This window comes from Ambystoma mexicanum, chromosome 6q (assembly GCF_040938575.1).
Source record: "Ambystoma mexicanum isolate Mex_15411 chromosome 6q, UKY_AmexF1_1, whole genome shotgun sequence".
NCBI lineage: Eukaryota > Metazoa > Chordata > Amphibia > Caudata > Ambystomatidae > Ambystoma > Ambystoma mexicanum.
Window position 1 is genome coordinate 1,155,648,160 of NC_090937.1, and position 72,089 is coordinate 1,155,720,248.

The following is a 72,089-nucleotide window of genomic DNA, read 5'->3' on the forward strand; positions in this document are numbered from 1 at the left end:
GTACACAGTTTGTACCACTGAAATCACTATTTTGAAAACCACACAACCAAGGTTATTCACATTTAATTTCATAAGCCAACATGCACGCATTTTCAAATAGAGCACAGCTTTATTTTATTCTTGAAAAAAATAATTACCTTCATCAGAATCCTAATACTCTTGCTAGAAAGATAAATAAATGTTTGAGAATTGACATTTGTAACGTGTATCTTTTTCAGAGCATGTGAAATAATGTTGAATCTAAAACGTTTTTCTCTTCCTAACAGCAGTACATTTTCCCATTGCAGAGCCATCTTCTGTATAGAAGGTGTAATAGGGAGAGAAATTATGGGAGATAAATCATTGTGATGTAATTATAAAGGAAGGCCAACATGTTTTGGCTGCATCAGATATAGGATGGGTGTATTTAACATAATAGGATTTAAGCATATTGAAGAATTGGATGGCAATTAGATGCTGACACTTGTTCTTATCTGTTCCTCAGTGAATCTAATACAAAGTAACTTCACTTCTACTTATATTGGAAAAATAAGAAATGGAGAGGTTTAGGGCCCCACGGGATAAGCTCAGCCATCAGGAAAGCCTGATCTCCTTATCCGTTCATCAAAGGGTCACATGAAGTCTAGCACATCAAAAGGATCATGTGCTCAAGGCTTGGAAAAATACCTTATATTTATATACATCTTTGTATTACAAAAAGTGCAAAATTCAGTTTCGTTGTCTTGCTTATGACTGGGGTGTTCACGTGAGTTGGAGGTCTGGTTTTCATAATCACAGCATCAAAACCAATTATTACACTTACACTTCAACTGTGACATTAGCTTGGTTATATGTTTACAGCTGTTGTGCTAATGGAAGGCTTCACAAAGGAGCCATGTCAGCTATTCATATTAAGTATTTACAATAAAGGTAGCCTTAAATGTAGAGTCAACAGAAATGAAGTGGACCATTTTGAATGACATTATTTGGTCCTTAAAAACAATGTTGGCTATAATTTCCCAATGCTTGGATTTAGAACGAAAAGGACAAATGTTCAAAACCAGTGAAAGCGTGCCCTAAAATAAAATGCTAAACATGATATATTAATACTTATTAATATTTAATACCTCATGTAAATATCAATGTTTCAGTCAATATTCATCTCACAAGGTTATGTCATTTATGCCTGAATTAAATTGGAAAAGTTATCTCTTACAAATCAAAAGCGCCTGAGAACAGAAAGAATTTGAAAGACATAATGAGTAGGCAAAAAGAAAAAAAATGTTTTGTTTTTATTCACACAAATGAAATTAACCACAGGAAGGTTTCAAATCTGTTGAGCCTTTTGTCCTTAGTCTTGTCCTCTTTATATCCTCTTCTTAGTATTTCCTCTTTGTGTCCTATATCCACCTTTATCCTTATTTCTTGGTCCTTTTTTATATCCTCATATATCCTCATTTGTCCTTTTTTTCCTGGTCCTCTTTTATATCCTCTCTTTTATATCCTCTACACGTGTTTCACCACCTCTATGGCTCTTCAGGAGCAAAATTACAATATTGTGATTGACAGCTATATATGTGTCCAAGTGTAAAGTCCAATCTAAAAGGTAAATAGAAACAACAATGTTTTGGTGATGGTGGTCATGCTATAGCTAGTCTCATTGGGTTTGAGTTAGGTGAAAAAGAAAAAAGAAAGACATTTCCCCATGAGTGTAGGTTATATTATATTATCTTAGCTAATAGTGTGTAAAGGATTTACCCATGCCTCATTGTTTCATAGGTCGGTTGGATGGGTAGCCTTGTTTCTCAAACATATACTGCACTCATAGGTTGTTGGTGCTCCATGTGAAAACTAGAAAAATAAAAATAGAAACCAAAAGGTATCTAAGTATGGTGATCAATCTGTTTCAGGAGAAATGCAGAGGTAAGAATTGTGGCATGACAACAGAAAAATAAATGGGCTCTATGGGTAAAGGCCCAACAAGAAAAGATTACCATTATAACTATTTTCTATTGCTTACCTTTGAAGGCACAAATTGCGATTTCTCTCAATGAAGACAGATATGTTGGTCCCTGCCTTTTTGGCTGTGAGCGGGCAAATGCTTACAAAGAGGCCGCTTATATCACGGGAATATGTGACGTCATTGTGTTGCGTATGCAACCCGATGATGTCATTGTGTACGCGTACACATATCAATTTGTTTAATGCAGAATAACATGTACCGCTGATTAGAAAGGTGATGTCTTTTCATCATCATCATGCAATTATCTTGAACATTTTGTGAAATCCACACATTTGTGCATAAGATTGTTGTTGAAGAGGAAACAAGTTTTTTTTATGAAAAAGCATGGTAATGAGAAAGATATAATCTCCCAAAATATACAGTGAAACAGTATTTGAATATTTTGTTAGTGTTTGTGCTCAGAGGCAAAAATCTTCCTAATCAGAGGCTAGAGTAGCCTTTTTTTACAGGCATGGCCAATACTCATGCTCTTGGTTAAGACCACTGTAGCAACTGTCCATTAAGGTTATCCACTTTGATTACATCTGTCTCCGATTTTGGATCTTATTTCCTCCTCATAAGGTATCTTTAGTTGTTGAACGACCTAAGAATTTAAGGTACTCAATTTTCTGATCCTCATGTTCTTGGTTATGGTGGAGAGCTAATGGATATCTTGTATCCTTGTTTTCTATAGCTCTTTGATGTTCCATGATTTGTAGTTTAAGTTTTCTGATTGTACATCCAATGTATCATTTTCCACAATGGCAAAGGATTCCGTATATTACAAATTTTGTGTTGCAGTTGAAGTCATGAATCATCTGTGTAAAGCAGTTTGGTAATTGGATTAATTTCATATTGTCCAATATTTGTGGACATACTTTGCAACTGCCAAATGTTTGGTTCCCAGAGATATCTGGAAGTTTCTATAAAGATTGGATTGTTACTGATGGTTTGGACTTGAATGGTTGCATGTAGCTTGGGCTGATAAGTGTTTTGATGGTTGCCACTTTACAAAATGTTATTTCTCTTTCGGGTAGGATCTAGTAGAAGAACTTTTCTGTTTGTTGAGTATCTTTCTGATTTTAAAATGATCAGAACTGTATGTCGCCACCAGTCTGATATTTCTTTCTTTCAAATTCTTCTTCAAGGTGGTTTCTTTATCCACTAGCAATTCTGCTCTGTCTTTGTGTAAAGCCCTGGATTTCACTGCTTTTAATATCTATGCTTTGTACCCTCTTTCTTTAAATTTGCATTCACTGTTTTCTAAGTGTTTCTGAATTGAGTGCAATTGTGCAATCATGAAAATCCATATTTAATTAATGGGAAAAATGTCTACCTAAGGTTAGGCCAGAGAATGAGTCTTTGAGTGTACTTTTATAGCACTGCCACTGTCATATGTCCAAAAATATTTTCAACCTATGAAATTAAGGGGTGTATTCTCTTGGAGTGTCTACCTGTTAAGCAAGCCAATGGGAAGATTTTACCAATCCGAAATTGTGATGTAATATAATATAGTGGGGGAAATGAGAACCTATATAAGAAGGGAACCACGGGCATTGAATGAGAGCTCTGGGATACTAAAATTCTGCATAAAGGGGAACCTCTGTCCTACTGGATGAGCCCTCCAGTGGGATGACATCTTGAGGGATGGGAGAGACCATTGGCCTTGTACAAGAGGAAGCCTGAATCAGGTTTTACCGGAGGCAAAGAAAGCAGATAGCAGGTTGGCGTATCCAACTGGGGAGATTATCTAGAAGCTGTGATTGCCCATGCTGGCTCTGTGCCTTAAAAGAATAACCCAAAGTGAATATAAAAATCCCCAATGTAATTTGACAAATGTGCTCTAGAACCATTTGTCTGCTAAGTCCACCCAAATAAGGGAACGAGGAGGGAAACTACTAGGAGGGAATGATTCCAAATAGAATGCTGTAGCATTTTAGTGGGCAACACATTGCCTTCTCGCTATATTCAAAGCCCAGCAAGATTTAATTTAAATGAGAACAAATAGCATTTTTGTCTGTGCAGAGTATGCAGTGAAGAACAAAATGTGTTCTTCTTTGCTGAGTGCGCTGTGTAGAACAGATAGCATTTTTCTGCGCAGCACACAGTATTTTGCAAAAATGTGCTAAGTAAATTCAATCCAATGTTTTCACATTTAACATCAACAAATGTATGAACTAAGGCGTATGCTTCATAGCTTGACAAATAATTTATAAACCAAGATCTGTAAAGGTCTAGTCATTTAAAAGAAACATATTGGGATGAAAGGGAGCTTAGCTGAGCCACATAAATACTATATAAAACAATGACATTTTAAATGAAGAGTCAAATCTCACTATTGACAATGAGCAGAAGTGGGAGGATCCCAACTTAGATACAACCAAATCATCCAAGGGGTTTCGAGGGATCGTTTTTGATCTTTGAGAAAATTTTACATTTGCATTGATGCATAATGTAAATGAAACAAAATGCTCTGTGTTCTGAATTGATAGTACAGCTTCCCTAAACTTAAGCCTGTAGATTTTGATGCAACCTACTATAGCTTGTATTTCAATTACATACATACGCTAGAAACCAAGCACACCACATTGCTCCTAAGAACATATTACTAATTGAAAATACATAACAAATTTAAAAAATGTGAAAAATATTTTTCTGTGTAACATTTCAATGATAGTGATACTTGTTGTTGATATTGGAGAGAATAAAGCTCTGTCAAGAATTGTCATTTAATCAAAGCAAAGTCACTTATGCTGCACATGAGTAGTGAAATTGTAACCTATATTAGCCGGAAAGCAGCATGTAAAGATTGAACTGCATTGTGCTGCTTAGAAATAGAGGCCTAGATATATATACATATTTCATTTTGGATGATTGTGCATTTTATAAAATTAGTCCAAATTTTACATGAAGGTGGATTTTTCTTTTGAGGATAGGCTGCCTATGTTTGTAAGTTATTGGGGTAACTTCCCCAGCATAAAGTTTAAGCACAATCTTTGGTTGAAACTCTTCATTCCAATAGATAGAGTTTAAATTCCTAATAAAGGCTGTTTTATATCCCAGAATTGTGGGGTGGGACTGTGTAATTAGTGGTGTTAAATCAGAGAGTGCACCTTAGTGGAATTAATAATTGTATTCACAATAGATCAGACACCCTGTATCTTAAATGAATCCGTAGCTTTGTAATTCTTCTGAAAAATTTGAAGTATATGCTATGACATTTATTCAACATCTTTGTTTCACTCTGTCCCACCTAAGGTCTCCGTGGGAGCCCCTCATGAGAGGGCCATCTCTTTAAAATGACAGCATTGCACTCATTGGTAAATTTAACCTACTGCATGACTTCTTGAAAGTAGCCAACTCTCAGTGTCTCTCTGTAATTATCGCCCACACACATTTAAACAATGCATAGTACTTTCTGTACCCTCAGTATAATGTCTAACTAGACTTTCTACTGACACCTTCCTTTGGGAGAAGACACAGATTTGATTCAATACTTGGTAGAGGAACTGCACTCATCCCATTGAACTGTTATTGGAAGGCTTTCCTGTAGAATTTGGTAAGGAAACTGTCTTGGCATCCTTTTAGATGGATTGCTCATAATGACAGTGAGCGATTGTGTCTTTGCTTGGATTGTTTTAGAAATACTAAGTACACCTATAAAAGGCTACCTTTGAAGGCCATGAAGAAGTTTGGCAGAAATCATTTTTGCTAGACAATATTGTTTTTCCCTCACATTCCATGTTCCCTGTCATATTTCTCCTGTTGGGTACCATACGACTAATTCTTTCTGCAGAGACTCTTGAATCTCTGCACCTTTCCTCTGGCCGCACTGACTGGGAATTTTGGATTATGTTTTATGATACAACAATGATACACATATCCTGTCATGTCTGGGCTGTGAATTTAGGCCTTCTTCATCAGAATTTAGGGATTCATTTATGGCAGTTAGCATACATGTGAAAACAAACTTTCTCAAGAATAACAAAACAGAGGTCCTTCTCTTTGAAAATCAGTTTGAGCTATGAAGGAATGACTTCTTGTCTGCCATTGTTGTACTTTATCCCATAATATTTAAGGTTGTAAAGAACTTTGGTTTATCTCTAAGAAATTACCAGATTTCTCTGTGGGTTTTCTGAGCAACCACCAGATTTCTCTGTTCCAGCAAGTGTAAGCTCTGTTGTCAGGCAGTAGTTTATTCAACCTCAAATCCTTGGCTCCCCAATCTCCTTTCTGTCACTGCTGACATTCCGAAAGAATGTCATAAGTGATGGCTTGAGCTGTTTGAGCTAGCACTGTGGGGTGAAAATACAGCCCCAGAGTGACAGAGATTGAGAGGCCATGCAAGGCCCTATTATAATGAGGAAGCTGGGTGATGTTTATACCTATTGGAATATGCAGACCAGTCCAAAATACTTATTTTCCAACATGAGGTCTAGTGAGGGAACACAAATGGGCCTCCCTCAACGTTGTCAAAATGGAAAGGCACTCATCTGAAGGAGAGTGATATGATATGATAAGTCATTTATAACGCGCCTGTGCACAAGTGTTTCTAGGTGCGACAAGACAAAGGAGGGAAAACATAGGGAGGATAAGACAAATGATCTTACTAGGCCTTGCTCTGAGTAAGTGCAACCATGCCCGCGCGGTTCAAGGTAGTGCAAGGAGAACAAGGGACCGTAGTGTTACCGATACAGCCCCTAAGTGTGTGGTAGGCCTGGGTGCAGTGCAAGGGTGACTGATCAAGAAAGAGCCTGGTACCCAGTTAGACTCTGACGGTAGCCAAGCAACCAGTCAGTACAGCAGACAGGTAGGTCAGCATATGAAGGAGAGAGAGAAAGCAAAGGAGACGATGAAAGTTTGGAGCTGCTTCCGGAACTTCAGGTGGTCGGATCATGTTTTAGAGGGACAGGCAGGCCATTCCAGAGGGAGGCACCTGCAGAGGAGAGAGATATTCCCAACACTCTCTGCGTCTAACCCTTAGAGAGTTGGAGGTAGCTGAGCGAAGGGCTTGAGAAGGAAGCTATTTTGGAAGAGAACATTGGATGTAGTGTGGACCCTGGCCCCAGAAAGCCTTGTGAACAATGCAATGGGTCTTGAACCATGCAGCCCTGGGAGCCAGTGGAGAGATTTCAGGGCTGGAGAGATACGGGCCCTGAGCTTGAAGCCAAGGATAAGTCTTGCAGTCCTGTTCTGGATTAGTTGTAGGGGCCTTGAGTGTGCCTCAGAACTGTAATATTGTTAATGTTATACAATTAATTCTAAAAAGACATGTGGTGCTGCAGATGCTGACTTTGTGTAAACTGGGAAAAGGCACATTTTGACAGACTCAAAACTGCAACAGAACACATGGGAAATGATACATTGAAATGCCGTGCATTTGAAAAATACAAAGGAGGAATTGTGCCTCACATTTAAAAAGTGAAGCCAAGTGACAAATTTCGGAGAAAGACACTTTTCGCAAATAAACTGACATTTAAATGGAAAGGCCTACTTTTTTGTCAAAGTGAACAATAGTTTCCTATGCTAACTGTGGCCTGTGGTGAAAAATACCAAAAGTGTACTTAATATTGTAAATATTGTATTGTAGTTATAAACAGCAGGACTAGATGTGATACAAAATGTCATGTTGAACACATCTTTTCAATAAAAAATGCTATTTTGTTAGAATTATGGATTTAGCGTGTTTTCACTACTGAACTGAAAGGTCTGCACTCTGAAACTTTGACCTCAAGACCTTCGAATGGGACCAGAAGGAAGAGCAGGTCTGGCTTTTAGCTTAAAATACAAAGAAATATAAAGAGTAGATCAGAATTGTGTAGGGTATAGATAAGATGGGCAGGAGAAACTATCATTAAGGTCAGGCTTCCTCATTAACTATGAATTAGCTTCAAACAGAGGCCTTTGAAGACACATAATGGCAGGGTGGAGTAACATGAGCCAAGCAGATGTTCAGGTCACATGTTTCTGAGGAAAACAGGATGGTGTGGATTTGTTGGGAATATGAAGCTACGACCTTCCACATGCATATATTGCTATTGATTAACATTGGACTCCTTTTTCCTTAACAACAGGAGAACCGTGCATTGCAGTGAGCTCACCCAGGACTCAAATTAAAGATAATAGAATGTCCATCAGTTCTATGTATCTCTTAAACTTCTGTGATATATTGAATTTGAGTTAGGAAGAAAACCATGATCCTGACCTTCTTCTAATTCAGAGGAATGTGAACTTTTTTTCACTATTTCGGCTCAGGAGTATGTCATGATAAACCATAGCTCCTCCCAGAAAGGGTATGCCGACATGAAATAATCTCGATTTGCCATAAAATGTAGAATTTTAAAATATATTTGTTTATGTAGTTATCTGAAAAGAGAACGTAGTTGCTATGTTGTGAGATTTTTAGGAAAAAAACTGAATGTAAAACTTATTTTGAAGTAATGCATCTTCCTCCTACCCCATTAGCCATAATACAGACCTCTAAACACCTGTTCCTTTCGCCTGCAAGTAGGCAGATTTGTGGGAGGTGGAGAAAGAGAGATGTCCAATCCATAGCATGGGAATATTCATAATATGTAAGTGTCATCAGCGCAATTTAATATCAGTTTTCAAAGTAAAAGGGAAAGAGACAGAAAGCAAAAAAAGGGAGGAGAGCAGACTGACAACAACAGAGAGGAGAGAGAAGGAAGGCTGGCACCGAGGAGTCCCTGGGACACTTGCTGGGGACTTTTGCCTGGAAGCTGGGAGCCCTATCTGAGAGGGAGCCTAAACTCTGGCTGGAGGGACATTGCTGTGAATAGAGACCATAGGTGTGAGCTGCATACCGATTCCTGAAAGAGGATCTGAAATCTGGCTGGCCTCTTGTGCTAAGGTACAGAGATCTCCCATGTAAGTAGATATATCCCAAAGCTATCTATTGTGTGGGGATCTACCTCCCTTAATCCTTTTCCATTAGTGGGTGGGGTGCGCAACACTGGGTAGACCCTGACCATATTTGACAAAAAAGATAACTCATTTAATTCCTTATAGAAAACCCCCCTATCCATTTAAATGTAATTGTGTTGGGAACTACCTGCCTTAATCCTATCCATTAATTGTGGGTGAGGGGCATGGGGGGGGGGCAAAACCATGTAGACCCTTAGCACAATTAATTAAAGTTAATTCAATTAATTGCCATATATAAAAGATCACAGGATGAGTTTTGTAAGAATTCGAAACTAACAAATGTCATACCAAGTGTGTTATAGCCATCAGTCAAATAAAGTACTTGGGTGACTCTACCTGTCTTAAACCCCTGACTACCTTACAGAAAGGAAGTGTCCATAATCCCAAAATAAGTAACCCTAAACCTCTGCCATACAAGTGAATGTAGAGTATGCAAAAGGAATGTTTCCATTTATTTACTTGCATCCCAAATCAGAATCAAAATCCTTGCCTTTCTAATAAAAAGCCAAAACGATTTTCGAACTGTATTCCCGCTCCCTGTATCTTGCCTTCCAACTGAAGGGGTCATATCTAATTGATGCCTGGAGGGTGGAGGATGCTGGGAGAAAAGGGCATCCTATGTGAGTTTTGATTTCAAATATTCAAATTCAACCTGTGTTTGTTGTGGTAACTGAAAGTCTATTAAAAAAAATACATGTCAGTCAATTGATGCCAGTAATTTGCATTTGTGATTATTGTGTTGTGCCAAGGAGTTAGTGGCTGCTGTTCTGGTGCTTTGTTTCTGATTCATTGTAGACATTTAAATAAATATACACTGTTATTTCCATTCACTGTTCAGGGTTTTAACTTATTGGTGATACAGAGGATATCTGCTGAATGGTATTATACAGGTTGGAGACCTAACCAAATTTCAACCCACTAAGCGTTATGTTGTGTGACACTTTGAACGGGGGAAAGGAACTCCTGGGGTTGAGAGTGACCGTCCAGTAAACCGTGAAGCACCACTCCTAATCACTGGCCATTCCACTGGTTAACATTCAATTTCATCACTGTTTAATTAATCTCTGGCATTAAAGTTGGGAATCAACAATATGGAAATCAGTCTTGCCCATACTCCCCCTCACCAACCCTGAGTGAGCAAGCCAGGCTGGACAGCTAATGCACTTTCCATATGCGCGTGGACATGTGTTGGCTTTGTTAGTATTCTTTGGTGGTTGTACACTGAGTCCCTAAGCACAGCAAGAAAGAGGTCAATTTATATGCATAACCCCACTCCCATTTCAGCAGCACTGGGAAAACCAAAAAGTGATAAATGAAAGTGTTTGAGCCAATGGGCATCATTGCACCTTCATAACTACTGTGAACTCTCCCACCAGAGAATGTCTGCGTTCGCACCCATTATTTAATGGCAGATGGACTCCAATAAATGGCTGTAACTGGATATGCCAGCACATTTCACTCCCAAGTGTCTGAGAGTCCAGTGTGTCACAACCGAACGACTTATCTGCGCAAGAAAATGAAAACATATGCCTCCTTCTCTGTCTGCCCTGCACTGGCTCCCAGTGGCCAAACAAACGCCGTTATAGTCTCTGTGCATTACACATCATACCCATTCAGACATCCACTGAAAATCCTGATTCGTCCGGTTACTGAAGGGTGATGTCTGATAATAGCGATATTCTGGGTGGGATGGACGGAAAGCAGGGCTTTCTTAGTCCTCGTAACTTCGCTATGGAGCTACTTGCTGGTTGCAATTTTAACTTCCATTATTCATGTTTTGTTTCTCAGGCAAGCGAATGGCAGCGCTTAGCGCAGAAGCCAGCTCTGGACAAGTAGAATCCCTCAACGTGGCCAAGACGGGACAGATTCCCCGACACTAGCGTCATGGCAATCCCTTTAGATGCTTTATTTACACATGGGCAAAATTGCCCCGATTCACAAAAAGGAACATAAGCGCAAATTACTCACATTTCCCCGAACCTTGTACGACTCCCCCTATGTAGGGTAGGGGTAACCACCACCACCCCGGTGTATTTGACCAACAATAGGCCATATTGATGTTATATGTGCACTGCAAAAATGCTCATAAAATAAAAACATGCATATGAAACACGATCATATGTATTTATATTAATTGCATATGCAGTACCTAAAGCACCAAAGAGTGACATTATATCTACCCCAATATATTCACGTGATGCTCACTCTGTGGGTTAGGTCAGGATGTGGTTTAAAAACACAGCACAAGGAGACTTAAGTACACTTCCACTTAATCCCTTCTGCAGATTCGGGGACCACCTAACAAGACTGACATGCACCCATGCTATTAACCTTCTTCCCCTGCTGCATCCTTGGTGTGTAGCATTTACTTCCCCTTGGCTCATTTTCTCTCCTCTGGGCCGCAGGATTAGTTCCAGGGTCTCCCTGGTAGGGGCACAGTACGAGTTTTGGCTCTCTGGAACTACATTTCCCAGGATTCAACCACCGCACCGAGCTCCCTTATTGCACAAGAGGAACTGCGGGAGATAGAATTTGCGCAATTTGTAGCCTAACATGTGGTCAGCCAAGTGTCAATATTGAAACCCATGACTTCCTGCCCTCGAGGCTCAGTGAATGTAGAGTATTATTGCTCGCGCCTTTCTTTGCGTTTCTCTCTGTGTGGGCACAGCCAAAGCGCATCTGCAGCAGGTGTGGTTCCATACCCGCACACTCAGACATCTGCAGGCGGAACGCGACAAACATACACAACCGGGCCGGGAGCAGAACGGGCTCCGGTTGTGACTTGGCAGACAGGGAACGAGGCAGAGGAAACGCCAGCCAAACCGTGTTCCCGAGCTCTTCCCGCAACCCTGGCCGGGAGGCCTGCATCGCCTCTCCGCCACTACCTGCTCCCTATAAACAAACACCCGCCTACCCAGAAAATAATTGCGGCTAATTCAATGTTCAGATTCGATAATGGATGCTCAAATAAATATGAGAATTCCAAGCAAATTTGTGCAAATGAAAAAAGATTTCCTCTGACATAATGGCATGGTGCAAGGCTGTCTGTAATGAGCTGTAATTTGTCTGGGAGAGCCTTTTAAAGGGGCTGAGCCATCCACTGCAGGCCCGGTGACTGCGCGCAGACTGGCAGCGGCGAGCCAGCCTGCCTCATCTCGGAGGAAATTACACCGCAAGCAGGCCAAATTTCTGACAACTTCCATAAATTATTTCGGATTTTCATATTTCAAATTTCATCTGCATTCATCATGTGAGCTTGACGCGTGGGGTGGGGGGGCAGAGGGGGGGGGGTTGGGAGGAGAAGCGTCTAGGGCGAGCTCTGGCAGCGTTCAGAGCAGCAGTCCCAGGAGCCTGCCCTGCGAAGGGATAATTGAATTTGGGTTTTGATTCGATTATGCTTGCTGCAGTCTTCTGCCAATCTGAAGTATTGTGCCTTCCCGTCTACTTAACCTCCCTGCCCCGTGCCTGCTCCAGCTTGCATGCAGCTCTCCGGCTCGCAGAATATATTTCAACAATCAAAGTTGCGAGTTATTATTTTGCTTTCCATTGTCCGTCCTTATAAAAGCTCGCATTTTTCACTGGGCTCCCTCTGCCCAGAAATCAGATTATGTCGTTTCTAGTCGTTTTTTCGTTTCTTTTAGACCCCTCCCCCTTCCATCTACGGTTTGCAACATTGTTTACGGTTTTCGGTCCAAACTGCCCTGCGATTAAAGGGTGCCATCTAAAAACATTAGTGTGGCCCCCAGAGGAGGCAATGGGGCGCAGATGCGGACGGCCCTTCAGAGGAAGAATCGTCGCCATGGGCGGCGCACGAGCAGATAGGCACGGTAGGAAAATGGCCAACTCGGCTGAAGACGTTCATTGACACGTTATCTTATTATCAATAACTAAAAAAGCAAAACTAAGGAATGCAGCAAAACCGCATAACTGAGTCGAACTGAACAAGTTCTGTGTCAAAAAGCAATACATGTGTCTGTCTGTCTGTCTGTCTTTTCATCTATGTTACATCTATTTTAGAATGTGTGTGTGTGTGAGAGAGAGAGAGAGAGAGAGAAAGAAGAGAAAGGGAGGGAGCGAGCGAGAATGTGATGGCCCAGAGAAACAGCAAGAGGGAGAGATTGATAGGAGCCTCAGTTCACTGGAATGACGTCATATCCATCAACTTGCTTCAATTTTTGACAGGAATGACATTGGATTTTCATCCATTGTGAAGCCTGAAAAATGGGTCTATTTAATTTTACAAACCACCCATCAACCATAACATGTGTAGTGTTTCATGGTCCAATAATGACATTTTGGTGACATGTAAAAACCACTCAGCCTTGGGCCTCGTGCTTCGTCATTGAGCCACCATAACCCCTTCATTGGCACTATAGGACCATAATATACCAGTTGCCCATTGTGTACCTTCTCGATAACTCTCTATCCTTCCAAATTCAAAGGTGTCATGAGGAATGTGTGCAGAGCATTGTTCTAGCCTGGAAATCAGGGCCACCTGGCAATCAGGATCCCTTCTAATGCAAGGTTTCCTTTTGAGTAAAGGTGGACATGACATATGAAGATCCCAACCGCATGAATTGTGGACGGTCCTCACTCATTTCATTGGCTCTCAGCGCACAGAATCTTGGCGGCACGCCCTCGTTTAGTCGTGATGATCAGAATCGCAGAGAGGCAGGCGCGGCTAATGTTCTTTAAGTTATATCTATCCCTTCCCTTCAATTGAGTTATTTCTTTTAACAATCTATCTTTTAGCGAGACTCTCTGTCTCAACTCAACCCTTTAGATTCTTTATTGTTCTCCATTTTGATAAGAAAAACACAATTGAGTCAGCGGCGGCTTTATTGAATTGTTCTCCGTAAATATACTGAAATCATATTTTTGTTAGAAACTATCAATAAATCCAGTATTAGGAAAGTAATAAGATACAAATCCGAGCAGGCCCTTTTGCAAAGAAAACATTACGTAGCATGCGCTTCGATAAAATATATTAGGGGAGTGCGGTGACTCCCCTGTGGTAGAGAAATGAAATGAAATTGTGTTATTGTAATGCACAAACGCTGCTTGAAATCAGAAGGAAGTCTGTGGCTGAGCTCCGCACATCAAAGCGATGGCATGTATTGGTCAGATTTTTTCGCCATTGCGAAATTTCTGGCGCTGTGGCCGGCTCTACATATTCTGTGCGCAGAACAGTTGATGCATTTGCGCAAAATAGGAATTGGAAATGTAACACGTCAACGTCAAGAGGTGTTTTTCTAAAGCATGGCAGATTGCAAATCATGCCAAAACAGGGGTGCAGTGCAGTAACATGGAATTGCTGTTTGTTTAAAGCTGCAGCACAGTCCAGAATACATTCCTAAACTATGGCAGTTTATAACAAATAAAATAATTGAGACAATCCCAGAAAACAGCAGATAAAACAGAACAGAGACAGCAATAATTGGTGAGAGGAATCAGAAAAAGAAGAAATCTGCAGGGAAATCATACACTAAAAAACGTACTCCTTATTAATACCATACAGAACCTAGTTCCTCCATTTTTTGGTGAAGCAAATATTAAGTAATATCTCACATATGTTGTTAAAGAATCAGCAGAGGGTTGACAAGACACAATACGATATCGAAGGTGAACATTTGGTAGAACGTGGGTAGAACATGGGAAAAAGGCATGAGCAAGTGTTCTGATGGCCTAGATATCCCAGAAGGCCAGAAAGGGCTAAAATCCAGAAATGTATAGAAAACCAGTAGCATAAGCGACTGGAAGATATGATGGCAGGATGGGCAGGGAGTGAACAAAAAGTGTGGACGAGCAAGAGACAATTGAAAGCGAAGGTGTATATTGAGGCGAAATAGTGGGGCAAATTCTCATAATTTAGCCAGAACTGCCGTTTAAGGCCTCCTTATGGAACAAGTGGTACTACACCAATGGAAGAGGCCAGGACCCCGTACTCCTAATGCTGAAGTGGTGGAGCAGCGGTTCCCGTCACTTTCATCCCACCCAGGTTGTGCCTGGTAATATCGTAAATAAACATAACTCCAAATTCTAAAACTAAAGAAACAGAAAAGGTTTTCTTCCCAATCAGATTGAGCTAATATTTATATATTTACTATATTTGCCAGTTGTATATTTCTACAGCTGGAGACATATGCAGTTTGTCCAGTTACTATTAGAACATGAGAAAACATAATACGCAAGAGGCAGGCCAGTGTGGGGTGATTATTCATTTGACTAAAGCGTGCTGGTTATTTTAAGGAGTTATGTGTAGCAGGGAAGGATCACTATTTTAGGATGTGTTTGGAGTAAATCTAAAGGTTATTTTTGGTTAACTCTACATTTAGACCCTTAAAGAATAGAAAAGTCTAATGCCCTCCCTATATATTTCGTCTTCATCATCATAAAACACAGTGATTGGGTCCCAAGATACTTTTCTGTGGTCGCACATTAATGATCGCTTCAAAACTATTTGAATTTGGCATCTTCTTCGAATTATTTTAACTTTGTACTACGTGTCCCAAATTAATGTATTGGCTGTATTGTGCACCTAAAAGGCTGCCGCCAAATAAAGGTTTAAGGAAGAATTATTTTTCATTAATTCAAGACATTACTTTGACCAGGGGTGTAGCCAGGGCTTTCTGCCAGCGAGTGCCTGCACTTTACATATGTGGGCCTAGAACAGGGGGTGGAAACACTGCAGGCTATTTTATATTTTAAACTAGTTAAAATACATGCATAAACTAAATGTCAATTTCCATTTTAGTAGAAATAAAGTGATGTAATCCCAACACAAATCTTTTCAGCTATACCTCTGTACTTTCAAGATAAAGAGCAAAAGAAAATGGGTGACACAGGCACCTGATTGTAGCAATTATTTTACAACAACATGCACCTTGTTCTTTGCGTGGCAAAATGTCTTATGAGCTAAACAATACAAACCATGTTGTGTTCATAAAAAGTAGACATTATGGAAGCAAACTAAGCTGTTTAAAACGAAAAGGGCTTTTACTTTGTGATTCACTTTTTTCTCTTGGATGATTAGATGTATAACCTGGCTGTTTGTTGGGCTTTGAGAGCAGATCTACCCATTGCACTGTATATTACGCAAACATTCACACCTACCAGGAAGAAGTGTCACAGTGAATGGAGTGATTTCAGTACATAACACCGAGTAATAGTAGCTCCATAACATTTAAGTTTAACAGAGCACTCCATCTGGGACCCCCGGTGTGTTTACCACTAAGAGGCCATTTTGATGGCATTTGGGTACTGCAGAAATGCTCCAACTATAAAAAAAAAAAAAACAGAGCACTAACAGAGTTTTAACAGAGCACTCCAGCTGGGACATCATGACACAGTGGTGGGCCTTAATCTCTCCACGAATTTCATTCTGTGACTTGTAGTCTTGATTCGCTTCATTTAATAAGAATAGACTTAAGTCAAAATAAAAAGCAAATCCCAGGACTATAGTATGGTACACCCGTCAACATGGACTCATCTGGTAACCTCATACAAGTTTAAATATTACAGATTAATATTATCAAACTAAATGGTATGCATTTTATCAAGTGCCTAAAGATCAAAGTCAGCCCTGCCAGAATTCGAGCATTGGTATCTTTCCTCTTCTGTGGCAGAACAGTAAAATGCATGCAAAGTAACTGCTGAATATGGATGTTCTAAAGCCTGCTAAAGGCAGCAATGCAGAAATCAATATTCACTTTTCTCACCTCCTAACATCACTTCTTCATGCTTAGTTAGCTTTTTTAAAAGTATGCTGCAGAGTTCTCATATCATGTTCTATAGTCATGGTGTGTGTATTGCATGCTTTGTTGCACTTGTGTACATATTATCAGCGCAGGCCAATGAGCACCAGAATGTAGTATGTATGACATGCACCTGGAAGTCAGGATTGGTATATCATATCACACCTTACATGACACAATGTGAGAGCTCTGCAAACAACCATATATATGGCTGTACTGCATACATGCTTATGCACAAACCGACAGAGCCTGTGATATATCCACATACGTGTAGTATTTCTTTGACACATGCACGTATTTTGGTACTATGCATGACGTGAATAATATTTGTAAAGCAACAAATAAAGGTGAACCCACGAAGGGCCTTTTGAATCAGTAACACGTCATACAAGGATGGGGAAGTAGAATAACTCTTGCACCAAATAATACGACTGACTCAGGAAGTTGGCAAAATGTCTCACAGTAATTTTGCATCAAAAACATTTATATACTAAAAATTAATAATTCGTGACATCATTCTACGTGGCAAACTAAGAAAACGTACGGGAAGTTGTGGTTGGTTTAAGGGGAACATCTAAGTATACTTTCTATATAGGGACGGGTTGTGTTTGGGTCCATACAGTCAGGTGGACAACTTATGCCCACCCCTAGTTCAAGTCATCTTCAGAAGTTATTAAGTGCATATAATTCGCTCTCAAACTGTAGGACCCTTCGTTATGTGGCCTTCTACAATTGGTTGGCACACTCGCACCCTTCTGAAAAATTTCATTCACTAGCAGCACGTAAGCTAGTAACCCAGGTGTCAGTGGCCAGACTTGACCGTGTCTCCCCACCCAATTAGCCCAACATCTCTCATCGCTCCTGATATCTGCCATTCAGATTGTCTTTGAACCTGGCCTTGCAAAGAATAAAAGAGAGCATAGGCATATGCTTATCGCAGTCCAGGTCTGTACGCCAAACTCCTATTTTCATCCTTAACTCACGTGACAGGAGACCATATATCGGCCTGTTTTGCAGCATTTAATTGTCTTGAATTAATAAACTTGACACCCATTGTGTTCTTTCATGCACCTTAACAAGGGCTGATTCAGCTTCCCATGTTCACTGTTCTTCAAGGATAGATAACCGTTTCTTAGCCGCTCCATCCTTTGACACCAGGCCATATATTCCAGGCCTTTCCTCAATCTTCAGCTGTTTCCTTTGCTGCGACACAGCCGTCTGATCCTTCCTTCTTCTCGGGTCTGAACTTACTAAATGTCAGACACTGATGTCCAGATTCTATACAATGGCGGTTCCGCTTGCAGTATATTCACTATGTATAGCCAGTCTTTACGATTACTTAGTCTACCTGCGTTGCTGCATCTGTACAGTTATCTCTTCACACATGTAATCTTCATTCTGCATATGAAAGTTCACTCTATTCTTTACTTCGTCATTAGATTCTATAAAGTCTATACATCTTCGTCAACCATTCTTCTCAGTGTGCCACGCTTGCTTCTTGTGATGTTACCAACCTCTCTTTCTCTCATCTTTATATTCCTTTGGGGATCTCATCTCTACGAGGGTACATCATATAGGCTCTTCTCAATGGATACTTTTTCTCTGTGGAATGGGCACCATCACTGGCATTGTGCATTTCTCAATTTCCGGCTTCCAACATATAGGCAAAATGGGGGCGGGACTTCCTGCAGAGGCATTCAGCTGCTCCTCTACAAAGGTGTTAAAAGCCCTTTGAACAAATGCTTAGACAAAACCTCATGATTGGGTCTGAGTTGGGAATACTCAGTTATTCATGGACTTTATTGTGTTAGTTGTAGCAGCAGAGGAACCCACTGCTTTCCTGTATAGTGCTGGGTTCTAAGTAGGAAAGACCTGTCATATGAGCGTGCAGCTTGTATGCAAACATTGCAGAAGTAACATCCATTATCAGGCAGTTACAAAATAGAAATACTACTCTATAAGATGTGCATTTCATCACATATTTAAGAATGATTTCCATTTATGGAATGCAAAGAAATAGGTGAAATCATTGCATTTTATTGAATTAACGTACCCAGGCTGAATGGGGCTGTGGTGGATTTATTTCTGTCCTGTTCTCTGCCACATTGTGTCTGCCCCTTTTAAATGTTGCCCTTGGGGTTAGAATTGTAGCCATCAAGGGGAGCAGCTTCCCACTCAATGCTCATCTCCTGCCCTGGATGTAATCTGACAGGTTGGGCCTCGGGAAAAGAGGGCAGGGTCTGTTTATGGCTCTTACTACGACAGACCTGCTTTTATAAAAACTCATGGACCGTAATAATATGCTACATGAAAAGAGTTTTCATCCCCAAGTCCATAATTAACTCACCTCCATTCAATCAATTGTATTGTGTAAAATACACATTATCCAGAATCTCCTCCACGCCAAAACAAAGAGGACCCAATGGGAGATCTGCTCAGATACAGGCATACCATACATGGACCAATCACGGACCACGGTGGTCCCAGGCATTCACAACACTGCAGACTCTCTGGCACCCACAATGTATATTGGAACCAGATGTTCCAGCCCACATCCTGGAGGCACACACACAAGGCATGCAGAAGCTTGGCGTTTCGCGGGTGAATGCATGCCCAAATAAGGACTGACCCGGGTTGGCTCGACCTGGGGAAGGTGGAGGGGCAAGATGGCCAAAGGACAGGACAAAGAACCCCGTGGCATGGCCCTTCTAAAGCCAAGCCACCTATTTGTGCCAAACGCGGTAATCACAGTTTACCTGGCAAGAAAGGGTTACAAAATACGAAAATATAAACTGCCACCATCCCTGTCCAAGGCACATCTGCACTTCTCCTAAATAAATCCTTCAAGAGTATCTAGGGCCTTTGGAAATGACTAAAAGACCCAAGTGTACTGTACTGGAAGGACTAAGGCAAACAAAGTCTCCCAGTACTGAGTGTCTTAAGGGCATGTCAGTTTCCCCATAAGAAGTGAGCGAAAAGCCCAGAGGAGTGCAGCAGAAGTCTGGGCTCCTCTGGTAAAGTCTGACTATGGTGTTAAACATCAGCAAAAAGTTGGGGGGTTCACAACTGGAGGGAAAATTACACATAAATGGGAATCTTTCCTAACACCTGCCCCTCCCAGACCAAGGACAGGGGGAATTAATCCACTCCTGGATGAGTCTCATGTTCAGGTCAGTTAAACATTCTGGACCACCCATCAGCATTGTTACTTTGGACACCTGGCCTATGCTCAATAGTGAAGTCAAAGCCTTGCAGACTTAATGACCACCTGAGCAACTTTGGATTCTATCCCTTCATGTTCATTAGACACTTTAAGGGCTTATGGTAAGTTTGCACAGTGAAGTGGGTCCCATAGAGGTAGGGCATCAGCTTCCTTAGGGCCCACACAACAGAGAACATTAGTTCGCTACTGTGGACCATCTGAGCTCTCTGTCCTTACGCTGGCAACTAATGAAGCCAATAGGGGTTTCCTTACCCTTCTCATCTACTTGTGATAGTACAGCTCCTATCCCAGTGTCAGAGGCATCTTTCTGCACAATAAAAGGTCATTGGTAATCAGAGGCCCTGAGAACAGGGGCCTGGTACAAGGAATCTTTTAAGCCATTGAAGGCCTTCCCACACTCTTCAGACCAAGTTACCTTCTTGGGTTTTTTAGGAGTGGTGAGAGCAGTCACAGGGGCAGCTATGGTGCCATAGTCTGCCATGAATTTCCTGTAATCCCCAGTGAGTCCTAAAAAGGTTCTCATGTGGGTCTGAGTAGTGGGGGTAGGCAAGTCTTGTACTGCTTGTACTTTACTGGGTAGAGGCTGTATCCTCCCTCAAAATACTTCATGTCCAAGGTAGAACACTGATCCTTGTCCAATGTGGCACTTAATGGCCTTTATGGTCAAGTGGGCCTTCTGAAGAGCCTGCAGCATAATCCTAAGGTGTTTCACATGGTTTTCCCATGTGGTGCTGAAAAAGATTGCTATATCACCCAGATATGCAAGACAGAATTCATCCAACCCATTCAGCATATGATTCACAAGCCTCTGGAAAGTGGCAGGGGCATTCTTCAATCCAACAGGCATTACCCTGAACTGGTAAAGCACCTCTGGTGTTGAGAAAGCTCTCTTCCCCTTGGCATGTTCTGCAAGAGCTATTTGTCAATAGCCTGCAGTGAGGTCAAATGGTCTGGTGTATTTTGAGGCACCCAAAGTATCCACCAGCTCATCTGTTCGAGGCAAGGGGAGTCCACCTCTGTTGGTGACAGCAGTCAGAGCCCTCCAATCCACACAGAACCTCAACTCAGAGGTACCTGCCTTTGGAACCAAAACCACAGGGCTGGACCAAGGACTACGAGAGGGTTCAATCACCCCAAGATCCAACATTCTGTTGACCTCTGTCAATGTAAGACCTCACTAGGTCTGACATCCTGTATCTCCTACCTTTGGTTGGTACACTGTCTCCTGTGTCATTGTCATGTTTGCACCAAGGTGTCAAACCAGGAGACTATGAGAACAAGGGGGAAAATTACCTCAGCAAACCTTTCACCTCTGCTTGTTGATCAGCAGTCAGGTAAGGGGCCACTTGGACACCCTCAATGGAGCTGTCTGAAGGACTGCCCTGGAACAGGTGAGGGAGAGGTTCTGACTCCTCTTTCTCAACATCTGAAGCCAGCAGCAGTGCAGCGATTTCAACTCTTGGGATGAAAGCCTTCAGTCTATTTACACGGAACACTTTTGGAGCCTGTCCAGCCCTTCCAAGGTCCACTAAATAGTTGACCTCACCCAGTGACTTCACCACTGTGTAAGGGCCTGACATCTTGTCCTGTAAAGTTCTAGGCCTTATAGGATTCATTATAGGATTCATGATCAGAAAATTGATGAGGGAAGCCTTCTGGTCATACCAATGCTTGCCCTGCCTTCAATTTCTCACTAGCCAGACACATCAGGAGTACCATCCTTTTTCGGAGCCCTAGCACACAGTTTACTATGTAGGTGGGAGTGGGAATTTCCCATCCCTCCTTGACTTTGTCCAAGTGTCCCCTCACAGGGTGACCAAACAGAAGCTCGAAGGGGCTGAAGCCAACACCCTTCTGTGGTACCTCTCTGTAGGCAAACAGTAAGCATGGTAACAAAAGATCCCATTTTCTTCTTTGGGGATCTTCCAGAGCCCCAATCATGCTTTTTAAGGTTCTGTTAAACCTTTCAACTAGACCATTGGTTTGTGGGTGATATGCAGATGAACACATATATGTGACACCACATTCCTTCCACATGGCCTGCATATACATTGAAATAAAGTTGCTGCCCCTATCAGACACAACTTCTTTAGGGAAGCCAACCCTAGTAAATATGCTAAGTAATGCTTTTGCAACTGACTTGGCAGTCACATTCTTCAATGGGATGGCCTCAGGATATCTGGTAGCATGGTCGACCCGTACCAGGTTAAACCTATTGCCTGAGGATGTTTGGGATCAAGGGGACCAACAATGTCGATCTCTACCCTCTCAAATGGTAACCCCACAACTGGGAGTGGTATCAGTGGAGCTTGTCTCGTTGTGCCACTCTTACCAGATAACTGGCAGGTGGCACAGCTCCTGCAGTGACTTTCTACTTGCACTCCCATCTTGGGCCAGTAGAAATGCATGGATAACCTTTGCTTGGTTCTCTTGATACCAAGGTGACCAGCAAGGGGCACTTCATGCGCCAGCTACAGGTGGAAGGATCTTACAGCAAGAGGAACCACCTACCTCCTATGGTTTCCTTCTGTAGACGCTGTAGGCACATTGTAGAGGAGCCCACATTCCCAATAAATCCTATGCTTCCCAGGAGGTTCACTCTCAAGCTGGGAGCAGGCCTGTCTCCTTAGACTTTTCAGAGATGGGCACTCACGTTGGCCCTTACTGAATTCATCCCTGTCAGGACCACCTTCTACTAACACGTCTTTTAGTTCAGGATGGTCATTTGGATCAAATACTTCAGGTAACACCTCTACCTCATCATGTCCAGGTGTTTGACCAACTACCTCCACCTCAGTGTTAGGGTAGTTAGGGGAAATGTTTTCTTTCCCTCTTTTGTCTTTTTTGACCCCTTTAGCCTTGGGGTTCCCCTTTGGCTTGGGCATGGCAGTGGTCTTGGCCAGGGCTGCCCTTGTTTGAGACTTTGTGCAGGGTCTTTCTGCTGTATCTTCCACAAGCCCTAAGGCTCTGAAATAATTTCCCAGCAAGACCTTTCTTAGGACATCTCTCTGAATGCTCACTGGGATTCTGACTACTGTACCATTTAAAGTAAGGCTTACAGGTGTAACTGGGAACTGGAGAGGTGGGCCATGAGCCAACTTAGTGGGCATCAGAGGAGCTCTGGCAACTTTCTCTGGGTCTGCCAAGGTAGAATCCACCACAGTTCAACTGCACCCCCTATCCCTAAGAGCAGAAGTATCTTCTCCAGTAATCAGCACACTGCCCTTAAAGTAGTGCTTGCTATTATCAGGAATCCTAGCATACGCCTCAGAGTCTTTAGTTACCCAGGAACCCAGGGAAACTAAAACTACCTCAGAATCTATCCCACTGGGGAAGGAATCTGAGGAGAAGGATGCCCCTGTAATCTCTTCTTCCTCATAGGAGGAGAAGGCCAGATTAGCAGAGTGGACCCCCAAGGTCTTGACCTTACATCTGGGGTCTCCCTTCACATTGTCACTTGCTCCACAAGCCACTCAAGATCCATTGGGCTGTGGAGATAGGGAGGCTTACTGTAACCAGAGTTCTGTTTTGGAGGACAACCTCCACTATCCTGTGTGTTCTCTTGTGACTTACTCTTATTTTTGTTTTTGTGGCTCTTCTGGGAGGAAGTTTTATCAGATTCCCCATCCTTCTTATTTTTGGACATTTTCCCCTCCTCCTGCTGACCAGGATGAGTCTTGTCCTTATGGGACTGTAGAGGAGGTCCCAAATAAAACCTGCACTCCAGTTGCCCGTTTTGAAGTACCAGGAACGTTCATACCAAAATATGTGATGTATGATGAGAAGATAAATCAGCAGAGAGCCGCAGTCGGGCTCTGCCCAGTACCTACCAGAAGAGCAACACCTATTGAAGTACCGATACCAAGAAACCCATGGACAGTGAGGTATCCAGTAAGGAAACCATACCAGCAAATAGACGAAATGAAGATTGCCTAAGTACAGTCCCGGAAGAAACCAAAAAGGTCTTAATGGAAGACGAATGGTGACGTCATGAGGACCCAAACTGACGTACAAGTAAAAGAAATGACAACCCGAGAATGACACCCAGAGATGAAACGCCATGAATAAGGATGTTGTGAACCTAAAAGGGGAGAGCGATGTTGAAATACAAAGGAGCTTAAGCTGTAAACAGGATGAAGATATTCAACTAGCTAACACTTGTACATATGCTTGGAACTGCAAGAAAGCTAAGAAAACGATGTGGCTTGCAATGCTAAGTAGAAGCACGGTGCAGCAAGCGCCATTAAGCATAATCTACCTCAAAACGAAGCACAGCATTATAAGTGTAATTCCACTTTGCAACGAAGCAGAAGCAACCCAGGTTACTAAAGGCCGAATGAGAATGGGACTGTTTAAGCCACGCGAAAGTGCTGACAAGCGTTATATAAGAGGAAAGGGAACAGATTTGAGCATGGAGGATATAACTCCAATGACACACTTGTGCAAACAGTTGCTGAAACACGCACCCAAACTGAAAAAATATAGTACAGAGTGGGTTAAAGGAACCACCCACAAGATATTTATGCCATGGCCACAGGGTGGGTCCTTATCTAAAGCTCTTACAACACATGATGACATATTTGCATGCCACATATACGGGCAAAAAGTTAGACAAACGCCTAGCTGTTCTAGAACTTTGGAAAATGTCTGAACAGGGAAAGGAAGAGGAGTCGCTAATAGATTGGATACTTAATGTATGCACAGAAGGGGTGAGACGCTTACCGCGCCACCTGCCCCATCCGAAACAAAGGGTGAAGAAAGTAAGGATGAGGGATTATACCCGCTTAGAGAGCTCAAAGCAGCCATGGGGTATAGCAACCCCGCATATGAGTCACTTACGCAAAGTAGTGAAGAAAATCAAGGGAAAGATAAGGATAAGGATATTACCTCCATGTCCCATGGGACAAGGGGAGACATGATGACGAAAGAAGGGATCAGGCACAGACAAATGCATCTCTCGACAAAGAGAGAGAAGGAAAGAGATGGAAGGGAAACAAAGGCAGAACTGATGAGATAGCATTCGCAAAAAACGAATGGATGGGAGGACACATTTTATCAAAACTTGATGGCAAAGGCATTGATGACGCGAAACAAAAAGAGAGGTTAGATGAGTTACAGAGAAAAAGGGAAAGAGAAGGAGTTAAGAGACAAAAAAATAAGAAAGAAAGACAGACAAAGGCGAGAACAGGTATATCGCGAAGAGCACGAAAGACAGCTCAATTGCAACCCAAGAGCAGCCAATGATCAAGACAGACAGAAGCAGCAGAGCATATAGGAAGACCAAAGGATATGTGAGAAAAGAATAAAGACACAAAGAGATGAGGAAATATAAAGGGCAGATGAACTAAGAAATTAAAAGAAAAAGGAAGAAGATAGGGTCAGAGAAGAGGGGAGGAAATGCAAAGAATTTGATGACAATGTAGGACGTAAGCGAAGACAGAGAGCACGCGATTTTGAATATCTGGGAAGAGAGGTTAAAAAACCAGATCCAGTAGTAGATTGGGAAGACATCGAAGAATTATTTCCTGCATAAGATTCAGTAGCATGTCCAGGGAAAATATGGAAGATGACTTAGACACCAGAAGCATCGGAGAAATGATCGATAGAATATATGATGAAATGGGTTTAGTACAAACACCCCAAGGGGAGGGGGAAGACGAGCGCCTGGAGAGCACTCAGCTTAACGACAGGGAGGATGTCACCCGAAGTAGTGGAATAGGGAACTATCCCTGGATAGATTAGAAATAAGTAGGAACCAAGAAGATACAAGAAGTTGCACGAATTGGGGACAGACAATGTCTGACTCAGAAAAAGAGCAGCGCGAGGAAAATGAGGAAGAGAGATGGAGCGAAAGATGACTCCCAAGGGAGAAAGGAATAAGATGGTCAGACACTAGTGAGTCTGCAACAAGAGCATCAGAATCAGCCACACAGTCTGACCGACATGAAGAAGTATCTCACGGTCAGAGGGGGGTGTCGTCACCGCCCTATGTGGACAGACTTAGGTCCCTACCAGGCAGACGGCGATGCAGGAATATTACCCCGGCAATAGACAGGAGAACAATGAGAGAAGAGAGAGAGGGCTATGCATCCCAATTTCCGTTAATCGAGAAAGGGGGAGTAACACCACAATATATTCCATGGCCACACATGGACCGAGAACATTTGAAAAACAAGCTTCCAATGCTGACATTGGGAGCCGGAAAGTGGATACATGAATTAAGAAAAATGAATGGAGGGAACACATTAGCTATATGGGGATATCAAGGGTCTCCTAATCGCCATACTTGGTGAGAGAGCAGACAATGTGTGGGCACGAGCAGGCTACCCTGGTGTAACCACAATTAATACCGCGCATGAAGGAGCTCCATTTCACAATTGTAGAGACGCAGTATGGAAAGCACTACGAGTGCTATACCCAGATACTTCCGATATGGGAGCTATAATGACACAGAAAATGAAGGAATCTGAGAATCCGTTAATTTATATACAGAATTTTTAAGACACATGGATACTCGAGACACATGAATCCTGCACAAAATCTATACCTGTGTTCTACCATATATTGTGCCAAGGGCTGCCAGAGCCGGTACAGAAACAGTTTAAGAAGTTGGTGGGAATTGAGGGCAAGCCTTGGACTGAAATACAGCTTACCATCGCACACTATTGCAGATTGCTGCAAGAAAAGAATTGCAAAAAGGAAGCTGCACGTAAGGGTGAGGAAGCAAAATTAGTGCAGAAGAAATTGTAAAAATATGCTCTTGAGGGAGCCATGATAACTAGCACAGATGAATCCAGCATGCAGCAGGTGACTAATCCACAGCAGAATAATCAGGGCAATACAGAGTTTTACCCCAGAGGAAGAGGATTTAGGGCAAGAGGGTGGCAAAGTAATCAGGGAGGTTTCCAAAATAATCAAGGAGGTTTTCAAAATATGCAAAATGCTAATCAAGATATGTCAAATGGGCAAATGATCAGACCACCGCCAGTATGTTGGTTGTGTGGAATGACAGGGCACTTAGCCCACACATGCATAAACCAAGGCATGATGCAGAACGGCCAAGGAACAGGAGCAGGCATGGTGAATCCACCTGCAGTTTTACAGCAGGGTGGTGCACAGAATCACACGGTGCAACAACGAGCGCCAGGAGCGCAACAAGGGGTGCAACCACAAAGCATGGGGAATTTTCCACAAGGACAATCCCAGCAGGCACTGTTGCAACTATCGCAGAAGATGAGCACAGGGCAGACCATGATCCCTGGAATGGGAAGTAACAATGGGAATGGGGGAAATCCACCAGCACACAGTGGGCCAAATTTGTATATGGACTAAGACAGTTCACTGGGAACCCGACCCTCACAGGGAACCTAGGGTGGATGTTTTTATAGGAGATAAAGAATATTCCTTCTTAGTTTACACGGGTGCAACACAAGCTTGTGCATACGTGAAGGCAAGTTTTCCTTGTCCGGCGAAGCCATAAATACTCAGAGTTTTACAGGAGCGACAAGTCGTGTTCCCTTCACAAATGCACTTCCAGCCTCCATAGGAGAATGTGAGATGAATGTACCTTTACTATATTCAAGTCAGACCCCAGTGAACATTTTGGGTATAGATTTAATGACAAAGTTAAACATGACAATCTCGTTTACGGAGGAGGGCATAATATGTTCAATTCCAGAAATGCACTATTCAAATGTATGCGAAATGATCAGAGCGTACGCAGGACACACAGCCATGAAGGCTATACCATTAGAACCAGAAATATTCGCATATGGTATGCGTGTACTTATGGCAGGATTGCCAGGCCTTGCAGACAGAATCATGAGAACCCCTGAAGAATACCGATGCACGAGGAAAAGAGACAAGTATTTCCCTTGATGATACACGCAGCTGCAGTACGAGGGATGGTGGCCTTGATTGACAGTTATGATGACGAGGGCCGACAATGGTGTGCAGTAATCGCCATCGAAGAAGGATATCGATTGACTGACATCACTGATGACGATCTGTTTGAAGAGCAAGCAGATATAGGAGAGACAATGGTAGAAGTGAGTCTCACCTTTTCGGTAAAAATGATCCAAAGAGAAGTACCTCAGAGAATGATGTTGGCACAAAACTGTCCTGAATACTTTGATGACGACATGGCCCAAGTGCCTGTCTCAGTGTGGACCACAGGCCCCTATGACAGAGCCTTTGAAGGGGGTTGGATGAGTGAAGATTAAATTGAAACCAGGAGCAATTCTCCCAAGAGCACAACAATATCCCATGTCCAGAGAGGCAGATGAAGGGATTTTTAAGACAATTTTGGCCATGTTAGAGCAAGGCATCTTAGTGACGTCAGAGTCATCATGCAATACGTCAGTTTACCCTGTCAAAAAAAGTAAAGGGGGGTCTTGGAGGGTAATCCAGGATTTATGCCAAATAAATGATATTGTTGAGGCCGAGTTCCCTTTAGTCCCTAACCCGGCTACAATTCTATATAACCGTTGAGGCAAAATATTTCACGGTGATTGACTTAGAAAATGCATTTTTCTCAATCCTGTTGCACTGCGATTCACAAGATCTGACGTCATTTACATTCAGACAGATTTGTCTGAAAAGCACAAGGCTGCCCCAGGGGTATTGTGAGTCTCCATCTATTTTTAACAGAGTCCTGCAGATGGGCTTGAGCAATATTGCACTAAAAAATGTCGTCCTGCAATACGTGGATGACATCTTAATGTGCAGCACTACAGAAGAGCAATGCAGGCACGATTCTGTTCAGCTATTGACTATACCGGCTGAGAAAGGTTATAGTTGACAAGGAAAAGTTACAATATTGTCAACAAGAAGTGCTGCACATAGTCCAGCTGATCTCACATGAGGGAAAGAGAGTGACCCCAGAAAGGGCTGAAGCCATACTGAACACGGCTAAACCACACACGATAAAACAGATGCAGAGCTTTCTAGGCCTATGCAACTGCGTTAGGGCATGGGTCTTCGACTATAGCTCTTGCACTAAGCCTTTACTTCAGGCCCTAAAGAAGGCCCAAGTGACGAAAGAAAAGATTGAATGTTCTGAGACCATGGAAAAGGGTTTGCTGAACTCAAAAAAGCTATTTTCACAGCACCAGTTCTAGGGATCCCCAATTATGCAGAGGAATTTTACCTGTTCTCACACACGAATGGCAGTATTATGACGGCAGTACTCACACAGAGAACCATGTTTGTTAGGGTACAAGCCCCTGGCATACTACAGTGGGAATTTGGACCCAGTAATGAGAGGTCATTTTCCTTGCGAACAAAGTTTAGCTGCTGCAGCATTCACCATAGAGATGGCTACAACAAATGTGATGAGATGCTCCATGACGTTGTACGTCGAGCACTCACTATTTGCCATTCTAGAGAAACCAAAAGGCACATTGACATCTCAGAGAGCTTCGGCTTGTGAAGTGATCATATCAAATCCATCGATTAAGATAGTCCAATGCAAGATAGTGAACCCAGCTATGTTCATAGCCGAGCCAGTCACTGAAGGAGAGCCAATGCATGACTGTGCAAACTATGAAGAATTCCATGATGAAATCCCCAGGGTGAAAGAAAATGCCTTGGCAGATGGAGAGATTGTCTTCATTGACGGGAATCGATCAAAATGACAGGCAAAGATATACTGGTGTTGCTGTGATGAAGCACACATCAAATGGAGAATTTCGAGTACTTATTAGTGCACGAATACCATCTCAATATTCAGCACAGGCTGCAGAATTATTGGCATTGATACTCGCCATTGAGAATCACGCAGACCAGGAAGTAATGGTGTACAGTGACTCTGCCTATGTGACGTCAACAGTGTGCGCAGGCTTAGCACGCTGGAAAAGGAGGGGCTTCTTCCGAGCAGATGGCACGCCAGTGCAGCACGTAGCCTTATTGGACAGGCTGATCAAGGAACTACAACACCCACTGGGCCTAGCGGTCGTGAAATGCGTCGCCCGCACGAAGGGGACACATTTTATCTCATGCGGAAATCAAGCAGCAGACACGGAAGCCAAGCGTATGGCATCCAAAAGTGAAACGATCATGGAAGTGGAAGTTATCCATGGCAAAGAGCAAATGATGGTTACACGAACTGCACCTGTAGGTTACAGTAATTTGGGGCAAACACAGCTAATGGAACTCCAAGGGGAGGCACCGCCGGAAGAAAAGAACCTTTGGAAACATTGAGGGTGTTCTTTAAACCCCTCTGAAAGCTTGTGGTGACAAGACAGCACTGGTAAACCAGTAATGCCTGTAGCCCAGGGGTGCATAACTGATTTTGACAGAGGGCCGAAAGTACCTTACATTATGGCTATAGTGGGCTGAAAAGTAAATGTGGGTGGGGCGTTAGGCGGGGGGTGGCAGGAGGCTTTTTCAACCCCCAATTTGTATTAAACACATGGAAAAAGAATATGTTTTTGAGGGGTAACGATTTTTATTTGTATTTCTAACTTACATTTTGTACTACACATTTTCCATTGTTATAATTTATTTCTATTTAGTTGTATATCGTCTGTTTAATTAAATTATATATATTTTATTAACCCTTGATTGTACATTCCGTTATTTTGGAATGCTATAGTTTGCTGTTTGGGTTGCCCAAGAGGAGTATGGCCTTTGTTGAGTCAGGTTTCCTCAAAAAGCAGAGGATGTACATCTCCTAACTGTCCCTGTTTTAGCTTTATTATTGGGTTCACTCTTGGAGTGCAACACTATGCCCCATGGCCCTTCACCCCCAACCAAACACTATACCCCATGGCCCCACACCCCCAACCAAACACTATGCCCCATGGCCCCCTCACCCCCAACCAAACACTATGCCCCATGTCCCCCTCACCTCCAACCAAACAATATGCCCCATGTCCCCCTCACCCCCAACCAAACACTATGCCCCATGGCCCCTACTCCCAACCAAACACTATGCCCCATGGCCCTCTCACCCCCAACCAAACACTATGTCACATGGCTCCCACCCCCAACCAAACACTATGCCCCATGCACCCATCACCCCCAACCACACACTATGCCCCATGGCTCCCACCCCCAACCAAACACTATGCCCCATGTCCCTCACCCCCAACCAAACACCATACCCCATGGCCCCACACCCCCAACCAAACACTATGCCCCATGGCCCCCTCACCCCCAACCAAACACTATGCCCCATGTCCCCCTCACCTCCAACCAAACAATATTCCCCATGTCCCCCTCACCCCCAACCAAACACTATTCCCCATGGCCCCTATCCCCAACCAAACACTATGCCCCATGGCCCTCTCACCCCCAACCAAACACTATGTGACATGGCTCCCACCCCCAACCAAACACTATGCCCCATGGCCCGCTCACCCCCAACCAAACACTATGCCCCATGGCCCCCTCACCCCAACCAAACATATGCCCCATGTCCCACACACTCTCAAGAATGCACCCATACAGACCCGAACTCCCCACCACCCAAATCAGCACACATTCTCAAACATGCACCCATACAGACCCAACCCCCCATCCCCCCAACTCAGCACACAAACTCTCAAACATGCAACCATACAGACCTGCACCCCCCACCCCTCCAACTCAGCACACAAACTCTCAAACATGCACCCCTAGAGACCCAAACCCCCACCCCCAACTCAGCACACACACTTTCAAACATGCACCCATACAGACCCAAACCCCCACCCCCCCAACTCAGCACACAAACTCTCAAACATGCACCCAAACAGACCCGAACCCCCCAACCCCCAAATCAGCACACTCTCAAACATGCAACCATACAGACCCAAACCACTCAACCCCCAACTCAGCACACCAACTCTCAAACATGCACCCATACAGACCTAAACTCCCACCCCCAAAGCAGCACACAAACTCTCAAACATGCACCCATACAGACCCAAACCCCCCACCCCCCAACTCAGCATACAAACTAGCAAGCATGCACCCCTACAGCCCCTGCATTTCAACATACACCGCACTTACACTCCAAAACAAACATTCATCATTCATTCACCACCCCTGCATGTCAAACACAGCACAAACATACACAACACAAACATACAGAAACAAAAATTCATGTACACCCGACACCCCCAACCCCCGCATCGCAACAAACACAACACAAACATACAAAAACAAATATTCATGCACACCCGCCACCCCCACCCCCGCATCTCAACATACACAACACAAACATACAGAAACAAACATTCATGTACACCCGACAACCCCCCACCCCTGCATCGCAACAAACACAACACAAACATACAAAAACAAACATTCATGCACACCTGACACCCCCACCCCCGATCTCAACATACACAACACAAACATACAAAAACAAACATTCATGTACAGCGGACACCCCCCGCATTACAACACAACACAAACATACAAAAACAAACATTCATGCACACCCGACACTCCCCCTCCCCCGCATCTCAACATACACAACACAAACATATAAAAACAAACATTCATGTACACCCGACACCCCGGACTGAGCAAGTTGCATTCTTTATAGTGAACTGTATAATCTGCCAGCAATTCATGGCTGGGAACACATTAAAAGTAATGAGAAGAGTCATCCCAAGGTCAAATGGGCCTTTTCAACACTTGCATGTCGATTACGTTGACATGATTCAAGTATGTAATGGGTACATATACTTAGTTGTTGTGGCATAGCCACTTAATTGTTGTGGTGTGTCCATTCTCTAGATGGATAGAGGCAGGTCCCTGTACACACCCAGACTCTACCTTTGCGGCCAGATTTTTAGTGATAGAGGTATTCCCCCAGTGGGGGGTATGCGAGGTCATGAGATCAGATAATGGCCCTCACTTTGTTAATGCAACATACGAACAGATTAGCTTGCTGCTTGGTATAAAGCACAAGTTCTCATCGACGTATCATCCGCAAGGTAATGGAGACTGTGAGAAGCTCAATGGCTAGTTAAAGGAAAGGATAGCCAAGTTGAAGCTGACACTAAGAAAGGGATGGTTGCACTGCCTTCCTTTGGCACTGTATGCACTTCGGAACCATCCCGGTTCTGGCCATCATCTTACGCCACATGAGATAGCCACAGGAAGAAGAATGAGAACTCCCTTGAGCCCCCGAGATAGAGCGAAGAGTGATGCCCAGTCAACAGGAGAAATTTTAGGGTCTGAAATGCAAAACTATCTGAACTGCATGACATCTTGCCTTACTGTAATTTCAGACCAGCTGCAGTGATGACGAAAAGGGTGCAGGGCAGCACGGAACACAGAAGGAGATACTACTACAGACACAGCTCAAGGACTGTGTGTTCCATCCGTCTTCCCTGGAGATACCGTCATTGTGAGGAATCATACGAGGAAAAAGTGGGATGAGCAAAGGTTTAACGGTCCCTTCACGGTGGACTGCAATCCATCCGCAGTAAAACTACAAGGCAGGAGAGCTTGGATTTTTCTCGGTGATATAAAACCCTACGTCGGAGAAGGCCCCCTGCCTGCACCCCAACGAGAGGAATTGAGAGGAATTGACGTGCAACGGGGAAGAACCACTGCACGTGCAGACGAGATCCATGACGAGGAAGTAGGATGTATGACCAGCCAAACAAAAACAAAGAACATTTTGCAAATTGTGGCTTAAATTTGACCCTTCCTCTAAGCGAAAAAAAAGGGTATACGGACATAAAAAAACAGACACGCTGTGCATCCTAGTTGCAGGGTGAAGAAGAAAATTACACGCATAAGCCACAACACAGTCTGATGACTTTGAACTTTGAACTGAGGCATACTTAAGCCTTGATGAGAAAAGAATATGCCACATTTTGACCCAGGACACTTACATTGGAAGCAACTACAGTATCCCAACACATTCTACACTGAGACCCTATCTGGAATCACTTACAGTGTCCCGCAGTAGCGACATCACCAAGGATGTGGTCACCTATTTTGATCTAGTGCTGAGATCGTACCCTTCATTGGTGGGGAGGCTCACCAATATCACTGACTTTCTTCAAGATCCTGAAAACTAAAAGATAGTAAGAAGACTACTTACTGTCATTGCCGAACAATTTCTCTTACTTCCTGAGTACAGTGAGAAAGAACCAAATGTCTCAAACACAGATGGAAATAAACGAGCTTATCAAACATTGTTCTTTCGTATAATCGAAGATTGTCCAACTCTTGTTGGGAGAATAACAGACACACTCACATTTCTTCGAGATCCAGCAAATACAGAGCACCTAAGCCATCTCCTAAATAACATAGTGATCCTAGTCGCACTCGATGCGACCGGACAGTGCAGACATTGTTTACATTAAAGAGAAGGCATACCATCCTAAAAACTCAGCAAGACAGGACGGATGTCCCTGTCACTAGAAGACAGCAAGCTAGCTCACAATGTCCTTTTTCACCTAGTCACTGACTTTCCATAGCTAGTGGGGAGACCGATCGATGTTAACGTCCTCACATTCATCAGTGATCCAACTAATGTTGTACAGATGGGAATGCTCTTGCATGGAATTGTGTTACAGATAGAGCTCTTGAACCATCAACAGAACTATCTGAGGAGATTCTAAAAGCCTTCCGCCGAGGGACAGATCAAGGAAGCAGTATAAAGAACTTCACTGATTGCATTTTTTTGTTATTTTGTCCCTATTTCTTACACTGACCAGCTTACAATATGACCTCAGGACTGAAGCAAATCCGCGGAGTGGATTGGGAACTTATTTACTTTGAACACGCACATTAAAATACTTACCGAGTTGTTCGTTGATTTGATTTTTCCCATAGTCTAGCAAAGGAACTGTATCCTGAGGTAAGAGAAAACTCAGCATTCACAAGAGGGGGGACACTTGTGGAACACCTAACACTCTTAAACACAGAACTTGAAAGACGGAATTGGTTAAGGGAATACAATTAAATTGACATTTGGTGTATGATTGAGATGGGGGTCCAGAGCAGCAATCTGGGCTTACCACAGGAGGAGAGACAACCACGCTTCTCTGGAAGTAAATGCTGCTGCCTGACTCAAAGGGGCATAATGTATTTGTGTAACATATTCATCATTGTTTTACTGTCATTAACAATCAGAACTGCATTTTTTATTGGTGCGCAAAGCATTCCAATTCCAGTGCACCCACCTAATGATGCACGCATGAAACCCACAAAAACACCCAGACCTTACATAGTCATTCCAGTCCCTAGATCATCTGATGGTGGATGAATGAACTTTAAATGGATGTGATTAGCAATGATACACAAACACTTGTGGTAACAAACAAACAGAAAAGCCAGAGATGGGGTCAGCAAGGAATGAATGAGGAAAGGTTACTGACAACCACACACATGCAAACACTGAATGCACATAAAACAGGCCTAGTGTCAATGACTGCAAAACCACAAGCCGAAACAGTAGAAAATAAGAGATTGCTTGCCACAAGAAACTCCATGACAGTCATTGTGAAAAGGACAAGAGGAATCGGAAAAGAAACCAACAGAAATGATAATGATAAACACTCCTGAGACAACACTGAGGAAGACAAAGACAAACTCAAAGAAGATCTCACAAGCACAACTAATAGTAGACGCAGTATGGCTGTCATTAGCCAGAGAAAGGAAAAAACTAGAGGAATTGAAGAATAAAACCCCGGAGACAGTAGTAACAAACATAAATGTTCCAACACAAGGGACAATTACATGTTCTACAACTCAACCATACACCGGACCAGCGTCAGGATGGATGGAATAGGCATTTGTAACCAGCAGGAGATGGGTGCATGAAGAGAGGGAAAGAGCTGCCAGACGTTTGTCCACTCAAATGGCGCAGATGAGGAAGCCTGCACCATGGATCAGGATACCTGAGAATCCTCCAGCAAGAAAGAGCCATACAGATGCATTTAGGGATGTAGTTATAGCAAACTAGAGACGAACACTAAGCATCAAGAGGAGCATACATGGAGATGACAATGAACTAAACGATTACCTGGACAGCACAGCACATCTGGGAAACAACATTTGGTACCAGCATATGAAAGAAGTTGGAAGACGAAATTCAGAAGGGGAATGCTTTGTTTGTGCACTCCTACCATAAAGCATGGGGAAATCCAAGATTTTTGTAGCTGTAGAAATCGTTGTCGAGACAGCACACTGTCTGTCACACGTAGGCCAGTTCATGGGTAGTGATGCCTCATTAATATGGGCAACTGAAACAGCCTATCCTGACGAAGATGATTATGTTGAAGACATTAAGACCAGAAACAGAGCTCATACTAGGAACCATGTGATCAGGTACGAGAAGCCTGGAGTTAAAGGAGCAGGAAAAGGATGGGAAGTAAACCAGAGACTAAATGTCCAAGGAAAAACTCCAGAGGAAGCTCGCAAGTGGAAGAACAGAGCCCAAATGCAGATCTGGGGAACAGTGCTTTCCAGGGACATCTTAAGCACTTTTGCGGCCCTGGGCACAGACATCTTTAGGACCCCCTCCACCAAACCAAAGGAGTTAAGGGATCAAGAATACTGGTAGCGCCTTCAACCCCCACCCGTCGCACTTACAACCTAAAGGTCGATATGCTGTCTCATAGCATAATAAGCATGTTTACTCCCTTCAAGTCCCATTAGCTTCTTCATTCTTGCTCTAATCAGAATGATAACTAAGTAGCATTTGAAGCCCAACATTAGCAGTCTACGAAGAGGTTACTGTTGTAGTGCATACAGGATACATTTTTATCAATAACACCCAGGAAGGTATGCAGCCTGTAGTATTAATGCAGGACTGTATGTAAAAGGTACATGGAACCCATAATAGACAGAGAACTCACATTAGCTGCCTCAGAGAATGCAAAAGTGCTCATGCATGGATAGAGGAGACTAATTGAAAGAAAGAAGAAAGCTACACATACGGTAGCATGGGTAGTGGATGCAGATTAGAAGCTACCAGGAAGGTGTCTCTATCCAGACAGACTGAAATTAGAAGTGGGATATGGTTTTCAAATAGTGTTGCCATTAGATATCAAAAGGAACACATGCTTGTGGTGTGCAGTATAAATATGCTCACGATTAAAATGGAAGCAACCCTATAGCCAGTGAAACCATGAATAAGTATTTTATGACGATCATACCATGAGAAAGGATTAGGGACTGCCAATGTAAGATTAAATAAGATGTCCAGGATCACACATCGGTTAAGGGCTGAAGGGGTGAAGCTGGGATGTGTGCCAACTCTGCAATTTCTGCATTTGAACACTTTCTTTTCCAGTTCTTACCATGAACTAAAACAATCTCCTTTTATAAAAACAGACTTGGAAAGTACACAAATCACATTTCCAAACATGACAATTATTTAACAAAATATTATAGAAGGGTGTTATGCTAAATAGGAATTGTTCTAGCTTCGTTCTCTCCATCATCAAGGGAAGTAAATGCGTACCAGCATACCAATCGTTGTGATTTACCAAATGTAATCTGGGTTTGTCTTTTGCATTTTAAAGCTTAAAATACTTCCAAAACAATGACTTGTGACATTTTCATTTATAAAACGTGCATAAAAACCTTTGACTTTTACCAAAAAGCTAACCATTTTATGTGTCAAACAAGCAGACCTTGAAATACCTTGAAATATGCTTGCCTAAGGCGTGCAACACCTGGTCCGCTCTCTTCTGTCTACGACCCCTTCCACTCAAATGGCCTACACAAGAAGAAAGATGAAGTAATTGGCTAAACGATGCCAGATGCATGCAAGAAGGCAAACCTCACATAAGACAGCAAAGTAATGTAAGATATTAGATGATTTGACCAGGATCACTGTATCGTCTGCTGATCAAAGCCAGGATAAAAGCATGAACGCTTTCGTTCCATAGTCTTGAATTTGGATACTCATTGACCTCTTGGACTAACAGTTTATGCCATCGTTGGAGGCGATTGCCTAGGTTTTACAAGACCCCATCTGAACAAACCAATTTCTAGACCTTCACCATTCGGATGATATGTTAGTTTTTATAGCATTCCCTATCTGGTGCATGTATATTGCTGATACCAACAGATGTTGATCTGCAAACCAAAGTACATATGCAGGCAGTTTCATAAACTTCAGACATACAAAAGGCTCAGCCAGCCTTGCTGGAATGTGATATTCTAATTTTGCATATGAACACATATCCCTGCAATGGGTGCTTCACACACTGAGCTAATTTCTGAAACATTGTGGCACTCAATTTATCAATATACATTTCACTGTTGCCTATTGCACAAGATCAACATAATTCCCATGGGAAGGAAAGAATGCTAGAGTTGTGCCGTAAGGAACACACACACTATGTATACCACAGTGAACACAGAAAGCAATACATGATGAATTGATCAAGGCAGAATGTACTTATCAAAATAGAAAGGCAATGGGGTTAGAGCCTCAGCAGCACCCCATAAAATATCCTGACGTGTGCTATGTAAGACTGCTGAACAATGGAATCATACTTCTTCAATCAAGCAGCCTTGTGGGGCCCCCCTCCAAGGTGGGGGATTATTATTGAGCATGCGGATCCAAGGCATACATTAGACTGCCAAGAGACTGGGGAGGTATATGCACAATAGTTAATGTCCACGCTCCACCACTGGTGATCCTGAAAAGTGAACTGAATATTGACAGTTTCCCAAAAGCAGATGCTCACCTGAGGAAGAAGAGATCTGTGTAACTGATAACTCGGATAAAGAGAGAGAATTACTTCCCTGCTAAATCAGAAGAAGTCTTTCATGCAATCCCATATGAACACAGGCTGTTCAGCCTCACCCCATCAGTGTTAACAATGATTTTTATGCCAAGAATCCACGTTGGAGTAAATACTAAATGGTTGCAGATAACCAGATGGGAGTACTGCAGACTCTTCAGAACAAATATGTCCTTGACATGATCACAGCCATGGCTGGAGGAGTGCAAAAATCATAGAATCGGGTTGCACATTTATACCATCTCACAATGAGGAGAATGGAACCTTAACAGAGGCCATAGGTATGCTGACAAACCTGTAGGACCAGATGATCTATGAAACTGATGACGTTGATGACAGCTTGTTTGGATCACTGTTTTCATGGGTTCCACAATGGATGTCAGATGCATTCAAGTTCCTGGGAGCCCTGCTAGTGATGATATTGCTAGGATTGTGTGTTATCAAGATAATAATCTATCAATGCCAGAAGATTCCAAAAATAGGCTATAGGGATGAAGATCATGATTGATGTCAAGCCAGGATGGAAGCCCAAGGACCTGACTGATGAAGAAATAAGAGACGTTGTGAAGACCAACAGTCACCCACCAGAAGGAACAAAGTTTCTCTATCCCAGAAAGCACAGAAATTATGTGGGAAGATGGGTTTATTGCAGCCCAAACGGAAAATGTCAATTGATGACTTCGAATAAAGACTAACATATAAGAACAGCAGGAAGTTTGAAAGGAGTAATAAAAATATGGACTCCAAAGAGACACTTCTTGAAACCATCATGTATAGACCCCGAAGATGAAGAAGGAATGAACTCAGGCGATGGAGTAAAGATAAATACAGAAGAATCTAATAAGTTGAATCCAAAGACGAAGGTGAAAGTGCCCAGTACCTATCAGAAGAGCAATACCTACTGGAGTACCGATACCAAGAAAACCATGAACAGTGAGGTATCCATTAAGGAAACCTTACCAGCAAATGAGACGAAATGAAGATTGCCTAAGTAAAGTCCCGGAAGAAACCAAAGAGGTCTTAATGAAAGACGAATGGTGATGTCATGAGGACCCGTACAAGTAGAAGAAATGACAACCCGAGAATGACACCCAGAGACAAAACGCCATGAATAAGGATGTTGTGAAGCTAAAAGGGGAGAGCGATGTTGAAGTACAAAGGAGCTTAAGCTGTAAACTGGATGAACATATTTAACCAGCTAACACTTGTGCATATGCATGGAACCTCAAGAAAGCTAAGAAAACGATGCGGCTTGCAATGCTAAGTAAAAGAATAGTGCAGCAAGCACCATTATGCATAATCTACCTCAAAACGAAGCACTAAATTATAAGTGTAATTCCACTTTGCAACAAAGCAGAATCAACCCAGGGTTACTAAAGGCCGAATGAGCAGGGATTCATATTCTAACAAAACGAGAAGAGACGGCTGAATTTAAACTCGGCAGATGCAACTCGTGCCAGGAGAGCCAAGGTCATACCAATAGAAGGAACAAACAGTAGCTACATATAATTGAAACTTAAGAACAGAATATCCTGTCTCTGAGAAGTCAAGATAAGGAGGCGTAGGCAGGTGGCAAGCCAAATAAGAATTAAATGCACAAATTGAGAGAAACTAGGCAAATTCACGTTGTCTGTATCACGTGACCATCCGAGCGAGGAGAAGCACAAGTTCACACCTAAGCTTGGCAGCCACCCAGGAAGAGATATCGGAACTTTCCCAGACCGAAGATGCAGTTTCAAGGCCAACCACAGTAACACAATTGACACATAGTTGTTGAAGTGATGATTGATTGTAACCTTAATTGGAGAAAGGCCGGGTAATGGAGGGGCACCCTGCACCTGGCTGACCATTCTGTGTGCTGCTAAGCAAAGTGGAAATGTATGCATGGAGTTGGTGCCAACCTAATCACAATGGACCAAATAATCTAGGGTCCTATAGTTAGTAGAACCAATGGGACGTCGTACTTTTAGTGATGTCTACAGTAGTCATCTTTGAAGGAAGGGCTTAGACGCCCACCTGATAGTGTTTACCCAATCCCCTCACTACATTACCATATACAGATATAGTACCTATTTTAAAGTTGCCTTTTCCTAACCAATAGAATTGCATGTTAACTTTTGAGTGTTACACGTCAATTATGATGAGTTTTCAGTATAAATTCTATGATTTTTATGAAGTTCATAGGAGTTGAAGCGAGAAGGACAATCGCATCACTGCTGATTTCCATGACTCCCCGTTTTTTGTACTTGTCATTAAATGGACTCCCTTTGCCAAACCATTGAGTTGTCCTTATTGATTGGTGTTGGAGTAATAAATCTGCACCCCCATCCATTTCAAGGGTGCAGCTATCTCATCTTAAAGTACTTTTGGAGCAAACTTCGGCTCTATGGGCCGGCCAGGGGTCTCCAGAGTACAGGACATTCTATGTGACACCCACAAATCTTCTGCAATGGACAGCTTCCTAGAATATAACTCCTTTGAATCTGCCAAATGCTGCTTAAGCTCCGGGGAACAAGATGCAAAAATATGTTCAAGCATGACAAGACATATCATACCCTCAAAGGTGGAGACCTTATAGCCTTCAACCCAGCCAGTCATGTTTTTTAAAGAATCAGTTACATATGACACCCAAGTACTTCCTTCTTTCTTTCTGCACGCTCTAAATGTTACGCTCACCTGATACCCCCCGGGGCGTCTGGAAGGCTCTGAGATCTGGAACCCTGGATGCATAGTTGCCCAGTGCTGAATAATGAATCTGCAATTACAGAAGGGTGGATTTGTGATAACTGTCTCTAATGGGTGAATCTTGCACCTCCCTCTGACCGATTCCCTTCCCACTGGGTTCTTTTCTCACCTTAGTTATTTGTAGGGTGAGGTATCCGTCCTGCGTTTCTTGTGCAGGGGCGCTTGATGCTTGTTGGCAAGCTGCCCGAGTTGCTTCACTGGTGCAGTACGCCTTCCTTGGGCCCAGGCCTGCTGTGACCCCAAATCTGCTGGTAGGCAGGTAGGTTTGTTAATTGTAAGTCTTTGTTCTGTTTTTGGTGGGAATATGTTAATGTCTTTATCTCCTGCTTTTCAGGTGCGAAGGTCTTGATGCTGGTGTGCCGGGTGGAGAGGCACGTTTCTAGGTAAGAGAAAGCGTGAAGCACAGCGCCTTTATTGTCTTTTAAAACTAACCCGTGTTTTCTTCTTCTTCTCCTCACAGGCCGCTGTGGTGCTGCGAGTGGATGAGAGCGCGATGAACAACAGGCCCCCGGAAACATTTAAGGTAAGTACAGCGCTGTGTGGTTGTTTAATATTGAAAGCAAACCTAAATATGTCTCTTTTCCTTTGCAGAGGTTGCTGTGGTGCTCCTGATGGAAGCGTGGCGTAGCGGGATGGAGTTCAGGTAAGACTGATGGAATTCGATGTTTTGGAAGTGCACGTTCTAATATTGTCTTTCCCTTTCTCGTTATTGCAGGTCGCAATGTTCCAACAGCAGCTGTGGTAGCGGTTCGCCGGAAGTCCTTAAGCTAGTACTCACAGGTGAGTGATGTTTCTTCTTCTCTTGGTTTCCACAGATTGCAGGGCAGTTGAGATGCTGAGTGCTGGGTGGTGTTTTCTCAGGTAAGACATAATAATTTTGTTCTTGTTCTTGCAGGATTACAGGAAGATGCTTAAGACCAGGAGCTGGACACAGTGATGATGACGCTGCTGGTTGCAGAATAACACGAAGTGTGTTCTGCAGTCAGGGTGTGGTTTATATAGCCCAGGTAAAGTCTTACCAGGGAAAGTAGTTCCAGGCCTGCCACACCCAAAACACTAGACCGCATGGCTTGGTTCTTAGAACTAGACTGTGTGGGTGCTTCCATGTTAGATTTTAAGGCCCATGTACATAAATGGGACCTAGTTTGAACAGCCCTTCCTTCCTACATATGAACCTGGTGCCAAAGGCGCCAGGACTGGCTCCAGGAGCCCTTTTGCAGTGGTTTTAAGTCCCTCAGGGTTCTGGTGGGAGCCTGCTAGTGGCACAACCTGTGCCCCCTCACGGTGGTCATGACACTAAACCTTTTCAAGTATTGGCCAGGAGTCTTTCCGAACTTTAAAATTAGAGTTTGCTTCAACATTTCAAAATCTACTCTTTCAGCTTTTTACATTTCCATAATAGCACTGCAGCCAGAATGGGGTAGTCTGCTGAGCAACCATGCAATCTTATCAGCATTTAAAACCTCTTGAACTTCACATGCATACTCAAATGCATTCAACCAGTCCATAATGTCATTCTTCTCATCATACACACTGAGCAGTTCTTTAGGAAATCTTAGATGAGAGGAGGACCCAGACCCATGTCCAGATCCCCTGGATCCTGCTGAAACTTGAAGCTTGGCCAGTTCCAACTGGTGATCCCTGTCTTCTGTTTTTCTGCTTGCTCGATCTTAAGCTTAGCATGTAAAATTCAAGTTCCTTCTGCTTAAACAGCAGCTCTTGCTTCTTGAATTCCAGCATGGCCTCAGCATCAGAGCCTGCAGAGGAAACACTAGACATAGCATCTTCCCTGTCATCATGGGCACCGCTGATGAGGGCAGCGACAGAATTGTCAGTTCTGCCAGTGGAAGCTGCTCCACCTCCTTCTGCACTCTCATCAGAGGCTATGGCACTGAGTTGCAACTCTTGCCATTCCATGATTTTCTGAATCGTTTCCAATGTTGTACCTTGAGCAGGTAAACCCCTCTCAGTAAACATCTTTCTCAATGTTTCTGATCTAGAAGGATTTAATGTTATAAAGGTACTTGTTTCCCTTATATTACATAGGTCTATGGCCTTTACAGTTATAACTATAAAGTCATTATGTGTCCTGGATAGGAACAACTTGAAATGTCTTATCTAGTGTGCAACACTGGATACCTTCAGTCCTAGCCCACCTCTGTACGCCCATTTCTTAAGATGGATTTCTGAACTCTGACCTGGTGGGCAGAGGTTCAGGAGGCCAGCCTAGTTTCTTGGAACAGGGTAAACTTCTGGACAGGTCAGACCAATCAAGGTAGCTTGGCGGCAGTCAAGACTAGGTCTCGGGAGGAGTGAGGGTAACTGAAAGACCTCAATGAGCACACAGAGTAAAGGACACTTACAAATCAGTCCCAGTCAGGTGTAGATATATTAAAAATGCATATACATTTATTTCTAGGCCTTTGAGTTTCAACACACAAATCAAATCACAGTAATACTATTAAGCCAACACAATCCTATCTAAACACATATAAACAAGACCGTTGGGGTATAAAGGGTTAATGTACGAAATGGGCCACAACCTAAAAGGGGAAGGAAACAGGCAGTGCAAATAGTCTTTAGTCTTTTCTGCATCCAACACACTCCTAACTAAGAGGCAGTCCAATCCCTAAGAAGAGTGGCGCCTAATGCTCAAATGTACATGCAATGCCATCACACACAGTAATTCAAATAGGCAAAACGGGGTCTCTTCAAGGATCTGTAGCAACTCAGGAAGGTGGGTGAGGTGATGAAGAATAGGTTCCCACTATTCGAGGAGGGTCTCCACTTGTGGGCAGAGTCGATTCCAAGAGTTGAGAATAGTTCGCTAGTAAGCACTAACAGTGGAAAGGAGAGGGACCCCAAGGGCCACTTGTGCGTAAAAATGGATGGAGGAGCTAGGGGCCACTGGTTAGGGTTGTGATTACTCACAGATCCCCAGTGCACTCTGGACCAAACTTCAGCAGTCGAGTCCACTTTGGTTGCAGGTTCAAGTGTGGCAATTTGGCGGCTCTGCGGCTTTCAGCAACGAAGATACAGTGATGTTTCCCAAATGGAACAGTGGCGATTTCTCCGCTCCTGGTGGATGGATCAGGCCAGTTTCACTGCAGCAGGCTCCAGGGGTACGAGGGGTGACACAGTAACCACATATACTCCAGTACGGGCGCCCTCGTGTCACTTCAGACCTGGGAACACCAAGTGAACGACATTTGGTGTGAGGGTGCCCCTAACACAAAGATAGAGATAAAGCAAGTTTCTAGGGCCTCCTCGAAATGGCGGCAGCATCAGGGCAAAGTCTGCGTAAACTGGTCAGCCCACTGGTTGGCCCAGGGACACTTCCGAGAAGGCTTACTTGCAGGGTTTGTTGAAGGTGCCAAGAATAGTTGGTCCCACTATTCCAATGGATCAAAGTGTCTTCGCAGAGCATCTAGGTTGACCGGATGCGGAGGGGTCCCATGGGACAACAGCGGCTCACGGTGCCAAACGTTGCAGCGGGTCACCTGCGGTTCCTCGCCTCGGCTTCAAAGTTTCAGGATACTTGGATCCTATCCTTTGTTCAGTGAGAACTCCAGAGATCGACATGGTATGGGTGTCTGGGGCCTTCTCTTATCCAGAATCTCCTTCGTGCCAAAACGAAGAGGACCCATTGGGAGATCTGCTCACAAAGAGGCACACCATACATGGGCCAATCACGGGCCACGGTGTTCCCAGGCATTCAAAGCACTCCAGACTCTCTGGCACCCAGGATGTGTATTGAAACCAGACATTCCAGCCCACATCCTGGAGGCACACACACAAGGCATGCAGAAGCCTGCGAAAACTTGGCGGTTCACAGGAGAATGCATGTCCAAATAAGGATTGATTGGGTCGTCTCAATCTGGGGAAGGTGAAGGGGCAAGGTGGCCAAAGGACAGGACAAAGAACCTTGTGGCATAGCCATTTTGAAGCCAGGCCACCTATTTGTGCCAGACGTGGTAATTGCGGTTTAACTGGCAGGAAAGGGTTAAAAAACTTACAAAATGATAAGCTGCACCAGCCCTATCCAAGGCACATCTGCACTTCTCCTAAAAAAATCCTTTGAGGGTTTCTAGGGCCTTTGACAATGACTAAAAGACCCAAGTGTACTGTACTGGAAGGTACATTGTACACTTGTTACATGTTGCAGAAAAGTTGCAACATTGGAAAGGACTAAGGGAAACAACGTCTCCCAGTACTGAGTGTCTTAAGGGCATGTCAGTTTCCCCATAAGAAGTGAGCGAAAAGCAGAAGGCTGAGCTCCTCTGGTAAAGGTGTTAAACATCAGCAAAAAGTTGGGGGGTTCACAACTGTTGGGAAAATTACACATAAATGGGAATCTTTCCTAACAATGGGCCCAGTGCTGTGTGGCATGCCTCCCTGTGATGGTGCTATGGCCAATGATTGTACTTGTTCTGTCCTGCTGCCACCCCTACCGGCCTGTTGGAAGGATACCGGGATGAGCCTTCAAAAAGATCATGCTACTGTTATGCTGAGAAATAAGAGTAAACAATGGACCCGAATCAAAGAATAAGTGATTTAAAAATGTAGAATGCGAACAAAAGTAACACATGAGGAGAGCACAGTTGAGATGTGACACCTGAATTCTTGAAACAGCTTGCTAATCTTCAGGGGTCTGCGCACAATTGAGCCTATGTTTACCAACCACAATAGGGATTACGAAGAAACACAATACTTATCAAGCAAAAGAAAAGTGATAAAAATTTGCATTACTCTGAAGATTTAAATATAGTGAAAAAATTACTCCACAGTTTAAATTCCTTCTGATATTGTAACTAATTGGAACAATTCAAATGAACCCTGACAAACTCCAGAAAATGAAAAGAAGTCCAGTCTAGACTAACCAACTCTCTGGTCCCAGTTCACGTAATTTGAACTCTCCATCACTGTATGTACCTCAACACAATCCAGCCCAAATAAAATAAAAATTGGTAAAGCCAATAGTTTTGGCATTTGCAGTTTTTTATTGGATTTTACATTTAATAGTGGTGTGTGGACTGGTGGTGGACAGTGGAGGTGTTGTGGTTAGGGGCATGGAGGTGTTATGAAGTGGTTACATGCAGTGGAGAGATGGAATGTAATGGTGTGAAGGTGTGGTGGTGTGGAGTGGGGAGTGTGGAGTGGGGGTCTGAATGGGTGGTATGGAATGGTGGTTTGGAGTGTGGAGTAGGGTTGGGCCGTGGCGGTCTAGAGGTGTGGAGGTGTTATGATGGAACTCAGGCGTGGAATAGCATTGTGGAGTGGGGTATGGTGTAGAGTGGTGGTTTGAAGTAGGGGTGTGATGATGTCAATTGGTGGTGTGGAGTGGTAGTATGGCATGGTAGTGTGGAGGCGTAGAGTGGTGGTAGGTAGTGGCATTGGTGTAGAGTGGTGGTGCAGTAGTGTGGTGGTGTGAATAATTGTGCTGGTGAGGTGTGTAGTGGTGGCGTTGAGTGAGGGTGTGGTGCTTGGGGATGTGGATGCATAGAGATCTGGATGCACAGGGTTTGAGGTTTCATGGTAGTGTGGTGATGGTGTGGTGTGCTCGTGTGGAGAGGTGGTTTAAAGTTGTGGTGTAGGTTGGTGGTTTATAGTAGATGGTGCTGTAAAGTGGTGTTGTAGAATGAAGGCATGATATTGTGTTGTGGTGTGGATGTGTACTAGTATAGGGAATTGCCTGTGTGGTGGTGGTGTCCAGGTGTGAGATGACGAGGTATGGAGGGGTGTGGAATGGTGTGATGGTGGTGGTGTGGAGTGTGGGGTGGGATGGAATGGTGTGGTGGTGGTGTGGATTATTTGTGTGGAGTGGTGAGCTGTGATTGTTTAGTAGTGTGGACTCGTGGGGTGGAGTAGATTTTGAGGTGGCGTGGTGTGTTGGTGGAGTAGAGCGGTGGTTTGGTGTTGATGTGTAGAGGTGTGGGGTATGGTGAGTGTACACTTCTGGTTTTGAGTCATGTTGTGGAGTGGTGTGGTTTGGTAGATAGGAGTGTGGAAGTGTGTAGCTGTGGGGCATGGTGGACTGGAGTGGTGGGAAACAGTGGTGTTTTGGAGTGTTGTGGTGGTGTGAAAATATGGGGTGGTCCCTGATTGGTGGAATGAGATGACTGTGCGGTGTGGGTGGAGTTTGTAGGTGGGTGGTGTTCAGGAGTGTGGGTTTGGTGTATAGTGGTTGTGTGGTGGTATGCATTGGTGCTGTGTGGAGTGGTGCAGAGCTGTGGAGTGGGGTGGTGGTGGACTTCCCACAGCAGAGTATCTCTACATAGCACCCTGCCTTTCTACCACACCGTTCGCCGTTCACATAGAAGAACTTACCCACCTGCAGTCCGCCAACTGGACAAACAAAAGAATCTTGACTGACGATGAATCTGTGTCTTGACGCTCTTCGTTGGTGAATTTGTAAATGTATTTGGTTGAAACATTCCCGAATTCATATAGCAAGAAACGCAACACGTGTTAACAATACTGTGAGCGTCATGATCACAAACAGGTAAGAACTCTCGCGAGCATTTTGGAAAAAGGGGTGGGAGGCGGTACGGTTATGGCCAGCGAATGGGGGCGATGAAGGCAGGAGGGGATTTGAGGAGACAAAGTCAATGAGAGAGAGGCTGAGCTCAAAGGTGAGGAGACAACTGTGGCACTATGTTGGGAAGAGAGCAGCTGGAGGCACACACAGGGCAAAGCAGGAACAAAAGAAGGATTACTGTGCACTAAAACAGAATGAACTCGTGTGGTTTGAAAGGCAAATCAGGAGCGATCCATTTAATGCATATTGCCTTACATGGTGGAAGGGCACTTACATTAATAAATATGCCACTGGTCCTGCCAGTTGCTATTTCTCTCTCTCTCTCTCTCTCTCTTTCTCTCTCTCTCTCTCTCTCTCTCTTTCTCTCTCTCTCTCTCTCTCTCTCTCGCTCTCTCTCTCTCTCTCTCTCCCCCCCAAACAAAAAGAAGACATGAAACTGGCAACACACACAGCAGAGTTTCTTTCACACTAGGTGATCTATGGCCCTCTCCCCAAAAGTACATCCAGACCACTCCCAACTCTTCACATTCAATCGAGTTGCTGGCAGGAAGAAGAAGCGGCACAAGGTCTGAAAGAAAAAGGGGGACGCTGTGATAGCACATCTTCGACCTTGGGACGACCGCCCCTGACTGAATTGCCATAGGTGGACTCGTCACATAGCCAATGCATTCTGGAAAAAGGCTAGAGGAAGGCCAATCCGCATACACACTCAGCAGGTGAGAATAGGCAGAGCTAAATACTAGCCCAAGTAGTATGCATTGTGGGAGCATGGCCCAGAGAGAGGAGTCGGAGCAGACAAATAAACAGCATTTCTGGGTGAATGATGCAGAGGTCTAGGAAGCTTTGGGAAGAAAAGAGAGAAAGCCTGGCTGATCCCATGCTTGAAAACCCCTTACCAGCTCTCTCAAAAGGGCCAACTTGGCTGTCACTACCAGATACATGCGCCTATAGAGATTTTGTAGAAGTGGATTTCTATGGCGGGGCCTGTGATTGGAACCCAGAGTGCTGTTAACACTGCACCCTCCCAGTTACCCAATTGTTTTGACACGACTCAAAATAAAATGTGTCTTTTGATGGTCTATTTTGAGTCATCTCAACCACTGTGCATATTAATGTTGTCTGCGCACCAACATGATTATTTGGTGGGTAGAGTTTCCTTGCAGATAAAAGGGATAAAGAAAGTAAAAAAACAATGCCATCCCCACACTTTATTTCACTGGTCTGATTGCAGGTTATACTGCAACTAATCACGTATCACTCAGTTGAATGTCCATGTTTCTTCTAAAAGTATAATTTTTTCAATTTTTAACGAAGCATGCGTTTGCACTGATCATGTACAGCGCAATAGTGTCTACTTTGAACAACAAATGCGCATCACATTGGTCTGGTAATGCAATGATTTGGGATGTGTTTACCTTCATCAGTCAACCTGTTGTTTCATATACGAAAATTACATAATTTACTACCACATTCAAAAATGATTTACCAAATTAATCCCAAATGGTTTACTACAAACAAGTCTTAAGTTTGTACTGCCCATATTATCACGTTAGCCATCCAATGGCTCTTCTTACCATGCAATCATTTCTCCCAACATGTTTCTGTCTTCTTCAAAGTGTCTTTTACCATACCAGAAGTGATGTTTTCCGTGCCTTATTATACTCTGACCTCTATGCATCATGATGAAAAAAAGCACAATGTTAGATTAAATCTGTTAATCGCTTTATTAAAACACGCATGCTTCTGCTGTACCAAAGAAAGAAGTGGAAAAAAAGGAAAACTACAAAAAGACTCTCAATTAAAAAAACACATAGACTAAATGAGTTCATCATCCCGACCATTAAAGAATGAATATACCCTCATTATTTTTAAAGAAACATTAAACATTTAAACGATTTATTAATTATTGTAGGAAATGAATGGAACACATTATGTGTCTCAAAACATTCTCTTTGCTTGAGCGTTCTCTGGCAGTCATCCACCCGCACATTGTTTTCAATGTGTTCCAACACCTCAGATTTAATTTGTGGGATAGTATGCTACATTTCTTTAAAGTGCCTAAATAACAGGGAATTCGATTCCTTCACTGGCTGTGTAGTCAATCTTCTCACTTAGAATAAGGGGGACAGCCATCAATCAAATTGAAAGAGGGTTAGACAAGTTGCATAGTGTCTCAATGGAAGAGGTTTAACACATTTTGGATGTGTCAGATCATCACCGTATATAATGTTGTTGCATACACTGCAATTGAGGCAGACAAATGAGGCAACGTGTTTTGCCATGGATCTATTATGAATCTCATTCTTTTACAGTATCCGCTCTCAGCAACATTTTTCCATTCCCAATGGCATTTCTGTTTTTTTAACTTACTAAGAAAGTCATTGGTATCTTAGTTGTTGGTGTGAGGATGCTTTAATATATCACTGACTTCTTATCTATCAATTAGTCAACCAACTTTTAGTTATTTGAGGAATTTGAAATTCTATAAAAACAGAAAAACACAGAAAAGTACTGCAACCATTATTTTAGGAGACAGTGTATACTTATAAATATATATGAGAACAACAATTAGTATAAAACAACAAACCAACATTTTACAATATATATCACTGTGGATCTGTAGATTAATATGCATTTAAACTGGTCTGATCAATACACTAGACAACTATATGCCTGTCCAGGAAGACATTCTGTCTAGCTATGTCTATCCTTAAAAATGTTTTGACTGCACAACATGTCGCTATGTCAGGAAGCTACATCAAAAACCATCCAAAACAATTAATAAGTGTTATCATAGCAACATTTGACACGATCAGTATGTACAGCAATAGCCCCACAAAGAAGGAATTTGGATGTGAGAGAAGTTTATGAGAGGAAATAACTAGATGACAACTAGATGATGTGAATACTAAATATTTGCTATTATTGATGCCATTTACTGTGTAAAACAATCTTCTCCTCTTTGAAATCGATGGGTGCAAAATATGCTCCCAGTCTGGCCAACATTTACAGGCAACCACTAGAGGACAGAAGGTTTTTATGGTAAGCCACTTATAAAGGTGGTGGTGCTTTGAGCAGAAGATTCATGGATATGTTTGTGTTATGGCACAGTACAGAAGAAACCTTACATTGCTTTTATGAGTGGTGAATGATGTGCACATGTCTATCAAATATATAACATTTGAAAAAGAGACTATACATATTTTAGACACCTGCACCTATTTCAACAGAAGTCAAATCATAATCAAGCCGTAATTTAAACAACAGACAGAAACACCCATTTGCAGTTGAACCCATATCAAGATGAATTGATTAAATGGTTAATACCATTTTTACAGCTGCCACAAGTCTAAAAGACCGCAAGCACTAATGAGCTATTACATGAATGAATGACTACATTGATGAAACCATGTCAAGAAAAACCATCTCTAGAGTAGGATACAGCCCTTCATGTAACCCAAGAGGTCTCTAGCGATCATCTATTAGACTTCACAAAGAAATAAAAGGAGAAATGATTGATCATGTGTATCACCACTTACGGTCCAACAACCAGAAAAATTAAATCAATCTAAAAAGATTCTGGCCGATTTCCAAAGACTCAGAACTATGCTAGATTCATACATGATCTATTAGTGTCACACAAAGACAAAATAACATCAGAGGCATGTTGGTGAGAGCAGATCTTTTAATAAAATATAAATGACAAGAGATTCACACATTCCTTTGACAAATGGCGTGTAAACAATCACATAACAAGGTGACAGACAGTGTGAAACATCCAAAATATGGTAAACACATTCCATTGAAACACTATGCAACATGTTTAACCCTGGAGATTGTTTACATGCTCAGGTACATGTGCAGTTTTGTCCATATGGAAGAGACTACTTGCCTCGTAAAGCAACAGATTATTGAACACAAAAGCACAATGGGGAACATGGACTGTAAGTCCTTGCAGGCTACACACTTGAAAGAAATTGAGCACTATACAAAACCGTCATTTCTAGTGTTGAAACACAGTAATAAACATTTGAGTATTGACTGCCAAATAAAGCTAAACAAAGAGAATGTATTTTGATACATTAATTCTCCAGTTTATCACCTGGAGGAATGAATTAATCACTTGAATAGTTCTGTATTTTGGAATACTGATAACACATCTATGATTTAACGACTGGGTTGTGTGATCTATCCAATGGAGTCATCACGGATACCCTAGCAGTGCCCTTCTCCCATGTGGCCAGGATACGGCAGCCACTACCTGATCCTGACCCTAGGGGTGGCTATATGAGGTAGGATCACATGGGAGGAGACAACTACCAGGAAGATGTCATGACTTCATTGGACAAGACACAGTATACCCCTATTTCCCATGAGGAGGACCCTCCATTACCCAAGACAATAATTGCCTATTGTCATCTGTAGAGGAAATCAAGAAAGCTCTTCCTCATATTCTTTAGGTCAAACTTCCATCTATGACCTAGACACACAAAGCTTCTACAAACACCCCCTTTGCTTCTGAAATACCATTTTGTGGAAATATCCTCTCATGTAAAACTACTGTGAAAAACTATCCAAACATTAAGGGCCTGATTCAGAGAGCATTTTCTTATGGGATTGCACTATTAGAAAATGCTTTTGTGAATCAGGCCCTATACGTCTGATGGCATCCATGGACTCCAACTACCGGAATCCCTGAAGTACTGAGACAAGGAGGATGAAGTAGTTAGATCAAGGTAACAGGAGCCCAAAGCTCAATGGGCAGACTAGTTCTACAGAATCACCTATTGCGCGGGACATTTAAAGATGGCAACCGCACTACTGAGCGTGGCGGTGCAGGAGAAGATGTCCATTCCTATGCTGAGGCTCTCAAGTGCAGGAGCCACACACCGGTGTGGTGGAACAGAAGAGTCTGCCAAAACAGAAGAAGAAAGCAGTGCATGAGCAGGAAGTGCCATGGAGAGGCTGGGAGCCGCAAGAGAGTTACTGGGTATTCTGCTTCTCGAAGAGGTACCGCTCTCCACATAGGGACCTGAAGGGAAGCAGGGTGTGACCGCGGAGACACGAGAAAAGCAGGAAGGATGTCTGCACAATCATGAGTGGGAAGCGAGAGGAAGAGCCACGCAGCAGAATCACGAACAGGACCGGAGATGAAGGAGAGAACTGGTGAGTCAACCAAAAGCCAATGGGGAACCTGGGGCTTTCCGGCGACCGCGCCAACAACACATTGAGTGTTATGAGATTGCAACCATAGAAACTACAAGAAACTTGTTTGAATACAGAAAAGGCAAAGTACAAATTCAAGTCCCAATAAGAGGCAGATGTATGAGATGCATGTGTGGGGCAAAGATTGAAAGAACATTACCACAGACAGATATACAGAGTCAAGAATGGTATATGCAGTTTTGGTGCTACAGAGGAACTTTGAAATTCATAAGAAGTCCTGTCAAGGGAAGGATAACAGGTAACTGAAAGCACATACAAAGTCCTGGCAAGAGAAGGATACCAGGCAAGTGAAACCCATCAGAAGTCCTGGCAGGGGAGTATACCAGGCATGTTGCAAAGATACAAGACATACTAAAAGAAGGACAATGTTTGCTAGACAAACGAGACACTGTGTGTTAAAGAAGGACTGTTGCAGAACTTGTTGCCTAATAGGAACATTGTGAATCCAGAAGAGACACAAAAGGAACTGCTGGTGAAACAGACATTGCCATCCCATTTCAAATCTATGGGAAGGAAACCACCTTCTGGGTCCAATGTATTTCACATTGGAGATCATTTTCTTTAGAGCCTTTCTAACTTTCAGTTATAACCACATTTTTGACAATATCAGGTTGAAGACATTTCCGTTCACATTTCATTGTTTTGTTTGGGGTGTGAGGGTCAGGATAGGACGTTTTAGACACAAGGGCAGCTTTTCAGTTATTGACATCCTGACACAGACAGATCCTTAGTTTTTTGTTTTTTAGGTAGTGTAACTCCTCTTTAGAATAGAGTAAGAGAGGCATTTTCCCCAAACATTTCCATTTAAATAAAAGTCATGAAACAAAAACATGACAACTGTGTGTCTGGCTTTCATATCTGACCCCTCACAGTTGGTACAAAAGATTATTTTTTCAAACTTTGTATTTCATTTAAATAAGTAAAACTTATTTTCAAGAAGATTAAGTTGGCAAAGCTTTACTCAATGTGTTTTCTAATTCTGAACCAACAAACACCCGATGAAGGTCTCACAACCCGAAACGTTGCATTACTAGACAGATGTGATGCACATTTGTTGATCAAAGGAAACAGAACCACTCGTGTTATGAAATACCAGTGACAAAATGCATGTCTGAAAAAAAACACACATTAAAAGAATTATGATGGTACTGCAAGAACATGAAACGTATACCTGGAAATAAGTTGTTTTTGTAGTATAAAAATAAGTGTGGGGGTAGCACAGTGATTACTTTCTGAAAACAACAAAGGATTGCCAGGAGTTGCTATCAGGTTACGGGCGGACGTGCCCATGGTTGTGTTGGAGTCCTGGTGGTCCTTAGGAATGGTGTATGTATATATCGGGATAGAGGCAAACCACAGTACTTTACGTACTATCTCTACTGGGTCGTAAAATTGATATGATAAAATATACTACTATTTAACTTTTGTACTGTGGTAGCTAGACGTGCAATTGTACCCGTAACACTAAAAATGCTAACATGATTATCCACAGTAGGCAGAGCTCACTGTTAATAGCACTTGTAGTATGAACGCGTGTTCATGCATTTCAATACAGTGGCAATGCCAATGGTTTTGGCTTTTGTGTAAACATGGAAAAGGTATTCGCAAGGCATTGCCGTAATTGTACTAACTGGCCATTAGTGGCAGCATGTGAAAAATGGTGCACATAACGACAAAACTGTTGGCTTTGCCAGTGCTTGCTTTTAACAAGACCTCAGTCACAGATACGCATACTGCTTATAAATAAAGTGGCTGAAGACAGACTTATAGCACTAATTTAACCAGCAGCCTTCAGAAGACTGAATTGAAACCCCCCTGGGATGCACTTCGAGTGCAACGTTTGATTTTAAGACTTGATAAAAGTAGCTCACAGAGATCCCAGGAGTGCGTGTTTTGTGCAGGAATTGGGTGGGAATGACCATATGGATCAGCATGGACATGGGCAGTCATGGGTGGGTAAATAAGCAAATAACACCTAAAAGCAATGTATTCAGTTCATATGCCATCTCTCCCTAGCTGTACTCTAATGCATTAGTTTTGTCTTATAGGTCGTGCTGAAGTGCCACCTTCTAGCAAAAACTAAAAAAGTGCATCATGATTTCTCCCCCTGTAAGCATGCCTGCCATTGCTATTGCTTCGCAAACATGTCATTCCTCAACATGTTGAAACCAGCCATGGAGCAAGATGTGCTACTACATGTTGGGCGAGTATCGGGAAAACGTGTGCATAGTGCACACACTTATGCCAGCTTCTCACTGCTGATGCCGAGGAAACCATTCATTTCTTTCACTGCACTTCAAAAGCACAGGAAATCACTATGCGGAAGCATCAGCAAACATAGTGGGCCCATTTGGCAGAGTTGGGCATCGACAGAGGTTGGTTCTCCCTGATCCAGTTGGTTTAGAATGGCTCTGATTCGTAAGTAAGATTACATTCGCCTATGCAGTGTTATTAATCCATTTCGATCCATATGTTGTGAATGGAAATAGATTTTGTACAATAGCAGATCATAGGTTAAGAGAATGTTCCTACAACACTGCAAAAGCAAATCAATGTTTAAAATGTAGTTGTGGCAGGTGGGGATGAGTCAACTAGTATCCTCTGCTAAGAATAGTTCTGTGGCTCAGTGATGGGACATATTAAAGAAAGTCCAGAATAAATATTTAAAACTGTGTGACTAACATGTTGGAATATTGTATGTGCAACATGATAAACACGTCCTTACTTGTTCATTCCTTGTAAGGTGCCTATTACTTCACAATGCATAGAGGAATACATCTATCCCTCTTTTCCACCTTCACAGCTTCAGTTGAATTTGATGTTAAAATAATGAAAATGTATATTAAAAATAAATGCGTTAGTTTACAAATAAAAATAAAAAGGAATTCTGATTTATTTGTCTCTTTCTCAATTTTTGACAATTTTTGACAATTTTTGACAATTTCTTCTTTACATTTATGTTGCTACACGTGATGAAGCGGCCTGAACATCATCATGACGTTAGTGGGCAGCTTAGCCAAACGCGCCCAGTCATCACCCACGTCATAACGTCAGTTAACATAGAACCCGGAAAGTCAACACACACATCCTCTCACAGCACGTCTCAAATCAGATTTGAAAACAATATTGTTAAAGGAAACATCATTAATCTGCAATTTAGCAAGTGCTTTTATTTAACAAAGAACGCTCCAAAAACAACATTATCATGATCCGCTCATTTCGATCAAAGCCCAATTGTTGTATGTCCTTGGGTTAGAGCATCAAAACTTTATAATGACGCACACGCTGTTACTTTGAGGAGAAAATGTGGATTGGACGCACTTTCAATCCCAAGGCTTTGGCATCATCTTCTTGCTAGACCTTAACAAGGACAGGTTGCTCCTTGTCGCTGGTACCGCCAAAGGGCATATTGGTCCCGGTCTATCATCCCACATGAGGGTGATGCATTGTCCCATGGAGCAGGAAACCATGGCATTCGCAGAATGGCACAATATATCTGTGTAGATAACATAATAAAAATACATTTTAGTAGCTGTTCTTTATTCAAATGTATCCATTTACCCTGTCATTCTGCACTGGTTGAGACCTACTAACGAACACAAACCACAAATAATGAACACACACAGAGAACATGGGGTAGTATTTGGAACTACGATGTGCATGAATGTTTAGAACTGTGAAGTAGGTATAGCTTCCAATGGGATGGAGAAGCTGACGGATGAATGGAATAGACAGATGGCATTATAACAGAACTTGGAATATTATATATCGAAAAGCTAACCAAGTTCTCTTGTAAAATGTTCTGGCCCCGGCACATCCAACAATGCAACATTGATAACACACTCTAATATTCCATGGGACTAAGTGGTTTAGCTATCGCTAGCCTGAATACAGTAAGTGCTTGCGGGTCATCGATGAATAATTGTCAGAATAGGCTCAAACTAACAAACTAACAACCCATAACAATTTCAGTAAGCAATACCTGTCAAAAGATCAAACCTTTACTCATTCCTCTTTAAACCATACACAAATAGCAATTATTAGTAGGCTTATAAACAAACCACAAGTTACGCAATGTCAACGGAACACAGTATTGTCTACACTATTTTCATCAAATCGCATTTTCGCATGTTGCATGTCGCTGAATTGTTCCGGATTGCATAGATATTATGGATAGCTGAACTTACATTATGTTTGGTAGTTCCATTCTCTTGGCGTAATTCAGAGGGTCCACTCAGAACAACGGTTTGCATAAATTGAAACTAAATTTCCCAACGTCCACTTTCAAAATAGTAAATGTTATCATTTTTGCATCTATTCGACACCTTGTGCCCTTTGAGCACAGCGATTGCTCCCTTTCGTACAAGGTCAAATAACAATTGATGCTTGTTTTCAGCATGTATGCATGGTAGGTTTCATTTTTGTGAAAGAATGCCACAATAATAAAACATACTGGACAAGATGCGTCAGTGTGAACTGATTAATTTCTTCTATCCCCAAAAGCGTCATCCCATGAAGGGACCTTCACTTCATGCGAGCGATGAGACCCCGCTGACCAATGTGGCATCCGAAATATGCCTGAAAAATAAACAAATTTTTTGCTGGCATCCACCAATGCCATGCGATCATGAATACTTTTTTACCCATCACTAGTGCAGGTTATGAACTTATATGCAATGTCATGCATGACGCTATAGCCTTTCTGTGGGCTATATCATTCATTATGGAGTCTCAATGTTCCCGAAGAGCAGGCACCTTTGAAGATTTTTTTAAAACTTTCGGTAAAAGTTAACGCGCGTGGTATGTATTCATTATGTTGTGAGCGTAACAGGGGACAGCCTTCAATTGCACGCCGTCTTCTATAATTTATGCATGTCTGTTCAGAGTATTTATCCCACCTGAGGCAGCCCTGTGTACGTTCAAGTGAGACAGGTTACACTGCTTGCTCAAACCATGTTAGTTGCATTCATAATCCGACTAGGCCTTGTGTCAATCGGCCATGCAAGTGCATCAGGTAAGCGCGGATGAGCGTTAGACCATTTTCCTGATTCGTTCACTAACTTTCTAATGTGGACCCGAGAAGTCGGTAGCCTTGTGTTCAATATTGCAATAGTGTGCGAAAGCGCACAATCTTGACGGTCACGTAAAAAGTGTTTCTTCTTGGGAAGGTCGTAGCAAGTCACGAAGGGGCCTGAGGCGATGAAGAATTGCCCTTGGCGGCAGATCAGATTTCAAAACGCGAAAAAAGCTGGTGAGTGCAGGGTAACTCAGCCAACATTGAATTCCTTTACTAGACCCTATCCGTTGGACCGTGACTCTCAGCAAGAGATCACATACTCTAATAAACGGGATGATACATTTTTCTGAACTTCTGATATTCATATAATAGGCACGGTATAAACCTATGAATTGTATTCTGGATAACTGTCATTCTAGGGGAGTTGGACCTTGGGGTGTAACATGCAATTACAGTTGCTTTGCGGTCCACAGAGTAGCGGCAGCAATTACTTCAAGTTAGTTTTGGACAAAAGTTACATTCAAAGTAAGTAAAACTGATACTACAAGCCACTGAAAGGTTGGTGCGACCTAAGATTCCTTTTGTGTCTGTCTACAACAAACCATGATCTGGTATGATGATATCATATGGCATTTGTAACGCATTTATGCACAAGTTCTTCAAGGTGCAACAAGGCAGGGAGAGGGAACAGAGGGAAGACAGAGACAATGATCCTACTAGGCCAGGTGACATTGAGATCGCGCAAGTGAAGTGTAGGAGGGAAGGGGAAAAGTGGAGGATGAAAAAGAGGATGGGGCAGTGCAGTGCATACATTAAACAGTAAAAATAAATAAATAAATACAATAAATAAAAAGTGTGGCCAGCTGGTGGCAAGTGCAAGGGTAAGTGCAGACATCAGGTAGGGGGCTAGGGGGCTGTAGGGATACAGAAACAGTTTCTGTGAGGTCAGATCAAGGACAGGAAGTATCCAGGTGAATGATAAAGTCTCCAAGAAGGAGGAGTTGAGTGGTCAAGACCAGGAGGGAAGAGGAGAGGTCCGCCCACTCATAGTGGAAGGAGGAGATCTGAATCGGTGGCAGATAGACGGTAGCCACAGTAAGGGAATGGCCAGGAGAGAGAGAGAACCTGCAGACGAGGAATTCTAAAGATGATGAGACCAGGATGCCCTTTTTAAACTTCTTCTTCCTGCCAGATGTAGTAAGGAGAGCAGGATAGTCGATAGAGAGTCAGTTAGAAAAGATAGGACAGTGAGAGAGCACTATAGAGTAGGTAGGGAGAGGAGAGAAGGGGAAGGCTGGGGGAGGTAGGCGGGGAGAACACAAGTGGAGGACATATGGAGGGGCTCATGCAAAGTAAAACCCAGAATTACACTGTATGGCAACCTAGTAACAACAGGCACATTTTGGCAAAATGTGTCACGATCCATGCCCCTGACCCCCTCAGGTAAAACAGCCCCCTGGGAGCAGTGGGGCTAAAGCCCTTCACACTGACCCCAAGGACCTTAAAACTCCATCAGAAACATACTTGGAGTCAGTCCTGGCGCCTTTGGCGCCAGGTTCATTATCAGGAATAAAGCAATACCAGTTTTGGACCTTAATCCAACATGGAAGCCTATTACACAGCTCAGTTCTTTAGAACCAAGCCATGCGGTCTAGTGTTTTGGGTGTGGCTGGGCCTGGAACTACTTGGCCTGGAACTACTTTACCTGGGCTATTTAAAGCACACCCAAACAGCAGAACACGCTTCGCGTTATTCTGCACTCCTGCAGCGTAACGCTCACCGTGTCCAGCTCCTGCTCATCTGCTTCTCCGGCGGCCCGATCCTGAAGCCCTAGATCTGGATTCCATTAATAACCTGGAAGAACAAGAACAGCATTAGTGAGCAAAACACTTACCTGTGAAGTAACCGGTCTTGAATCCATCTTGCGCGCATCGCTTACCTCGCCCATCTCCGGAGTTCGCCGCAACCTGCAAAGGTAAATAAATAAGGACAGCATTAATAACAATTCTTACTTGGGCAAGCAGTGAGTCCTGGCAGCACCCTGTGCTTCTCTTACCTCGCCCATCTCCGGGTTTCACTGCAACCTGCAAGGGAGAAGGAACAAAGTCAACATTAACAATGCTCTTACCTGGGCAAGCAGCGCTCATCACTCCAAAACATCACTGCAACCCATACAAAGAGAAGAGAACACAGGTTAGCAATTAACACCAATAAACAGCGCAGCGCACCGCGCATCAATAACTCACTTTGGTCTTCGCCATTGGCACAGCAACTCTGAGATCGCAACCATCCCTGTGAAAACAAAAAAGAGACATTGTTAGAGAACAGCATAGAGGAGCAAGATGCCGAGAAGTCAGAGAAAATGGAGGAAAGAAAGAGACAGAATAAAGACGGAAAAGACATTATAACTCACCTGGAAGACAGCAAGCAGAGTCGGAGTCACAGCAGGTCTGGACCCGACATAAGGGCACACGGACCAGTGAAGCAACTAGGTCCACGGAACGCCCGCACCAACCACGCGCCCCTGCACAGTGATGCAGGACGGAGAGTTCAACGCACAAAACCTAAGGTGAGCAATAACCACAAGGGAGGGGATTTGGACCAGAGGGAGGTTGAAGTCCACCCATCACAGAACCACTATCTTAACCCTCCAATCTCCTGTTCTAGGCGCTACCCAATGTCTGGCACGTAACCAAGCAGAGAGGGGTCCCGGATAGCGCTTAGACCTTCATCCAGTATCGTGTGGTGCCCCCGTGGATACCAGGTGAGTGTAACAAAAGCTTGACACAGAGGATACATTTGAAAAGACAATTTGGACGCTATGGTGAGCTAAGTAGAGCTATGTAGAACCCAAAAAAACACACACTTCAAAAGACTAAAATACTCTGGAAGTGTGTAAAAAGGTACCCGCTCGCCGAGTTGATTGAAAAAATAATGCACTGCTAATGCAAAAGGTTCTATTACTTATGGGGTTAACAAAGGTCAGGCGATTGATCATTGCTATGAAAACCTTATTCACCATAGGCCATGCACTGCATGTGTGGATGTGGTTTGGGTCTAGCAGAGGGTTTGACAGACACCAAGCATCAGTGTACCACGGACTGATGTCAAATATCCATTTGCCTATCAGTATTTCAGATTTCAGCAACCCAAATGGGCAGTGCAGCATTGATGTGCCAGGGCAATTCTGTTCAGCAATATATCATCAATAGCAACCACAGACATGTGTCTTATCGATCGAGGACCAGCAATATAAATGAAGGGAAGGTAAAAGATATACATTAATGAATCATACACCTGATTAAAGCTGCATAATTAAATACTTTTTAATACTTTTTATAGCATTGAAATTCAGTATAATAGCATTCGATTGTTGATGTACAATGCCAAAACATTGTGGAACATATCGAAAATGTTATTGTGAACATATTATGAAGACAGCTACAAATCATTTAAATCTGGAAGTAATCTTTTTGATAAGCTGCTTTTCATGCACTACAGAAACCCTTGACACCTGTAAGCCACCATACCCATCGCAGAAGACATCAGGAAGCCCCAGACGGAATTTTGTGACCGAGAGTGCCCCGGAGGAATCGATACACCTCGCGAAGTGGCACTGCGAAGCCGCGCCCAAGATGGCGGCTCCCAGGCATTAGCCCGCGTATCATTGCACACGCCGAAGCTTTGCTGCGGCCCCTGTCTGCTACCTGCCGAGTGGACCTGAGGCCCACGAGTCCGGAACGAGGGAGCGCACTGCCCCGTTCTGGGAGCTGAAAAGGCACGTCCTTAGACCTGGACCGGCGGAAGACTCCTGGCGGAAGAGGCAACATCCGAAGAGCGCGAAGTGGCAGAGGTGCGCGGGGCCCGCAGGGTCGCCGCCAGAGAACCTGCTCCGAAGTGGGGCGGGCAAACGCCAGAGAAGCAGTGGCAAGTGAGAAACAGAAGAGGCGAGCAGTGGAGGTGAGCGCCCCACCCGACCCCCCCTCTACATCTTGGCAGCACCGAAGTCGGATCGGCTGAGGGCTTCTTTAGAAGGGGGTGCACAAGGGAGTGCTTAATGGGAGGGGAAAGCTCCAGTGGCAAAGGAGTGATTGCAAAAATCGGCCAAGGCTGCCCGATGGTTCTGGATGAGCAGGGGAGAACCTGGTTTGATGAGACTTTCATAGATCGGACTTGTCTAGAAACATCATCAGGGGTGAAGTGGGGAAAGGAGGAGAAAGGAGGAGGAGAGACAGCCTCAGGAGGGCCATAAGTGGTAGAGGAGGAGGAAGAGGAGGTGGAGGAAGAGACGGTAGATAGGATTCCCTGAGATTTAGTGGTAAAATGAGACGCCAAGGCCATGCAGAGGGACTGGGAGGGAACAGGAGAGGTAGAGATTGCACCAGGATTGGCCAGCTGCTGGCAGATTTTTAAAAGTTCAGCCAAGTTATTAGATGCCACAGAGATGCAGGCTTGGATGCAGGCTCTCTTCTTAGAGAGGACAGAGAGCACTGCATTTGGAGCAGGCAGCAGACCAGTTTGTCAGGAGGTGCGCCTGATGCCCTCCACTTCCTCTCTGCCACCCTATCCTTGTGTTTAAGGGTGGCAAGGTTGGAATCGTACCAAGAGTTACACTTGGATTTGGGCTTCAAGTGGATCCTCATGACAGGGGCAAGGATATCCAGAGTGTTAGAGATAGAGAGATGAAGGTTAGAGAGGATGTTGTCTGGGTGTGAGTCAGCCAAAGGTGCAGGAGGAGGTGAGAAAGTAGTGGCAAAAGCCTCAATTTACAAATACTTTACGGGTCAGATGACCGTGAAGGTAGGTGGCAGTGCCGGAGTCGGCTTGACTTGATCACTCCAAGAGAGAGGTGTGGTGAGAGGGTTAGAGAAGGGGAGTTCTGAGGAGATGAGAACATCCAGGGCGTGCCCTGCAGAGTGAGTCGGGCCAGAGGGAAGAATAGAGAGAGAGAGAAAATCACAGAGGTTACGAAAGAGTCCCGAAGAAGGGCTGGTAGCATGTAGGTGGATGTTCAGGTCTCTGAGGAGGAGAAGGTGAGAGGTAGAGGAAAACAGGGAGGAGGAGAGGTCAACCCACACAGAGAAGAAGAGTGCACCCTGGCCAGGCAGCCTGTTGATATTGGCCACAGTGAGAGAGAGGCCAGGAGAGATAGAGAGTTGCCTGCATACCAGGCATTCAAAGGAGGAGTAGTCCTGAATGGGAATGATAGAAGCATGGATCCACTACGGGAAAATCAAGGCTACACCCCCACCAGGACGGTTGGTTCTGGGTTCAGAGAGGATCTTGTAGCCATCGGGAAGGAGAGTGTCAAAACTCATGACAGAGCTGGCCATGAACCAAGTCCTGGTGAGACCAAGTACGTCCAAATCAAGCTCTTCCAGGAGACGACAGATGTCAGAGGAATGTTTGACAGCTGAACGAGAGTTGAGAGTAAGGACGTGGAGCAGGTTGCCACATTTGAAGGACTTCCAGAGAGGGCTACAGGCCAAAGGTATGCCCTGCGAAGGTGTTGGAAGTGCCTGAGGATGGGCTGAGGAGGAAGGAAGAGAAGACAGGGTAGTCGGAGAGGAAGAAGAGAGTGCCAGAGAGGTGGCGGAGGAGGGAGCCAACCGGGTAGCCAGAGACGCAGCAGGGGGTGCCGGAGAGGTGGCTGAGGCAGGAGGCGGCAGAGGAGCCTGAGAGGGGTAGCAGGAGAGGAAAGGAAGTTGATGAGGTGCAGGAAGCATATATCAAAAAGGAGGAGATTGGCCTGAGGGCCCTGGACCAAGACGGTGCCATTTAAGTATACATTAATGATGGTCTTCGAGGAGTCAAAGGGGGCCAGGAGGGATTCCCACCGGATGCCATGATTAATGGGTGAAGAGGAAAAAGGAGAGAGAACAGAGACCACGTGGGGGATCCATAGGCCTGGAGAGGGAACAACACATAGTATGTCAGTAAGGGTCTGTCTGGAGGAAGCACTGGTATAGGTATCAGCGATAGGGAGGCCTGGGTTGGAGACTGGGATGTCCCTTTTGAGTTTCTTCCTACCAGACTTAGTGAGAGGGATAGGATAGTCAATAGAAAAGCAGTTAGAGAAGATCAGTGAGACAGAGAGAACCAGACGTGGTGCAGGGAGAAAAAGGGGGGCCCAAGCAGGGGAGGGGTGTCACTCCCTTGTTGCATGGAGGAGGTAGGCACAAGGGGGGCAGGGAAGGGAGGGGAACACAACAAAGAACAAGAACAACAGACCTATAAATCAGATAGAAAACAGAACCAACAGCAAAGCACCAAGCACAACAGGGAACCTAGAAGTAAGAAAGCAGATACAATACAGAACCAAAAGCAAAATCCAGAGCTCAATAGGGAACCTAGAAGCGAAGAATGCAGGCGATGCAATTTATGCCACAAATCGTGAAGAACAAAACAATCTAAAAACCATAGAGAACAACACAAAGTCAATACCATCAACAAGGCACAGAACACAAACGGAGGCTAGAAGAAAGAATGCAGGCAATGCCAAAACCATGGAACACAAGACAGTGTCAAAAACATTACACAATGATCGAAGAAGGGAATGGCTAAGATGCAAAAGGAAGGAAGGGAATGCAGGTGGGGAACAGAACAGGATGCAGAGACCTACGATGCGAAGGAGCGCGTGTGGCTAGAGGAGCAAGGGAGCGCACACAGCCAAGATGCGAGGGAACGCACACACACGAGACAGGATGCAGGGACTTGCAACACGGGAGAAATCCAGAGCCAGTTCTTTCACTGAGCAGGATATTGGCAGTTGACTGGGTCTCAGTCCGTAGCTCCCCCTTGTGCCATCATGTTATCTTGCAGTCTACAATTGTCTCACACCATGCCTCCTACAAAAAATGCTTGCTAGACTCTTCCTGTTTTTTGGAGTGCGAGTTTTAAATTCATCAGCCAATGTCATCAGCAAAGAGCAAAAATTCTTCCGATGCAATCCGCATTCCAAATATCTGTGGTAGCCTGTACCCGAAAAACAACAGCAACCCTTCCACTTTGAGTGTTAACGGCAATCTGCACCAGTAAGAAGAGACATGGTTGAGAAAAAGCACACCAGTAGAGGAAGCGTTATGCTGCAGCAAGCAGAGCCGCACAGCACTCCCCAGTGGTAGCAACAACACGGCACCAACAGCAGTTCATAAGCTCGACGACCAGGGACTTTACAACCAAACCTGGACATATATTGAGTCTGGAGCTACCTGAGGGGAGTCCGGAGTGAAACCTTTTGACAACAACATGGACACCGAAACCCCAGGTCCCCCATCAGTATTCCATGATAGGTCTACATTTTAAAAAAAGGCAGGGGCTTATCCCACTTTTTAACAGCTCATTTTATTGTGTCACTACCCAGAAGGAAAAGCCAGGGTTACATTGGTTATGGAGTGAACCCATGGAAAGAAGAGGGGGAACATAAGAGGAAGGACAGGAAACAGGAAATTAAACTGTGCGTTGTTCAGGGGAGGTCAGAGGAAGTGGGGGTCCAGGAAACTTGCAGGAGTAAGGAGCAGTGGACTGTGGGTGCGAGTGCTGGAGAAGGTGACATATTGGCTAGTGAGTGCAAGTGGTACTGCAGAGTAGCTGTGCGTGTCAGAGTACCAAGGGTTTTTAGATAATTTAGGAGGACAAAGTGGCAGAGGTTGAGGGGAGGAGGGAGTATTAGTGAGAAGGAGGAGGTAGTATGCAAAAGGGAGTAGTAGTGTGGAGGAGGGAGTAGTAATGTTGGGGAGAGGATAGTGGTGTGGAGGAGGGAGTACTATTGTGGAGGAAGAATGAGTAGTACGAAGGAGGGAGGAGTAACATCAAGGGTGGAGGCGAAGACTTATGAGAGACAATAGAGGGATAGAAGAGTAGAGGGAGGGGTGAGTAAAGGATGGGTGGAGATGGAGACAGAGTGTAGAGAAAGATCAGGACAGAGAGAGGAGAAAGTGAGCATGGCAGAAGAAGCACTGTCAGGGGCTTGCGGGAAGAGATGTGTCCACAAAGCTGAGGGTAGAAAAGTTCACAAGAGACAGGAGTGTAAGGAGGCCTGCAGACAAGAAAGGATAGGCAATGACTACAGACCGGCAACAAAGACAGTGAACAGAAAGAGGCAAGGAGTGGAAGTAAGATAAACATGTCAGGTTTCCTTTTGGGGTGTACGCAGAATGGGGAAGAGCTTCCCACAGAGACTGATGAAACTCTAGTCTTCTGAGCTGGTTACTGTTACAGGGCCCCACCCTGAATGCTCATGGAAAATAGCAGCAGGAGTGAGTGTCTGTGTCTGGTCCCTGAGTTCCCAACAAGGAAACAGTACTCACAATACTAAAGCCTGTATGGGTGCAGCAGGAACTGAACAATGACTGCCTCCCGAAGAAGGAACCAGCACACTGTTAACAATATGGCACAAGGTACAATACTGAAATGCGACAAAGGAATGGGGCTGATATTGCCTGCTAGGAAACCCAGCAGCCAAACTCTGAACAAAGGAATTACACATACACAAGTGAGGACAGGAAATGTAACAGAAATATCAAGGGAAGAAAAGGAAGTCAAAGTAAGCAAGGTTCAGGACAGAGACTAGGAATGAAAGAGGATAAGCAAGAATAAAATAATCTAAGTGCAATGGTACAGGAGAATGGAACTTCAGACTAGAAACTAAGGACCGGACTCAAGGAACAGCAGACTGAACTATAGACCAGGAACAAGAAAACTCAGAACTGAAACTGTGGACTAGGAAAACAAGGACTGAACTGCAGGCTCTTAACAAGGAATACAAGGAACTGTAAATCTCGACTGGAATGACAAGGGCAGGACTGCAGACAGATAACAAGGCTACTCAAGATTGGAAACCTGAAAGCAAAAGCCAGGTAACACGGACTATGGGCATAGAACAAAGAACTGCAGGGAAGGAACAAGGTCGTAGAGAGCAAGGGTGCAGCCAGGGAACAGAAGACTTCAAGCAGGGGAGCAGTGCTGCGGTGCAGGAAGCACAGAGGTGCAGAGCAGAAGGCAGGGGAGTGTAGGCAGAGTAGCAGGCGTGCAAGCCAGGGAGCACTGGGCACTGGATAAAGAGCAGGCTATGGAATCAATAGGAAACAGCAGAAATCCAAGGATCAAAGTACAAAGGGCTTGGAGTGAATTCAATGCAAGGGCCCTGTGCGCGTGCAAACAGCTGCTTAAGTACTGACCTGCCATGTGCTGAAGAAGGCTCATTAGCAGCACAGGGAGCAGAACACCTGAAAGTAATCTGCCTTCTGCCTCTCTGGTCTTGGGAAAGTGAAAGCCGCACTGATCTCTAAGGCTTATGGGGATTGTAGTTCCAGGACTGCTGCATAGAAATAGCCAGGTAACGAGAAGTGCCACAAGGTACATTATTGTATATGTAGTTTGTGAAATGAAATAAGGAAGTACCAAAGTCTTGCAAACAGAAAGCAAAGATAAAAATAGGAATAGGCATTGGTCATGGAGGATTATGATGAATGAGTCCCAAATAGTTCACAGTCAGTGCTAATTGGTGTTCCAGTGAAACAGTCATGACAAGCACTGACTCAAGCGGGGGAATCTGAAAGGCACAAACAGCTATCCCTGCAGAACACTAACCATTGGATAAAGTAGGCCCATTTAGGAAGCCCTTGAGGAAGTCTAGTGTGATAAACTTACTTTCCTTTAGGTCATCATCACAACTAACTTAGATTTTAGACTACTGAGGGAGAAGCAATTGGTATCTAATAACCAGTGGCTACAGACACCTGGGTTAGTCAGGAGGTGCTTTCAGGCAAGAGAGACAAAAGGAAATCCCTAGGGCCCTCTTATAATTCAATAAAAACACTTGAACTGTCCCTGAGAATTGGAGTGTTTCTAGAGCCATCTGTGACACACTATACCAGCTAGTTTTTGCCCACCTATTTGGCAATGGATCTCCCAGAATTTCAAGACCTTGTTAAATTCTTTCTGACAATGTTTTGCTATATGACCTGTACAGTGCTTTGTTGCTCCCAATCTACGTTCGCACTATAACAATATATAATAGATTATCCCTGTCGAAAGACCAGAAATGTAGAGGGAGTCTTGCATTCACAGATTTTTTAAACCTACCATGCTTCTTTCTTAAGAAATATTTTTGAATGTATTCAGGGGCACACTGGCAAGTGAGCAGTTATGGACTAGTCAATAATAGGTAAATCCTTGAAGAATATGTTATGGTTGCACAGGAACGACCAGTCTAAGAATGCATATTTATATGGTAATTGGCGCCATGTTACAAGTTTGGGACCAGTCACTTCCAAATTGAAACTCACTTTGTTCCCTTCATCTTTCACACCAGTCCACCAGAATACACAATTCATGACTCCCTTGAAACTCAAATATTTCTTTAAATGGATTTCTTTTAAGCAACTGCGTAAAATCCTTCACACAACGTAAATCAGATTTTTGATTGGCCAGATTGATAGATTACCTTACCTACAAATCAGACATTGTGTGATGCAGAGTATTATGGGGGCTGGAGCCAGAATATGGTGTGACTGCCGAGCTGGAAGCGGCTCGGTACCTTTATTATGCTGGTCACGTGGCTCCAGCCACGTGACCCATGACAACATCCTGGGAGCTACCATGCTCCCAGGAGGGGCACTATGCAACACAGAGGATCAATAGGACTGCTGCGATTAGAGAACTTACAAGCTGTAAAACATTGATGAATATGCATTAATGCACCTAGAGTTTTATATCTATATCATACTACCCCCATAAAAATGACAAAAAACAGATACCCTGGTGCTAAATGCCCACAATGGGAAAATAAATGAGGGATCCAGATATTCGAACGGGCATGGAAAAACCTCTAGTTGGTCAGTCCAAAATTTATTGCAATCATGCAAATGAGAGATTCCCGATTTAAAGTGCAGTTCTACTGGTATATGATGCCCACCCAACTGCATAGGATATTCTCTGAAGAGTCGAATTTGTGCTGGTGAAGATGGTGTGACATGGGAGAGAAGGTTGTCATGTGGTGATCTTGCTCAGAGTTAAGAATCTTCTGAAAGGATGTCTTGGCTTCCCAGTAGACTTAGATGTCAGCATCAACGATACTGTGGCCTTCCTAGTCTCGGTAGATCGAGTTATCTTAAAATTGAGGCTACAACCACACCATTTGAGGGATGTGTCAGATACCGAATGCGCAATGATCTTCTTACTTTTAACGGCAGCTAAATTAATCATTGATTGTATGTTAAAAAAGTGCAAACCTACCAGCAATGATGATTTTCTTCTGGTCTGGCTCATGCTCAATTTGTCATAGTATGGAAACCTATTCTGGATTTTGTGTTATGCCCCTGAATGTTCAGAACTTATTTGGCTGAATACACTGCAAGATTGGCCTGAAGTTGCTGTCAAATGTTTCAGTTTAGGGCGATACCTTCTTCATTCGAACAGAGGCGTTTCCTCTCAAGAAATAATCAAAGAAATGTCTTCCATCTTCCTGAAAACTCCTAGCCACAGCTTCTGGAATTCTTCTGCAGGGCTCGACAGAACGTTCAGCACTTGCATCAATTCTCCATTCAAACATATTTTACTAGTTTCCAGTCTGTCTTCCCAGTACTCGCATCTTTCTAGGAACAATGGAGTATGGTTCTGGACATTGTTCTTTCACTTTTGTCAGAGGGAAGACAACTAAGGGCCTAGATGGGTGCTGAAACAAAACTACACCAACAATCAGGAGAACAAAAAGAGAACAATAGCATCTCAAAGACTTTTGGCAGCAGTTCAACTGAAGGGTTAACTTTGTCAGGGGGGGGGCGGTGGGGACAGATAAAGAACCCAATTTAAACAGGTAAGAAAGACAATACATAATGCCCATATCTGTGCATTCGGGAACAATTTCAAATGCAACTCAGCTAAAGCATTAAAGGAATCAAAATGTTAACCATACTTTGCATTTTGCTAACAGCCCTTTCATAATCTAGGAGGCCATAAACTTCCATATGTGAAACAAAAGCAGGAGATTGAAATAAAACAAAGCTGGGCACGAATGTGATAAAGGGCATGCCAGTGTAAAAAGTCTGGAAAATGGTGAATTCCAAATGTTGCATATCTGGAAGCGACCAACCCCTGGCATTTGCCCAGCAGATTAAGTACCTCAGGCGTAGAGCAGCAACACTACTAAAAATACCTCCTTTTGCAGTGATGGTGTAACATGCCACAGCTCTTAAATCTGATTAACTCCATGGTCTGACGCATTGGCTTTTAGGGCATCACTACTAGTTTGGTGGTAATTCTGCAATATTTCAGTGTAATTACCTCCAAAATCATTTACCATATCAATCAATTACTGCCATATTCCATAGGAATACGTGGGTATTTTTGCCAGTTTTACCACAAGCAGTAACTCTGCACAATGAATCCTGAAGTGGGAGAATGGAAAACCAGACTCCCGTCCTTCACCTCTCGCGCTTGGCCTAGAGGGTCGCGGCCCAGACACCCGCCACGAGAAGAGTTTGCCCATTTACCAGATGACCAAATACCCTGGTACAGAAACATACGGATGTGTCCATCTGCCTGCCCAACAGCCCGCACTGGCCATGCCGACACCTGCGGCACGGACCAACTAGACTGAAATCTACACATCGTTAGAGATGCCATGACGACCTAGATAACGGGAAGCACCGCTGAACTATTATACACGCTGAACATTTCCACACCAATCTACACGAAGAACATACTCAGTGCTCTGACGTAGGCGACAGGCTTATTCACGGACGTGCATCTTTATTATTTTTACATAGGCTTTCAGAATGCAGAAACGCAAGACGCACCATGAGCTCATTTATAACGCTTGCTCACGCTTCTCTTGAAACCCGTTACCATCATGAGAGATATAATGGAAACACGATACTGGCCATGAAACTGTATGCCACTATAACCTAAAGCATCCATGCACTAAATGGATTACTCGTGCACCAGGCCCAAGTAGGCCTCAAGCAAGAGTTCCCGTGGACATTAACAAAGCAAAAGTCAGGTTGCTGAGCCTGCAGAAAGAACCCAGTGGAGCAACCAGCCAAGGTCGTAATGTTGCAAACCCACAGTCAAGAAACAAATCTTCAAAGGCACGATGTTGCAACCTCGCACTCCACGTACCAATGTTAAAATCATATCTGCAAATTAAACCAGACATACAGTGGAAAAACAATATTAATTGTGCAGAATTATGCCTCAAACACGGTCCCTCCCCACGTGACCAAGCCGAACCTGACGAGATGCCAAAACCCAGGAGAGAAAAGGCGTCTGGGTACCTCGCTACGAGACGCAGGCCGACACACTTGAAAGGCTCAATGGACACCTGCTACAGTGGGAACGGTCAGTCTCCCACCTATGAATAAATCCTCACATTGCCTGCACGTACCCATATTGAAACACTGTTGCAACCACAGGTGCACCGTGTGCTGGGAACAACGGTGGTCCCAGGCTGGGGAGCTCACGGATGCACCAATCAGAACATGAGGTTCTTATCTCAGACGTCAGTAACGTTAGCCAATCCTCAGGGGTCTTCATGTAACAATTCTTATGTATCTAATTGTAGGGACAACCCAGATATACCACCTGACTACATCTTAACCACTAATATCATTCTCTATATGCGTACTATACTAACCCCACCACTCGAGCAACCAATCAAGAGTGGCGATAGGTTCTTTTGGTAACTTTTTGGAATGACGCAAGTAGCGCGTCATAATGTAGTAAAAAGGGCCTGCGAGCCCCACTATTGTGTGTGTGTCAGGACGAACGCGTACGCTCCTTGACCCATCCCTGCCGTTTGCATAATAAACGGCAGAAGTTGCCTTGCTCCTTGTCTGTGCCTCATACTCTGTCTCGATCCGAGATATACACGGGAGGAGTTGGGGCCTCCCTGCCCGGAGGTCTGCGGACGGCCCGGCCGACCCCGGCAGAATCCCCCCCCGA